Raw genomic sequence first — 72,089 nt, 5'->3', positions numbered from 1 at the left:
TGGCTTGCATGAGAGTGGAAATTGACAAAAGATTTTTCTCTTATTAAATGATTGAGTACCCTTGACATCAAAAAAAATAAATCATCATTCACATCATCACATTATGGCATTCATTATCATTGTATCTAATTTTAAATAAGGATATTCATTTACAATTAGTCACATTCGCATTTGTGTACATCCATGTCATTTCATTTAGTGACATATACATTTAGATCATTAATAAATAGCAACACATCATCATATAGGCACAATCAAATGATATCATACAATGCATCCATCACATCAACATCACATCATATAATCATTCATCCATACATCTCATCATCATAAAGAAAATGCATCATCACATAAACATGATCATATAGCATCATTTGCATAAATTTCATCATTACATCCATCACATATATAAGCATCACATATGCACATTAAGGATGAGTAAACATCACCATGATACATACATTCCCATGCATTATCATCATAATAAAATCACATACATATAGATCACATCATCATAATCATTCAACATAATAGGAATCAAATACATTCATCTATCATCCAACTCACATATGTAAATAGATAAGCATGTAGAGTTGAAATCAAATGCATCCATCCATCATATAGGCAAAAAAATAAAAGCATCACATATGAGCATCATATAGATCAAAACTCACCGCTGCATCTCATATAATCTAAAAAAAAAAAAGTGTCAAATGTACAAAGATATCATGAAAATATGAGAGGTACGTTCAAAAATTGTCAGAACCATATAACATTTGAATAAATGTGTGTATACATAAAAAATGGTACAAATTGTATGACACGAGGAGATAAAATACGCTCCTCCCAGAATCAATCAGTTTGGCCGACCCTCCTACTACGGCCCCACCAAATGTTCCTGCACCTGGGTCTCCACCTAGTGGATCCCTACAGAGTGGTCCAGTAATGCCTTTTCTCTCAATCTGTGACCAACTCCATCTTGATTTGGCCGCAGAGGCCTCCACATAACTCGGCGCACGCTGCTCAGCAGAGACACTAGCATAATACAATTGTCTATAATATTTCATCTCTCGAGTAGAGTGTCGAATCTCTTTGAAGGCATCTATTGTAGTAGTCCCCTCAGTCACTCTCTGTAGTCTCTCATCGTGGACCTCTGCTTGCCTATATATCTCAATGGCTGCATCTCTCTTTGTAGTCAGAGAGGCAATCTGAGTTTGTGCATGTGCCTATACCTATGTCAACTGGGCCTGTACCTATGTCAACTGTCCCTGTAGCTATTATACTAAGGATTGGAGGGCACTAATCTATGTCTACTGCTGGTGCGAGGGCACCCTGATCTATATCTATGGGGGCCCTATCTATTGCTATGTTGCTCCCTCCCTAGGGGTATCTGTCCCACCTGTACCCTGCAAAAGAGGTCTCCCAAAACTCCTCCTCTTGACTACCCGGGTCTCCCAATCATTTAGCTACTATCTTTGATCCCTCTCCTGCCCTGATCTGCTAGCAACACCTCCACCACTTCCACCACCACCACCACCACCACCACCACCACCACCACCACCACCACCTCCACCACCAACATCAATACCACCACCACCATCTCCACCTCCTCCACCTCCACCACCATATCTACCTCCTCCACCTCCACCACCATCTCCACCCTCATCTCTACCTCTCAGTCATCTGGGCACCTATCATGGTGGTCTCTCCTCATCATCATTAAAAGCAGGCACGAGCTCATCTAGACATGATAGCCTTGGGAATCGGTGTGCTAAAAAATACTAAGAATACTCCCTTGTCATACCCCCATCCATGGTCCCATGCAAATAATCCCAATCCTGTGCACAGAGTGAAATATACTCTATACATGTTGTCTCATATGAAATCATCAGTCCCCAATCTGTGACATTCTATTGTCTGTGTGCATATAGAGTAGCCCCATGAGGGAATCCCTGTATCCTACCATATTGTCTCAATACCCGGGTAACAATAAATCTCTCAATCACAAATGGAGTCTCACCAATCAGATATCTAGAAGTAAAAACATAAGGCATCTTGAGAGTGTCCTCTGTCCATGGCTCACAATATAGGTATGGCCTGCAGATCACTGTCTAGATCATCCAAAACTTGTCTCCAATACTCAAGTTTTCCCAGCTTTCACTGGACAATGACACCTGTATACCCATACACATAGGGCCTCCCTATTGGTCAAACCCTATTTTCTAAGGGGCTTGTAACAACTAAATGCTCCCATGCCCAGATCTGTAGTAATGTTAGCCCCGTTGATAAGCTAGGAGCACCAAGGTACACTACCCGATGAAGATCATGGTATAGATGTTCTAGCATACAAGAACACCATGCATATCATGTACCCTGTGTGATCATCATCTCCAACATGCGAACCTAGCCAATAGATAGTCCCTTCGACGTATGGTCGGGACATAGAAAGCCACGAACAAATTCGACCAACACAGAGGGTAATGGATCATAAAAATCAAAGATCTCTTGCCAGGGGATATTATAGCCACGGATCTGGTCATCATCAAATATCCACTTGAGTACATCAGTACTACCTTGCTTAGTGACATCATAGGTCACAATATCTCCAATCACGAGGATGTGCAGAATCCTGTACACATCCTCTGGCGTGACTGTCATCTCGCTAGTGTTACCAAAATTTTCACCTTCAGCTCATTTTGGTAGAGCTGAAATTACTTGCTACATCTAAGGTGGAAGGTACATCCACATTATATGGATAGGTTATCTGGAATCAAGTTTCTCAAATGAATTCAATTTATTATGAAAATTCAGAACATCAACATTTATCTAAAATTGCATAGTACTAATGCATTTTATTCATTTTTAAATAAGAAAGCATACAATATTGTTTAAACATTGTTGTTTCATGCTTTAAAGCATCTATTGTCATAAAAGAGTATTTAAAAGTCCCACACAAGCCATGGGAATAACTGAACCAACATTGACAAGACATAAGAGATAAGATATGCAGTGAAAGATAAGAAATAGAAAGGCATATAATGAAACTTTTGTCCTTCATTGTCATTTTAGTGTCGAGATGATGCTTGATATTCAAACCTGTCATCAACTTTCCTTTTATCTCCATTCCTTCATATCCTAGATTTGAGTGCACCTTCAAAATATTAAGAGATTAGTTAGAGCTTGGGACATAAAGTTCATCATAGGTTATCCACAGTTCAATACCTTAGAACCTATGAACAACCACTCTAATCCAGTCATATGAGTGATAAACAGAGAGAATCAAGATCAAATCATCAAAGTGGAAATACAATCAACAGAAGGGATAACTCCCTATTTTTATCTAACTTTTTTGTCCACTATGTAGATACAAGTTTATAATTCCTATTGATTCATCATGATTCAACATTTAGCATGTGGTGTAAAATGAGGCTCCCACAAGCGTTGAGCCCAACATGCTAATATGTCAATATGACTTCATTGAACAGGGACTCATCATTCATGATAGTGAACTTTTAAGATCACTGTTATAAATTATGTGCCCATGTCCGATGGAATCATACTGACATATTAAAATCCAGACAACACCAATAGGGTCTTAGAATAATTATTGCAGCATCAAGATCAAAAGATATGAATAACAATAAGCTCTCAATGAAAGGAATACACAGTCATCTTTGATAGTTCATACACCTCACGAGCAATGATGTAGAGCCGATGAGACTTTATACAATGAAGCAATGAACAAGTAAATAAAGGTAGTGGCCTCATCACATCATACACTGAGTTGATAGTAATAAATAGGCAATAAAGATTTGGTGAAGGTTCCATATTAAAGGGTGATTATGACAGGGAGAAAGCAACAAATAAAGGGTCCCTTAATACATACTTTTGTCCAAATCAAAAGCAAGCACATTGTTGAAAATATCAACATACACATACATATTGGTATGTATGATATAATGGCAGCCATATTAAGATTTAAGATAGTATCTAATACTTAGAAACACAAAAGAAAGTAGTCCTAGATTATGATAGTAAAAGGTTTTTCCAGCTTTAGGTGATAGCCTAGGTTCATCAAATAGAAATATCTCTGTCAAGGTAGCTACAAAAGCACCGTACATAGTATGATTAAGATAGCATCAAAAAGAAAACTGACAATGTGTAAACAAAGAGTAGTTGAGTTCACCATTACAGAGATTTAAAACAATAACATTGTTACAACATTCAAGTATAACTAAAGAAGCAAAGGTGCAATCCCATTGTCAAACTAGTCAATAAAGAATAGTCTAATACCGGAGACAAGAAAACAAGAAGATAATGAATTCAAACACAATAATATTCATTCTCTGTCATGAAGAGTTTAGTAAAAAATGAGGGCCACGAAGCATATGGAGTGGTCAGGGAGACTAAGGATAGTCAAAGGAAAGTTGATCTCAGAGCCAAAGATAGGATACAAAACTTGGTATCAATGGTGTATGATCACTGTCAAAAGGCACCTAAGATTTGGAACAACAAAATACAATAAAATAATATTTGTTGGAATTGGAGCTTGGTAAAGAATCATGAAGTTTACAGAAGTAATACCATCTTAAGGAGGTTGTATGACCATCATAGATATCAAAGGTCACAAAGGTTGCTAAGAAAAGGGTCAATATTTATGAACAAACATAGTCAATGACAATCAACAATTAGCTTCAGATTGATAGCATTGATTATTGAGTAGAGCACAAAGTGCATTGAAGGTACCCAAACAAGAAACAAGGAAATCAATCCAAGCATGATTAACAAAAGCATTCTCTCGCAGGTTATAAAGAACCTTGATCATCATTGTGGTTGTCATAGCATTAGGAGAGCATTATTGAGAAATATTAAGAACCTTGAGCACTTGAAAGGCTAAAGCAGTCTTTTGGAGCAGTCAAAGTATATGATAGTGTCAGGGTAGTAAGGGGCAAAAACTTGCCAAAATCAGTGAACAACACTTCTAAATGCAACATGTATTCATAATAACAAATGGAGAACACAGTGAATGTAGCCAAAAGAAACTGGGAGCCTCCAATATTCATCATAACCTATGTGCTCAATGAGAACAGTTATCTCCAAAGCTAAAACACACTGATAAATAACCATTCACTGTTAAACAATATCATAGAACATAGAGACATCAAATGAGCTCCACAAAGCACAATTTAGAGTCCTCCAAGATCAGTCCACAATGAAAAGGTGTTGGATAGAGAGCTACATACAGTCCAAAACTCCCAAAGCATTGTTAAGATTTGATCATTAATGAAAATTATGAGTAGATAAGAGACCATCTTTTGATTTTATATAAAAGATGAAGAACAACTACGTGCCAAAAGGACAGTCACAACCAAGATTGGAGACAGAGATCAAGATAAGTCAAATACAATTATATTGCAAGAGAAAAGGAAGTGATATAACTGTCCATAACAGTAAAGAGTTAATGATCATGGTATCAGTCATCACAAGCTATAGGACAAAATAATAAGAAGATTTAGTGAGTAAGATAGAGAAAGGCTTCTCAACCTACAATGTGAACGCACAATAATTAAATGTACTAAAGGAGGAGGAGCTATCTATGTCCTTGTACGGATGTTTGACAACCTCTGTGATGTTTTTGGGATTGACCAAAATATCCACATTGTTTCTAGAAGTGGTAACTAGACTTGAGGCTTCACGAGAAGGACGTCCAAAACCAAGCCCTTGGTGATTCTTATTATTAGTGGGATCAATAGGAGTTATTATGCCTTGTTCTACTAGACCTAGTCCACCACCTTGATAGTTCCATTTCTGAGTAGCTCACTTGTGTTATTTTGGATATTTATGCTTGAATCCTTCGAGACGAGTCTCGTTGTCTATAGGGACATCTTTTTATAGCCATTGATTTATGTCTCCTTCTATAACCTCATGATTAAGCTCTCCTTGAGCTTGGAATGTGGTGGAGCCATACTATTTGATCACTGGTCCTTTCTTCTTCTATTCCTTAGTGGGTTTCCCATGAGAATGTGGATCTAAGGGCAGAGCACCCACTATGAAAGTACCTTGCAGGGAGTATTCACCACAGCCGATGTTGTTGATATTGAGTTGGGAAAAAGGTTGAAGGGACAAATGTCTTTTCTTTAGCAGTGACTAAGATGGTATTAGGATCAACATATGAGTATGATGTGGCACTAGGTGCATAGCCACTATTGATGCCAGGGCAATGATGGGAATATGGGGATGAGGCCTCGAGTTCATGACAGTACTCAAAGGGTTGAGCGTCGCCATGAATGGTGATTTGGCATTCTTGAAATGGAAATTTGAGGCATTGGTGATAGGTGGAAGGAATGGCTTGCATGGCATGAATCCATAGGTGATCGAGAAGTATGTTGAATGGGAGATTAAGATCAATGATGTGGCACAATGTGCTTTGTGTTACCAGGCCCACTTGAAGTGGGAGATTGATCATCCCCATTGAACCTCTTTCAACATTATCATATTCCTTGATGGTGATACATTGGTTGTGCATTTCTGCGACAGTACACCCCACTTGAGTGACAAATCTCAATGTGCATAGATTTAGGGCAGAACCATTATCAATTAGGACTTGTTTCACTCTATGACATTTCATGATGGCTTCAATATTCAAAGGGCGAATATGGTCACGATCTGACACTACTGCATCGAATTGCATGAAACTGAGATGGTATGTGGAGGATAGATGAGCTACCATCACTTGGAACTGTGTGGGATCAATGTTACTAGGGACGCGAGCTTCTTGCAATGTACGTGTGAGAATCTCTTGATGAGTGGGTGAAGCTTTGGGAAAATCCAGAATAGATATTGTACTGCAGTGGTACAAACATAGAAGGGGCAATATTTGATGTGGGTGCGCTTAAGACTGACATACGGGCTCTCCTAGTGGTTATGAAACATTGGGAATCAACCCCTTTCACCCAGATCATGTTAAAATGATCATCGACCTGAGAAATGCATCCTATCATAGGACCATAATCGAAGGGGACATTATTATAGTTGATATCATTGGTAGTGTGAGCTTGATTAGCGGTGGATGTGCTTGCTTCCCCTTGATTCTTGGGAAGAGCATTTTTATACATTCCCAAATTGGCATTGGGCGATTTTCCCATGATAAGGTTGACAACAATTTTGCCCTAGTCAATAAGGTCTTGAACCATGTGTTTCAACTTCATGCACTTGTTCGTTTCATGACCCTTGACACGATGGTAGGTGTAATATTCATTTTCTTTATACCAATCAGGTTTAGGCTTAGATTCATCAAACGACTGTGTTTCATGATATATAACCATGTTGTGTTGTTCCATACACTTGAAGATAACATCTAACGATTCAACCATAGGCGTGAACTGGCGTTGAGGATCGTAGTTACCTTCTTGACATGGGGAGCCTGAGATACCATGATTGTGTTCATCCTATTAGGTTGTGCATTGTTGTTTGCACCTGTGGAGGAGGGATATGCATTGGTGGTGGAGTCGTAACATACGTTTGTGTGGGTGGTGGCTTTGAAGCCACAATCATTTGCATGGTCTTGGAATCAGTGACTCCATCACCAACAACATTCTCATTTCTATTTCAATAATGGGACCTATCATTGTTAGGATTATTCGAATACTCTTTATAAAGTTTTATGACTCCTTCATTGATAAGCACTTGTTCTACCGATGGTCCTTTAGAATTGATATCTTTGAATGTGTTAGCATAGTTCAATCGAATATGATATCCTAGTTTTGGATGAAGATTACTAATGAAAACAAGAACCAATTGGGTGTTTGGTAGTGTGCATGGGAGGCAACCCGCTAGGGCTCTCCATCGTTGAGTATAATCAAGAAGGCTTTCACCACCCTTTTACTTAGCTTGACATAGGTCGAGCATGGAGGTTTCATTTTTTATGTTATAGTGATATTGCACCACAAAGTGTTCAGACAAATCTGCAAAGGTGGTGATGACACCAAATGGTAATTTTGAGAACCACTCTAATGAAGTACCACTAAGGCTTTTAGGCAACAACCACAAAAGATAGTTGTCACACCACGATACTTCTTGGAAAGCCATCAATAATTCCTTGATATGATATCTTGGACCCCCTTTTCCTTTATATTTATCAAATCTGGGTGTTTCAAAGTGTTTAGGAAAAGGCACAACTGTAATAGATTTGTTGAACGGATAAGGACAAAGCTCTTCAAATCTGAAGACCCATTCGGAGCTATTCTCCTATAATGTTTTAAGAGAATCTTTCATTTCCTCCCATTCAATATTGGCTGGGAAAGCATTAGGTTAGGGTGTAGTTGATTGATATCGAGGTATTTGATGTTACATTTGTTGAGATTGATGATAACCTTGTTGGTGTGGCGGGTTCTGATAAGCAATGTTTTGATAACCCAGAATTTACTGCTGACCAAAAGGTTGTTGTTGGTATTGAGGTATCTATGAATAGGTTGTCGTGTTCTGCTATGGGGCACCAAGTGGTTGTTGATATTGTAGATTCTAAAATTATTGAATTTGTGGTGCACTACCTTGTTGATAATTATCCCCTGTATAATTAGGATATTCGTTAGATTGAGTATTTCTTGCCGGGGGATTTTGATTTGCGTTGCTTTGCACATGATGAGCGCTGATGACAACATAGGAATTATGAGGCACCTACAAGTAACTAAATCGCCATTGAGAAACAAGTGGTTGGATAGCTACTTGGGGTTGATATTGGGTCATACCAACAATCTGTAGCATTGATTGAATAGATGGGGGTATGTATGATGATGATGGCATCGTGTAACTCATGCCCCTAGTCAGGATCTGTGTAGCGGATGTGAGAGGGTATCCTTTCATCCCTATAGTGTTACCCATGACTTGCAACATTGATTGAACAAGTGGGGGGTATGTATGATGATGATGGCATCATGTAACTCATGCCCCTAGTCAGGATCTATGTAGCGGATGTGAGAGGGTATCTTGTCATCCCTATAGTGTTACCCATGACTTGCAACATTGATTGAACAAGTGGGGGTATGTATGATGATGGTGGCATCGTGTAATTCATGACCCTAGTCAAGACTTGTGTGGTAACAATGGGGGGATAACCTGGCATTCCAGTGGTCCAACATGGTATTTGTGCAGAAGGCACATTGATGGGTCGAGAGACCGGATTGGAAAAGGGCGTGACTTGCATCACACTTGATGTCATGGGTATTTGTGCCATTAATGGTAGAGAGGTGGTGAGTTGTGTGGATAACACATTAATTGGTGCATTATAAACACTGCTTCTTGTAGAAGCAGGTCCTTGCCACTTAGCATAAAATGGTTGGTAGTGTTGTGCAAGGGAATCCATAGGCACTTGCATATGTGGTATGGATATGTCACTTTGTGACGATGCTAGCGAAGGCAACATGACTTGCTGAGGTGATTCTTGCTAACTAGCGGTTACAAGGACATTAGGTGATGTGATAGTCATGCCACTTGAGACCATGTTAGCGAAGATGAGGTCTTTATGAGCCTCAATGATCTCGTTGACCATTTGGGTGTTATCAGTGTTAGCTAAGAATTGATCGATGGTGTTGATTTGAGTATATGTGTCATTTGGTTGATTTACCATGGTGTCATCTAAAATGGTAGGATTGAACATTTCGTATGTGAAAGGAATATTTCCCACCATAGTGGGATTGATAACAAACTCAGGGTTTTGTTGTGGGTTTGAAAACCCTAATCTCATTTGGGATAATTGTTCCATAGCTTGCCTAGATTTTGATCAAGTAGTTACGGTATGAACCGCACAAAAAAGGACCGAGAGATGTTGCAAACTAAAGCAACAAGAGACTGCACTACCTAGGATGATCTGATCCGGCAGATGAGAGAATAAAGACCTAGGCAAGGATCGAGTATTGTCTGATAAGGAACAATGCGACACTAAGATAGCTCTGGAAGATACACCAAGCACACAACCCAATAAGGTGACACACTGGATATCGAACCTCTGGATCGAGGTGATAAGATTGCAATGTGATACGTGATGAAAAACCCTGGGACACGATATAGTCCAAGGAAAGGTGATGATTGCTGCCAAAGGATACAGACTGACCTGATCAAAATCCATATCGATGAATAAGTAAACCGATTGATGGAGGATGGAAAACATTGAAGAGCGATATGATGAGAGATCAAATCAAAGATGATGAACCTCCAGCCTAATGACACACGTACATAAGATGATGAAATATCGATTGTGGTAAAATGCACCCACTCTGATAACTGGACCAATAGAAATCGCAAAGAGATAACCAAAGAGCTACAAAACTAGTGATGACAAGGAGAAAAAACCTGGATGTTTGAGATATATGAGACAAAAGACAATCTAACAAAAAATTGGTAGCATCTGGACACAAATCATGATACTACAAGCCAAACTAGAATGAAAAAGTGAAGAGTTGATGATGTCGATTGAGAGTAAACCAGTGAACTATGGACAACACTCTACTAGTGCAACAACGTCTAAGACTCAAAATATGCAAGGATAGATATCGACTACTAAAAAATCAAGATATTTCTAACGTAATACGAACAACACTTCGACATCATGATAACTTCTAAGCCCAATATTTCTGAGATAGATTCTAACAACCAAAGAGTCAAGGAAACCCTAACGCTAAACAAACAAAATTTTGGTAGCATAACAACATCTAAGACCAAAAATCAAAGAGACAACTGACAGCTGAAGAGTAAAGGAAACTCTAACACTAAATGGATAGAATTTTGGTAGCATGACAACGCTAAAAAAACCAAGATCACAAAGATAAACAACAATTGAAGAGTCAAGGAAACTTTAACGCTGAATGGATAGAATTCTGACAGCATGACAATGTTAAAAAAAACCAAGATCACAAATAGATAACTAACAGCTGAAAAGTCAAGGAAACTCTAATGCTAAACGAACAAAATTCCAGCAGTGTGATAACGTCTAAAACCAATATCAAAGAGATAACTGACAGCTAAAAAGCCAAGGAGTTTCTAAGGGAACATGGACAACATAACAACAACGTAATGACATCTAAGACTAGGATCATAAAAGAGGGGTGTAAACTGTCGATAGATCAAGAAATGTATAAAGCAATGCAGACAACATAACGACAATACAATGACGTCTAAGACTGGGATCACAAAAGATAGACTCTAACTATTGGGGGAACGTAAGATTGTAAATCAATGAAATAGAAATTCGACAGCATAATGAGACTAACAAATAAATTGCGACAAGATAGAAGCCAAATCTCTATAATAGGTCATAAACCCGCCAAAACAAGAAGCAAACCCACTAGAACAAGATGCAAAATCCACTAAAACAAGATGAGCAAGACTGAAAAATGTTTGGACAACATAATAGCACCAAAACCTCAAACCCTTTGTTTCAGGGTGCAACCCGCTATTTCAAGGTTCAAACCCGCTGGAACAAGGTGCGAACCCACTAGAACAACACAATAGACAGTATAAAAAGCAAGCCCGCTAGAACAAGACTTAAAAACAACAAGACGTGAACCTGCTAGAACAAGATTGAAACCCGCTGGTTTGAGATGCAAACATGTTGGTTGAGAAAATGACAGTGACTGCGCTAAGTATGTCAATTCTAGATCAAAGTTGACATCATTCCTGCTAATATAAGTCTTCAAACCCGCTAAAATAGACCATAGACCTGCTAGACCTGACTTCAAACCTGCTAGACTGATATTTTGACAAAAGACTTGACACCTGTAAAGCGGAAAAATCGAACCCTAGTTGTTCTCCCCCCCCTCAACTCCAAGGAGAGAGAAGGGAGGTCACTAGGGTTGATGGTTTTCACTTAGGAGAGACTTTACATTCAAAAGAGGGGTTGAAACCCACAAGATCCAATCCCACACAATGCAGGATTGGATTCTAAATGAGTTTCAAGGGTTAAGACATCAAGGATACCCTCTTTTGTAAAGAATGTAGATAGAACGATTGAACTAGGATTGCATGTAAAGTAAGAAAGATTCACTTATAAACAGAGATAGGGATATGGGATGAAGCTGCGGACCTGGAATTAGCAGTAAAATGTCGAGACGATGGTGTTCTGAAAATTTGAGCGAAAGTTGACGGGACGATGGCGCCCGGAGTGCACACGGTCCTCCGAAAAATCTACGAAATGAAGGGGGATCTGTTCGTCTCTGCACAAGGATTCCAGATCTTCAATTACAGTCGCGTACCTGCAACCTACACACAGAAAAGAGAGGATGATTGGGGCGTTAGGGATTAGGGGTTTGCCTTTAGGTCAAACCCCGGTTTTGGAATTAACCAAGAAATGAGAATGTTGTAAATGTAAATGTTTGTAATGTAAACAAATATTGATACCTTGTTGTAAGAATGTTTGTATTCTTACATGCGAAGGTGTAATTTATGTAGTATGTTGTATGTTGTATGTGATCTCCTCTTCAATGGTTGAATCCTTGTCTTGAATGCAACACCTAGCCTTGAATGGAGACTTAGAATACTCAATTGCTTGAAGGAATGCTTGAATGCTTGAATGTTTGAATGTTTGAATATTGCTTTCGCGTCTTGCTCTTGCTTATTTCCTTCCTCCCTTTCTAGGAGAGGAAAAGTAGTTTATATACTTGTCAATTAGGGTTGAGAGACTGATTTTCCCAACCTTAGGCCGACCTAGAAACAATATTTTCCAATTTGCAAACTTCAAGACCCGATGCCCAACAAGAGACCGGGCCCAAAATAGGGCCAGGGACCAGGGTGCTGGGCACCCTAGTCCTGAAGGACCAGGGCGTTGGGCGCCATGGTCCCACCTCCCGGGACAGCAGGGTGCAAGGAGGGATCAGGCCAAGGTGCAAAAAGATGCAGTTTTTGGTGTCGTAAATAGGTTTCGAGGTCTCCATTCAGGTTCAACGTTGCATCGCCATCGTGAAGACCCAAATGCAGTCGAAATTGCAAGTGTCACAATTTTAGGACGCTACATTTAGCCCCCACTTTAGCGGGAGTATAAGCATACGCTCATACTTCTGGTAAAGTACAAGGAAACAACATTGAAAATTTTTCACCACGTCAAGGAAGTAAGATACACCAAGCCCCCAGTGGACTAAGGATCTTACGACTTCGATTGACAAAGTAAAAGGGAAGATCACGAGGGAGAACCATGACTGTCAGTAGTAAGGTTCCCTCACTATGAGTCATGCAAGAAAGATATCAAAAATTTTCAAGGCAAAGCTAAGTTTGCCAAGAAATTTTCAAGTATCTTGAAGAGATATGAACGGGGTGTATGCCCCCCTACGTTAAAGCGATCGCACACGCCTCATTGGGGGTGATTGCTTTAAGGTAGTGATACATATAAGAAATGAGAAGGAAAAGGAGCACGTTATCACAAGGATTTAGCCCCCAAGTGTGAGATAAGCCCAAGGATAATAGACACAAAACACAAAGCACGAGGTGACTTCACTTTCCTCGAGGTCAGTATGTTGTATGATAATTCATGTATATCATATGTATGTATGCATAATCGTTCTTCATTCCCCAATCAAGGAAGGTCACCTAGAAGAAGGGAACACATGCGTCTTTTGAGTCGACATGAGAGAGACCAAAAGAGATCTCAATGCTTTGCATCGTCCTCAAGTAGACAACACTAAGGACAACAAATAGAAGAATGAGAATAACACATAGAAGAAGTAACAAAAGATATAAAGAGAGGAGGAGAGAGTCTGCTATGCTAATGTTACCAGTCTAGCACGTCATCTAACCCCCGATCTTGCTGATCAATATTTCGGGAAGGCAGGAAACACGCTAGAGGAGGAACATCCAACACAGCAGATGGAGCTATCACAAGATCCAAACAAGGGCTATGTTCATGTTCCAAGCCATGTTGTTCTTGTCTAGGAGCTAGGATAAGTGCTTTAGAAAATTCGTTAGATAAATGGTTATCAACATCAACATATTCATATTCACTATCAAAAGAAAGAGGAGTAACATTTTCATCATGAATAACATTTTCATCTATATCATCATCAAGATTTATAAAAATAGGATCTTTAACTCGCACAGGATCAAGACCATCATGCATCTTATGTTTAGGAGATTTTGGCTCAATTTTCGGCTGAGGAGAAAATGGAATAATACTAGCTGAAGGTGTTTTTGGGGATTGCAAAGTTTGAGAAGCAACTGCCTGAGCTCTAAGACGACGCTTTCGTCAGTGTTCACGTGCAAAACGATTTCATCTACTCTTAGTAGGAAGTTGAGAAGATTGAGGAGGAGGAATGTTCTCATCCTTATCACTTGGGTGTTTAGGTTGTGGTCTCTTAGGTTGAACAATAAGAGAAGAGGAAGGTCTCTTCTCTCCATAAGAGGAAGGAGGAGGAACTGCTCCATATAAAGGAGGAATATTTGGTTTAGGAAGGAGACCAAGTCCATCATGACGAGGAGGTATAGGTTTACTTTTAGGAAGTTTATTAGTCATAGGCATAGTCACATTCATAGGGATAGGTTGGGAATCTTCTTGAGGAAAGACATTAGTTTTATCTTTCAAAGGAAGAACTTCCTTCTCAAGAATGATAGGAATATCAAGTTTGGGTGTTCTAAGTTCACTTAGAGATAGGATCATATCTTTTTTCCACTTTTGATAAGATTTGAAAAGATGATCACTCCGCAGTGGAAGAGATTGGAATTGATTAGGCCAAAAATAATCAATAGGAATGCTAGAAGTTCTTTCAGCTGGTTTAAAGAGACTATGATTGATAGTAACAACTTCACCATTATGGGGAAATTTCAAACACTTGTGAATAGGAGAAGCAATAGCTTTCATGGAAGATAGCCAAGGATAGCCTAGCTTCACACGAAATTGTTCGGACGATGGAATAATAGCAAAGCTCACATCAAGGGATTTGTTATGAACCTCAATAGGTAATGTAATAGAACCAATTGCAGGAGAAGAAAACGCATCAAACAATTTCACAACCACATTTGTTTCGTCATAGATCACTTGATTTAATTGCAAAGTAACAAGAAATTCTTCAGTAATGACATTAACCATGCAAGAAGGATCAATAAGCACTCCACGGCAAGGTGTATTTTTGACTTTTGCAACTATATATAAAGGACCATCAGGTGCCCTGATAGTTTCACTGGAATCAAATGTGATGGAAGGTTCCTTAGGGATTTTCTGCTGCTCCACAAAGTTAATCACATTCAGAGTCATAGACACAAGACTATCAGGTGAGAAAGAGGAATCATTAGTCTCAACCACATTAGAGGTATGAGAAGGTAATGGATCAATAAAAATCTGAAGATTTTGGTTAGGAGGAGCTACACATGTGTTGCCTTAATCATTCACACTAGAAACAGAGATAGTATTATTATCAATCAAATCTTGAATTTTACCCTTTAAAGCAAAACATTTTTCAGTATCATGCCCAGGATGACGATGAAATTGACAAAAAGATTTGTTATCAAAATAAGGTGAGTTAATCTTTGCAGGATCTATTTACTTTATAGGAGGAAGAGTAAGCACATTTTGTTCCAATAACTTATTCATAATACTATGCAATGATTCATTCAAAGGAGTAAACTTTCTTTCTTTCTTGAAAAACTTAGAAATAGGAGGCACACCTGATGCTGCATTCACATTGTTGTTGATGATGTTTTCATTGAACTTAATTGACTCTCTATTCGATTTAGACTTCCCAAATGGTTGTTGACTACTATCACCCTTATCACTCGGAGCCATAGGATTTGCTTGTTCCATTTGACTCACAGTCAGTTGATAATTGTGAAGAGTTGCGCACAACTGTTGGAAAGAAGTAAACTCAGAAAATAGAAGTTTTTCTCTAATATCTTTTTGTAAATTAGAAATAAAGATTCTTTGAATATCATTGTCAGGTACTGGAAAAGAAATTTGAGCATACAAATGCTTATATCTACCAATGAAATCAGTCACTTTTTCTTTAACACCTTGTTTACAATGCATTAAATCAATCAAAGTAACTTTAGGACTTATATTGTTTTGAAATTGTTGAATGAAAGCATTTGCAAGTTGTTCGAAAGAAGTAATAGAATAAGAAGGCAACGAGCAATACCATTGCAGGGCTTTATCTCTTAATGTTCTAGTAAACAGTTTTGCAAGCAACCTTTGGTCATAAGCAAAATCAGTACATATTGTTTGAAAGGTCTTAACATGTGTTAGAGGATCACCCTTACCATTATAATGCGGAATTTCAACATGTTTAGGGGGGATAGCTCGAACAATGTCAAGAGAAAGTGGGCTCGCAACATCAAATGTGGGCACACTAAACTTAGATTGATTCATAGAGGCAATTTGTTGTTGTAAAGAAGAGACAGTTTGTGCAAGATTGTTAATGGTTGCTTCAGTCGAAGAGTTCATATTTAGACGTGTTAGATTGTGATGGAGGTATTATGTTATTGAAAGAAGGTATTGATTGAGAGTAAGGTGGCGGGACACTATGATAGTTAGTCATAGGAGATGATTGGAAAGGAGGAACACTACAAGGAGGAATGGAAGGGTTGAATGAATTGCCCCCTTGCATCGTGTTTATTTGTGGAGATGAAATAGGAACACTCATTGAAGGAATGAATGAGGAAGTCAGATTGAATGAAGGAAGAGGGTTGATTGAAGAAGAAGGATTGCCCCCATGACTGGTGATCATAGGTGGAATGTCTTGTATTGAAGTAGTCATTATGTTTGATGTAAAAGTAGGTATACTAGCAATAGGAGTCGTCAAAGGAATAGAATGATTAACTTGAGTAGGAGGTTGTGTATAACCCAAAGTTTCAGCACAAATCTTCATAGGCATCACATTCGAATCCACAATGTGTGCAATACCACGCAAAATATCAATTCCATTCTTATCACTTTGAACCATACGTTTTAGACCCTCAATTAATGAAAGAGCTTCATTATCAGGGTATTCTTGAGACATCCATTGTCGAAAATCATCAAATTGGTTATCCAATTTCAAAAGTTGTTCTACAGAAACCTCGTGGAGAGCTTCTTCATCATTAAGAGGATTAGAGGAATTACCCATGTCCTCGTTAAAAAGGCCATTCAAATTATGTTCCATCTCCTCCATAATTAAACCTTGGAAAGACTTAATTCTAAGGCTTCGTCTAACGGGAATAGTGTAAGTAGGGCTTATTGTTGTAAAACTCATGCACTAAAGAGAGAGAGAAGATTTTGAATTTTATAGGTAGCAAATTTCAATAAAATCAGCCCATCTCCTAGATTTAAGCTGTTAAATACGATTAGGACAATCTCCCGAAATTTCAGAAAAAATGTCAGGGACCGTGGCGAACGGAGTGCACACAGTCCTCGCAACTTTTTTCAAAATTTTCAGGGATGAAAGTTATGATGATTTTAAAGCTAATCTGAAAAAATTGAGTGATTTTACGATCTGTAGATAGGCCAAATTAAAGTTGCAATCTCAAAATTGAACCCTACCAAGATTGTAATTTGAATTTTGAAAAAGGAGAGGGAAACTGAAATTTTGAATTTTATGATTTTAGAGGGAATACTGAAAGCAATGCAGGCTTTGAAAATTAACAGTTGACTTGATTTCATGCAAAATTCAAATTTGGAAGTGGAAATCAAGGTTGTTGCAATTAAACACTTAATTTCAAAAGTCACAAACTGCAAGAATTTGAATAAAGCACTGAAATTTCGAATGAATGCTAACACACTTTTCAGATTTAGGACAGTAAGAAACACAATTTTGATAGGAATTTTAATTTCAACAATTTTTGAATGATTATAAGCCTTTATCCAAGCAATCACTAGACCAATTTTGACTTTAATTTTGAAAGTGTTAGAATTGATAAAATCAACCAAAATTCTGGATTTTAGCAGAAAAATACAGTAAGATCTAGCTCCTAAAATTTCAAAAAAAATGTCGGGGACGATGGCGCTCGAGGTGCACACAGTCCTCGCAACTTTTTTCCAAATTTTCAGGGATGAAAGATATTGTGATTTTGTTGCAGAATCCAAAGTTACAGCTGATTTGGAGGTGTTTTGATCAGTGAAATCATCAGTCAAAGGCTGAATCAAGAGGGTTTTAAAAATTAGGGTTTTAACACTTAACCACTTAATTGTCAGAATTAAAGCACAAATATGAATTGACAATTTGCAATAGAAGGGTAGATCTGAAACAAGCATTAACAATTAAACATTTCACAAGCTTAATTACTAAAAAGAAAATTTTAGGGTTTTTATGCAATTAACCTCTAAAATTTGCAAAAGATCAAACATGGAAATGTAATTAAGGGAAGCAAATTTTTCAGATCTAACCATGCATAATCAGAATTAGGATGTTCACGTCGGGTTCACCAAAATGTGAAGCGAAAAAATCGAACCCTAGTTGTTCTCCCCCCCCTCAACTCCAAGGAGAGAGAAGGGAGGTCACTAGGGTTGATGGTTTTCACTTAGGAGAGACTTTACATTCAAAAGAGGGGTTGAAACCCACAAGATCCAATCCCACACAATGCAGGATTGGATTCTAAATGACTTTCAAGGGTTAAGACATCAAGGATACCCTCTTTTGTAAAGAATGTAGATAGAACGATTGAACTATGAATGCATGTAAAGTAAGAAAGATTCACTTATAAACAGAGATAGGGATATGGGATGAAGCTGCGGACCTGGAATTAGCAGTAAAATGTCGAGATGGTACTGTTCTACAAATTTGAGCGAAAGTTGAAGGGACGATGGCGCCTGGAGTGCACATGGTCCTCCGAAAAATCCGTGAAACGAAGGGGGATCTGTTTGTCTCTGCACAAGGATTCCAGATCTTCAATTACAACCGCGTACCTGCAACCTACACACAGAAAAGAGAGGACGATTGGGGGGTTAGGGAATAGGGGTTTGCCTTTAGGTCAAACCCCGGTTTTGGAATTAACCAAGAAATGAGAATGCTGTAAATGTAAATGTTTGTAATGTAAACAAATACTGATACATTGTTGTAAGAATGTTTGTATTCTTACATGCAAAGGTGTAATGTATGTAGTATGTTGTATGTTGTATGTGATCTCCTCTTCAATGGTTGAATCCTTGTCTTGAATGCAACACCTAGCCTTGAATGGAGACTTAGAATACTCAATTGCTTGAAGGAATGCTTGAATGCTTGAATGTTTGAATGTTTGAATATTGCTTTCGCGTCTTGCTCTTGCTTATTTCCTTCCTCCCTTTCTAGGAGAGGAAAAGTAGTTTATATACTTGTCAATTAGGGTTGAGAGACTGATTTTCCCAACCTTAGGCCGACCTAGAAACAATATTTTCCAATTTGCAAACTTCAAGACCTGATGCCCAACAAGAGACCGGGCCCAAAATAGGGCCAGGGACCAAGGCGCTGGGCGCCATGGTCCTGGGGGACCAGGGCACTGGGCGCTATGGTCCTGGGGGACCAGGGCACTGGGCGCCATGGTCCCACCTCCCGGGACAGCAGGGTGCAAGGAGGGATCAGGCCAAGGTGCAACAAGATGCAGTTTTTGGTGTCGTAAACAGGTTTCGGGGTCTCCATTCAGGTTCAACGTTGCGTCGCCATCGTGAAGACCCAAATGCAGTCGAAATTGCAAGTGTCACAATTTTAGGACGCTACAACACCAAACACATCAAGCATGAAGATCTTAGCATAAAACATATAGAATCAGTTAAGTACAACCCTATGGATAGTTAAATGACAGTATGTGTTAAATCTCATTGCCCGGAATACCACATCCAATCAGATAGATAGAAGCCTAACAACACTGTCTCCACCCTCGACACACTTCTCGAGCATGCCAAGCTTCAAATTCCTAAGTAATCACTTCCCAGTGAATTTTCTATCTCGAATTGGGGGGTATATGAGGAGTTTCTTCGGTATGCGCATATCACAACACCTAAGTTAACAGATAGAAGGAATTTTGGATACTAAAGAACAATTGGCTCATAGTGGGGGAACTTTCGGGCTGAATCAGGTAGTCATACATGAGGTGGGTAGCTCATTTAAGAGATATCCCAGTCCGTAGAACACAAATTTTACGCATCTACCACACAAGCACTAGGAGATTTTGACTTGTGTCAAGACCACAAAGGTATTTGCATGATGATACTGAGGGAAACCATTGGTATAACACAACGTTACTAGTTGATTTATAGCTTTCGCTAAAATCACAAATATTTTATAGCGGACCGAAAGAAAGTACCGCTTGGGTCATTCTCCCCTCACCCGACCTTATAGGCTACTCGAGGGGACATACCCTCCTACTTAGAAAGTAAAATCGAGCATCGCAAACACTTTTCTCTTGCACCTATGACCATGAGAGCCAGAGGGAGAGGATAGTGTGTGTTAGCAGTAGGACCACTCTACAAATGCTCAAGCATGCAAGACACAAAAGATATGGGGTTCATTTCCTTTACTTGAATTGAAGTGTGCCTAATTACTCAGAAGATATAGCATGTCCATTTCCTTAGTTGAATTGAAGTGTGCCTAATTTAAACAAAAGACGCCAATGCGAAAATGAAAGCAATAAAGGAAATTTTGTTTTCAGGAAACCTATCTTTAGTGGTCCTATAACCAATTGTTCATGTTTTTAAAGAACGGGGTCTTCTTATAGCTCGAAATGCTACAAAATTGTTAGCAAAATCTCATCCAAAAACACAGAAGCTAGCATATTAGTACTAAAAGAACATTTTGAAAAATTTATGTAAATGATAATGTGAACTCGCGGTTTCACAATGCAAACATGCTATTATATGTAGTGTTCATGCTGGTTCAGGGCGCGTTCCCGCTAGTTTGAGTGTTCCCATTGTTTCAGAGTGCAAACTTGCAAAAAATTAAGTCATCCAACTTAGAAGTTAGCAGATTAGTATGAAAATAACATTCGGGAAAAAATGTGTAAATGATAATGCGAACCCGTTGTTACATAGTGCAAACCCACTATTTCAAGTTAAAACTTAATTTGCAAATTTTGTGAAAATAGCTCAAACGCAAACCCACTGGTTTATGTCGCGTTCCTGCCGGTTCACGCATTCTCGCTATTGTGTAGAATAAATGCCAAAATCATTTACACAAATCCTGAAACTTAAAAAGAGATTTTATACCCTTCGTGTGATTGCAGGAATGCGAACTTGCGAGTTTAGGTGGCGTTCCCATGGTTTTAGCTTGCATTTCTGCTGGTTCACGAAATCTCGGGATTGAGAAAATAGGCTTCTATTGTGTTAGAAATCTAAGTGTAATTTCGCTTTTCCCCCTGCAAGTGCTCAAAATCTGCAATAAAACGCACTAAAACAACAAAAAAAATGTTAGATGACTTGTGAAGTGGGTCCCACCGGGCATTAGAGAAATGTGTGAGGAAAAATGTGTGTGTGAATACACTGGGGTAAAAAGATAAACTAATTAATCAAAATAAGCCATTAAACTCAACACTTCGAGATAAGAACGCTAAAATCAAAATGAAGAACACAAATGACAAGCAATGCAAACCAATATCCTCGCTTTGATTTGATTATTCCAAGATTTGATGTGTGCTCGTGACCTCAACGAATGTTCGATTATGCTCCATGGATTTGATGAAGATGATAATGCAAATGATAATGGATGTATGAGTGTGAGTAGTGATTTCGATAGAGTAACGATGTGTTGAATGAGAGTGGATGAATTGCAAAGGAAATGGAGGGTTTATATAGAAGATGAGAAGAAGGAGAGGAGGAGACACTTGTCCTCAAAGGGGACAAGTGGCTCACCTAGAGGAGGAGTGAAGGACATATGTCTATTTTGGGCAAAGCTACCCAAAATAGGATATTTTCCCCCAAATTAGGGAAGTTGGTTAGGATATGCACATATGGAGGTTAGGAGGGACATGATAGGGTTGGTTGGGAGGTTTGGAGGATGACTAGGTCGGGGGAGGTTAGGATAGATAGGGTTGGTTTGAACCCTAGGGTTAGGACACAGGTTAGATTAGATGGGGGGGGTTAAGATTAGGAGCCATGTGCTCAAATAGGATTTGAGTATAATTAATTATTTCATGGGGCTTTGGGAAAAGAGACATTTAATTAATTATAAGTAATTAATCAAATGTGATGGACAAGGACATTAATTAATTAGAGGAATAAGATTGGGGGATTAATTAATTGAAAGAAAGGGGGGAAAAACTAATTATTTAATTAGAAGGATAGGATTGAAGATTAATTAATTAATTGGAAGAATGGAACAAGGAAATTCATTAATTAGAGGAAAGGGGGTTAAATTTGATTAAATTAATTAGTCAAATTTAGGTGTCTACAAATAGTGGCAAGAAGCCCTAGCAGATCACACAAAAAGAATGGCAGTGCTTTGAAGAAGTTACTATCAAGGACCAATGCATATAGAAGATTATCATGATGACATCAATACAAATGAACTCACGTATTAGAAGGAATCTTCAATCATTTATGACATTATTGCTGCTACAATAATGCCCACAAAAGAATATACAGTACGTAGAATGCAATCATGTAATATAGATAATGATTTATTTTGAGAGGGCCCTCACAACCGCCATGAAGGTCAAATATGAGCAGATACAGGGTTTACAAAGATGCAACCTAGGAAGCAAATCACAAAAAGCATACACAACTACAAAATATTTCATGCAAAGAAAGCAATAATAAAGGATTTTGGCATAAAACCCTAATATGTGCATGAATACAAACAAATATTCTGCAATATTTTCTTTTTGATATAAGATAACAACATGAGGAAAGGAAGAGAATGAATTACATACCACACAATCTCCATGCAAAGAAGTCCTAGTTTAAGCCATCAAAAGCCCAGATCAAGTTTGAGATCGAGCAAACACATGCATGCACGATGACTACAACAACAAATCTTCTCCAACAAGATACAAAATAAGCAATGCAATGCTTTTAGGGTTTTTTTGTTGGGAAAATGGTGTCTCAACCTTGCATTTACATAAGGTTACTATTTATAGTAATTTTTCATTTGGGCACCGAAATGGTGTTAAATTCTCCCCAAAGCTTCTAGTTGGTTAGATAAGCATTCCAGTAAAGTTACGTCGCAAGATCACAACTAGTTTTGAAGATATTAAATTTTCCGTTTTGGAGGGGTCTAATGAAAGGTTTAAATTTGATTTTGAGGACTTTAGAGGCCCCAAAATGCCTTGAAAAGTGGGTGTAAATGTCGTAGTGGTTTATAAGGCAATATAGCACTTCACGAGCTTTCTGACGTTTCAAACGGTTCGTCAATAGGACACACTATTCTCAAGTTATGGCCTTCGGAAGTTTGTACTCCTAAAATAGGAAATATAAAATACATCAAACACATAAATGAGCTTTAAAAAGGTAAGGACACGTCATAGGGCATCTAGAAGGGAGATAAGGTTGGCTACACCTTATTGGGTGGTTTTAGCTCATGGTTTTGTAATACTGTTTAACACTCTCTTATTTTGTATCTCCTATATATGAAGTGCATGACATAGAGGTTGTGTGTAAGAGTCTTATGGCTATTGAGTTACCTCTGAATCTCTGATTAGTGGTACTCCTACGAAGAGCTTTCTCTACAAGTATATTGTAATCTATTTTGATTGTTGAATAATATATTGGGAAGCTTTTGGAGTGTGGATTTTTTCTCCTGAAAGGTTTTTTCCCCACGTAAATCACCATGTTATGGTTTGAATGTTATTATACCTATTTTTGTTTCTTATAATTGTTGTGACAATCTATAAAAGTTTTTGCATTACCCTCCTCTCAAGGTTAGTGTAAGAAGTTGATCCGTTACTTAACTTCCTTACAAGTGGCATCAGAGCTTGATCACCTTTGGTTTTAATTGTGGGTTGTTGGGTTTTTTGAACTAATCCAGATTTGAATGGGAGCTTGTGCAGAAGACACTTTTTGATCTTGTTGCAGGAATTTTTCAGATGGCAAGTTCATCAAGGAAAATCAAGTTCATCAGGGAAAATAGAGGTGGATAAATTTAATGGAATTTTTTTTGAGATGTGGAAGCTGAAGATGGAAGATCTGCTAATAGATTGAGATCTATGTGATGTTGTCGATGCGAATGTCCAAAGGCCCTTATATCCTATTGCAGTAGGTCAGTATGATGTTATGGATCAAAAAGTTAAGGGTCTAATCAGATTGTGCCTGGTAGACTCTGTTTTGATCAATGTCCATGAAGAAAATACTACAAAGAAGCTATGGGCTAAGCTTGGTGAAATGTATCAAGTGAAATCTTTATTAAATCAGATTTTCTTGAGGAAGAAATTGTATTCCTTGAAGATGGAAGAGGATGAATGAATTGCAGACCACTTGGAAGCATTCAATATGTTGGTGGCTCAATTAGTATTTGTCGGTGTTAAGATGAACGAAAAAGAGAAATGCCAGATCTTGCTTTGTTCTTTGCCTGATTCCTAGGATTCTCTTGTTATGGCCATCGGTAGTACTTCTGTTGTTTTGAAGTTTGAAGATGTGGTGGGTGCCCTACTTGGTGAAGAGATGTAGAGGAAGGTATCCCTCAGTTCAAAGGAAGCCCTAACTATTCGTGGAACACCTAAGGAGAAAGGCAAGAAGAATGAGAAGCGCGATAAGTCCAAATCGAGAGAAAGATCAAAATCTCCTGGAAAGTATAAAGTCATTTGCTGGAATTGCGGTAGACCATGTCACATCCATAAGGACTGCAAAGAAGAAAAGAAGAAGAAAAAGAAGAAGATTTCTTTTGATTCTGAGTCTGAGAAGGAAGATGGTGATGTATTTATTGCAACTTTGGCGACTCATGCAAGTAATGATGCATGGTTAATTGACTTAGGTACATCTTTTCATATGACTACCAATAGAGATTGGTTTTTTGAATATGAAGAATTTAATGGAGGTAAGGTGTACTTGGGTGATGATTCACATTTAGACATTGTTGGTCGAGGTAAAGTTAGAATCGAGTTTTCTGATGGTAGAATAAAAAGGATTAATGGTGTACTGCATATCCTTGGTTTAAAATGGAATTTGTTATCTATGAGGAAACTGATAGATGCGGGTGTGCAAGTAGTCTTTTCTGAAGCAAGATGTAAGATAATTAAGGGTGCTATGGTAATTGCTAGAGGTGTCAGGTTCAACACTTTGTATAAGCTAGACGCATACACTGTTGAGTGTAATAGCACTTCTATAAAAAGTAAATCTATGGAATATTTGAGGGTTTCACCTTCAACAGATGGAAATGGCTTTTGGGTACCTAAGGGTTCTCCTTCTTCTGAAGCAAAGTTACCTACATAGAAGAATATGTTATGGCTCTAGAGGCTTGGCCACATTGGATAAAATGGTCTAAGGACCTTGAAAAATAAAAACCTTGTTGAAGGTTTGAATGATTGTAATCTTGACTTTGATTTATGTGAGCATTGTATTTATGGAAAACAAAACCGCATTCAGTTTCACTCAAGTTTTCATAAATTTTGTGGTGTTTTGGATCTTATTTATTTTGATGTGTTTGGTATTGTAGATGTTCCTTCTATTAGAAAATCCACATATTATATTTCATTTATATTGACGATTTTAGTAGGACATGGGTATATTTTATAAAGAGTAAATTTGAAGTTTTTAGTCAATTTAAAGAATTTAAAGCAATGGTTGAGTTGCAGACTAGAAAGAAAATTAAATGTTTGAGGACTGATAATGGCGGTGAATTTTGCTCTAATGATTTTAATAGATTTTGTAAAGACTATGGCATTAATAGATAGAAGCCAACTTCGTATTCTCCACAATAAAATGGAGTTGTAGAAAGAATGAACAAGACACTGATGGATAAGGCCAGGAGTATGCTAAATTGTGTTGGTCTAGAACAAAAGTTTTGGGTTGAAGCTGTTGCCACTGCTTGCTACCTGGTTAATAGGTCTCCTCCATCACTTCTTGTTGATAAAACACCTATGGAAGCATGGTCGGGTCATAAGCCTTCATTGAGACATCTTAGAGTTTTGGGTTGTGAGGAATATGTACATGTGCCAAAGGAGAAGCAAACAAAGTTGGAGAACAAAGCTATGAAATGTATCTTCATCGGATACAGTTATGGTGTGAAAGGATACAAACTTTGGGAACCTATTGCACAAAAGGTAATTAATAGTAGAAGTGATTTTTAGAGAAATTAAGTCTTCTTTTGTTACATTGCAACCATAACAAATCAAATAGGAAGATGTGATTCAATTCCCTTCTATGCCTGAAAGAGTTGAATCGAGACCCCTAGATAGGCAAGAAGTTGAGGAGATCTCATCTAGCTCTAAATCTTCAGAAGAGGAGGAAGAACCTCCAATTTAGCTTGTTCGAAGGTCTACAAGACATAGACAACCAAAGTGCAGTTGAAAGTTTGATGTATGCTATGGTCTATACTAGACTAGACATTGCCCAAGTAGTGGGAGTTCTGTCGAGATATATGTCTAATCCTTGTAGAGTTCATTGGGATGCAGTCAAAAGAGTCTTCAGGTATTTGAAGGGTACCTCCGAGTATTATTTGTGTTATCATGGTAATTCAGTTGGAGACATGATTTCCCTTGATATTCATAGTTATGTGGATTCAGACTGGGTAGGTGATATTGATAGCAGAAGATCCACCAATGCTTATGTGTTTAATTTATATGGTGGTGTAGTTAGTTGGATGAGTAAGTGATAGGTTGTGGTTTCTTATTCTACAATTGAAGCAGAGTATATGGTAGCTACTCATGCTTGTAAAGAGGCCATTTGGCTTAAGAGACTATGTTCGGACATTGAAATAAAACAAGGAGCCATGACAATTTATTGTAATAGTCAGAGTGCGACCTGCCTAGATAAGAACCCGACACTTCATGCCCGGACTAAGTACATTGATGTGCAGTATAATTTTGTCAGAGATATGGTCGAAGATGGTAGGTTGAAGCTGGTTAAGGTAGAAACTTTGATGAATCTTGCAACTACTTTAACTAAGGCTGTGAGCACATAGAAATTCAGATGGTGTTTAGAGTCTATGGGCCTCATGGCCTATATCAATTGATTTATTGTGTTGATACTCCATTTTCTCTTGCAAGGTGTTCGACAAGTGGGAGATTTGTTGGGAAAATGGTGTCTCAACCTTGCATTTACATAAGGTTACTATTTATAGTAAGTTTTCATTTGGGCATGAAATGGTGCCAAATTCTCCTTGAAGCTTCTAGTTGGCTAGATAAGCATTCCGGTAAAGTTACGTCGCAAGATCACATGTACTTTTGAAGATATTAAATTTTTCGTTTTGGAGGGCTCCAATGAAAGGTTTAAATTTGATTTTTAGGACTTTAGAGGCCCCAAAATGCCCTGAAAAGTGGGTGTAAACAATGTAGTGATTTACAAGGCAATAGAGCACTTCGCGAGATTTCTGACACTTCAAACGGTTTGTCAATAGGACACATAGTTCTCAAGTTATGGACTCTAGAAGTTTGTACTCCTGAAATAGGAAATATAAAATACATCAGCCACATAAATGAGTTGTAAAAAGGGAGGGACATGTCGCAGGGCATCTAGAAGGGAGATAAGGTTGGCTACACCTTATTGGGTAGTTTTAGCCCATGGGTGGGAATGTCAGGAGGGTGATAGTAGGACCCAACCCTTGTTATGTATTAATTGAAGGGACCCCTCGATGCAATACAGGAAGGTTATGTAATACCATTTGATAGTTTCTTGTTTTGTATCTCCTATATATGAGGTGCGTGAGATAGAGGTTGTTTGTAAGAGTTTTATGGCTATTGAGTTACCTCTGAATCTCTGATTAGTGGTACTCCTACGAAGAGATTGCTCTACAAGTATATTGTAATATGTTTTGATTGCTGAATAATATATTGGGTGACTTTTGGAGTGTGCGGTTTTTCTCCTGAAAGGTTTTTCCCTATGTAAATCATTGTGTTATGGTTTGAATGTTATTATATCTATTTTTGTAATTGTTGTGATGATTTGTAAAAGTTTTTGCATTACCCTCCTCTCAAGGTTAGTATAGGAGATTGTTCTGCTACTTAACTTCCTTACATTTTTACCCTTTCTTTACATGCCCTTGTTCGAATTGCCAATAGGCTTTTTGATTTATTTTTATAATAAATCATTTTACATTGTTTTCTCCAAAATGTTGACTTTAAGTCAAGGGAGTCTTTCATTTCTTTTATGCAATAAATAATTTAAAATAAAATTATTAAAACAATTGAATTAATTGTTTTTAATAATGTTATTTTAAATTATTTAAATTATTTAGAGGGGCAATCACTTATGCTTGCTTTCATAAGTATTCACAATACCAATTTAGCATTATTAAAACAATTTTATTAAGTGTTTTAATAATTGTTGAATTAAATTATTTAAATTGGGCAAACAAATACATGAAGTGGAGATTAAAAGCTTTATTGATTCTCAAGCTAATGCAAAAAGAGATAAAAGAAGAGTGTTTTGAGGGTGTTGGCAGCATTTTATGGTCAGTTGAAGAACCCACATGGATAGTACATGGGTCAAGATAGGTTTTCCAACAGTCAACCATCAGCTTGAGACAATTCCAACTCTTTTAATATATGTTCTTAGAGCACATTCGACCTAAGGGGTCCATCTCATACAAAATGGAGATAAATTAGGGACTTGTATGGTCAAAGGAGGCAAACCTACATGAGTTTTGGCTCTTTATTGGTTGCACATCAGTTGAGAACAACTTACAAGCAGTCCAACTTCAATTTTGATCAATTTTGCATGCTTTTATGCATGATTTTTGTGCAAGTTTGACTTTGAGGAAACTCATGCAGATTTTGATGATTAAAGTGAAATAAAAGCTAAATATAGAGCTCAACTATATTTATCTCTCTCTCTCTCTTCTCAAGGCTTTTCTATAAATTCTTTCTTCTCTTCTTTCTTTTCTCAGCTCTTTTCTTTTCTCAGCATGATTGTAGATTAATTTTTGTCTCTTTCACGCTCAAGGATAACATTGTAGCTCAATTTTTTGAGTTTGTAACAATAACAATTCTTTATTTTTCAATAAAATAGCAGTTATTTTCCTTCTCAATACTTTGTATTTCTTATCATAGATGAATGATCTGATGATTTATTGTGGTTTATGCTTAATCCTTTATGTATGTCTCATTCAAATATGATTGGTGTAGGAAGATACATGATAGGTGCAGGTCTTAGGTTGTGTAGCTAATTTAAATAGCTTGTAGTTGTGAAAACACATTGTTTTCCTCCAAGCAAGATTTGAATTCAGTCCTTTCTAGGAAATACTTATGCATTTGAATGTTTAGTTGAGTTGTGAGAGGTTCAAGTCTATTTTCTTGAAGGGTTTAGTGAGTTAAGCAGATTGCAGGTCTTAGATAAAATATTTGGCGCATCAGCTCTTAGGATAGTTTTTTTCAATTCAAGTAGCCTTTCTATCATTTTCCCATCAAAATAAGTTAGTTTGTAGGAGGTTTTCATCAGGGAACCAACCCTCTCTGGAGATTCACCTTCAATTTGAGCAACCCACAAGCTCGAAGGTGTTTCCATGTTTCACAAAATTGTTGGGTTTCATACTTAGCTTCACGGTGCAATCCTTTGTGACAACAACCAATAGGTAAATGAAAGGTGTTATGATCACTGTGCCACCTCTCAACCAAAAAGGTCAATAAACCCTAGTTAATCGTATACCGGGGCATATCAAGCAACAATGACAATCTGCATCTGGCAATATAATCTAGATACGTCTACACTAGAAGGGGTATTAGCGCCCATGTCTATGGGTATCGGTCCTGAAACTGCAATACACCTAAATCCTCCTGCAAATCATACATATCACAAAAACCGGTTTTTGATTGATCAAGCTATCTATCAATCTAATCAGCTCGTTGGAGATTTCAAATCAATCCTAATAAGTGCATATCATTGATTCTCATTTATCACGAGGTCAATTATCAAATCAATCTCTCAACCTAGTCGAATCATGTGAGATTTCAATCAATCTCATCGAGTGATTATCATTGAATCTCACTCATCATGAGGTCAAACATCACCTATCCTATCAAGCAATAACATCATGCTAATCAAAACTGATAAAAAACAAATCAACAAGGAGGCATTGAAATCAAATTTTTACTCCTCTCATCTATATGTGCTAAAATGTCTCATCGAAACGCCAAAACACTGCATCTAAATGCTAAAAGTGTCAATGCGGTACTCTGCGCCAAAATTTGGTATCAAAATGCTAAAAATAACTATGTGCTAAACTATTGATCTTATGTGCTAAACTATTCTATGCAGTAGAACATCTACTTAATGCGTTGAAAGACCTCTCTAATGTGCTACTTTATCTTACGTGCTAAAACCCAAACCCTAAGTGCTAAAATACCTACCCAATACACTAATTTATCGAAAGCGCTAAACTACCTACTCTATGTGATAAAAACTTCCCTAATGCGCTAATCGAAAACCCTAAACCTAAAGCGCTAAAATTTCTACCTGTTGTGCTAAAACATGACTCCTATGCACCAGAACGTGAAAATTCTGCACAAAAATTCATAAAAAACGTACCAAAAATTAAAAAAATTATACAACAGGAGGATCTCGGGGTATGTACCAAAGGGCCATATGCTGGGGGTCGCTGGAACCATCGTACTTGTTTGAATCGATGCTCGTGGTATGGGATCACCATTTTTGCCTCAGAGTTCAAATCTCCAACTCACTATGTGCAAATCAAATGAAGTGGTAAATGATTTTCACTTTTCACTTTTTAATAGGGGTAAAAGGGGGGTATTTAAGTGGCATTGCATTTTCCACTTATCATAATTTTATGTATACACCATCACTCTCTCATTTTTTTATCGAGAAATGAATCAGGTAAACATTAAAAAATTCTTCAAAAATCCAAAAAATCACAAAAACTTGCAAAATCGTCAAAAAATCCTAAAAATTCTAGAATCTATCTGATTCATCTCCTGAGGGGGCATACTTGCATCATTATTCGACAATCAGCGTCTGGGGAAAACTGGAAATTTTGTCAGCATCATCAAGTGAATTTTTCTTTGAATTAATGTGTCTCCACACATCACTTCAAAGGGGCAAGATGTACATCTATTTCTGTCCACTTGATTAAATAGATTTTATATTTATTTAATTATCATCCATCTAGCCATTAATTAAATTCACATTTAATTAATCCATTCCCCCTTCTCGGCTATTAATTTAATTAATACTTAATTAATTCGTCCCGACCCCCTTCTTCTATTAGTTAAATGAATTATTCAATTTATTTAATTCACCTAGCCATATTAATTAAATAAATCATATCTGTTTGATTAAATTCCCCTTTCACATTTAATTAAATCCCTCTCACATTTTAATAAATCAATATTTATTTAAAAATCCATCCAATGCAAGTTGCACAATTGATTGAAATAAATGAATTTTATTTTAATTAAAATCCTAAAATCCATTTCACTTGCATTCTCGTACAAAACCCACTTGCACACTAACCCTTCTTCTAAATTTCTTCTAATCCCTTCTAAATTATTCCAATCCTCTTCTAAGTGTTTGCACATTCCTAAACTAAGGATTAGGAAGGAGCCACTTCTCAAAAACAATTAAGGTTCTTACATAACATTAAAAGCCTTTTTTCTAGATTCCAACAAGCTAACCCACCTTTTGACTTTGGGTTAGAGATTTATTCCCTAACTCAACCATCCAAAGTAACCTTCAAGTCTCTTCAACCATTTAATGCTTTGACTAAGGTAACCATTTAACCCTTTCACATTCCTTTATCCCTTGGATAAAAGATACATCCACTAACCTAACCCTAACCAAACCCCCTCGGGTAACCATCATGTCTCTTTAGGCATTTAATGCCTCTTCCCTTTCCTCCCAAGCCCTCTCATGATGCCACTTGTCACCATTGCATTTGTGGAAGTTGCAAACATGGATTGAGGATCAAGACCTCTTCATGCAATCCTAGCCATTGCTAAATCAATTCAATCTTAGCCATCTAATTGCCCATTTCCTATATAAATAGGATTCATTCTCTCATTATCAAGATATACATGGGGAAAATCCTTTTGGGTTAAAAACTCCACAAGACATCATTTTATTGTAATTACAAAATATAGTATATCATAAATAGATTAAACCCAAGGATACTTCTCCATATTCCCACATGACCAACAATACCTTGCGTGCATAGTGATATAACTCACTATTAATCTCTTAATTCACATACTCTCAAATGAGAGAGAACCTCCTTAAAAATAGGAGGAAATGTGACAACATTAGTCACACCTTTTCGATAGCCCCCATTCACAAATAATTAATAATTTAATAGTCATTAGATTATAATTATTTCAAAAGGGTTATGCTTAATAAAACATATAATATGAAAGGTTTTATAACCTTGTATTATAACAATATGTAAAATGTTATAAGGGTGTTTCCCCTAATAACATTATGTTCTAACAACTACCGAGTTCATCTCCATTCCGAAGTTTGACACCCTTATTGTTTGAACATCTCCAAAAATTTAAAGTCTAGTGAAACATGGTTCACTTGACATCTCTCATATGGACTCCAAATAGATTTCACCTCAAGCATCCTATAGACCCATCCAAGTGAGTAAGCTACAACTAATTTTAACTTGCATCCACATTTCAAGTCCATGGCCTATTAAGCCTACCATTTGGCATTCTTCATTTGTCCCACATATCACTCATGGGCCTTTTTTATGTTCTCATTCTAGAGTCTCTATACTTCATTCTCATAATCCAAACTTCAGTTAATCTAGGCTTATTCATAACTATTTCAAATACACGACATTTTTCAGGCTTAGTTGTGTGATTAAACTCTAACACAATATGAACTTAGGTCCATACAAGTGTCATTTTTACATCTAAATTATGCATACATGAATTTTGGCACCATATATACCTTTATTCTCACTACATGCATGCCCCACACCACCATGTCAAATTATATAATGCTTTCCATAAGTCAATTTAAGAATTATCTGCTCCTACCCATGGATTTTAAACTCTCAATGAGCTATATTTAACCCTAAATATTATATTTGAATGTGAATCACAATCTCATATTTGAGTGTGAATATATCTAAGCTTTAAGAGACTTTCAAACCCATTTATGTAGCTCAATTATCATTCACCACTAAGCTCAAGTTTGGCACAAATTGGTCTTGATCTTACAACCATGTCTGTACCTTCCTTGCCATCATACATACTTCACTTATTTCCATATATATCTAATGTATCTTCTAATGGCACCATGTTAGACCTCCAAGGCTTCCATGCAGATTACCACAATCAAATTTATTGACTTGTTTATAATACAATAAACATTATGACATAGCCAAGTCTTTTGATCATAATCGTATGATTTAAATTACGATAGCTTAGAAAAAGTATAACGCAATAGAAATAAGAAAATCAATGTCCATCCCTTCTATTTGATTGCACCTACAAACTTGTCACAAGTATTGACGATGATAATCTCACCTATGAAAGCACTATTTTGATCCATGTTTAAGTGTAATTCATTTTAGATCCAATTACAAGACATTCACGAACTATTTAAGCATATATTGCATTATAATTTAGAAGAGATTAATTTGAAATTGAAACAAATCTTCAAATTATTTCTACTTTTTGTTGATTTTGCAAGGTGCATGTGGAGCAATGACATGAATTATTATAATCTCGTGAGGCAAATGCACAATTAGGTAGTCATATATTTAGTGAAGGTGGGCTATCATAATCTTGAATATTTATAAATTTTGAAGGGGAGTTATAACATCTATTAGAGTTCAATTCAAGTAATCTTCTGTGTAAAATCAAATTCAATTTCAAGTTGCTAAAGATCAAATCAATCAAAATTTTAGAATGTTTGATGAACAAATATTCAAAATATGTTTTAATATAGCCCTAATGAAGGAGTTTAGGAAAGGTAATCTAATAACATAAGGGAGATGCTTGTATGAGTTTGAATGAGAATTTTTTGGGTATAGAAATAATGAGCTATAACATTTGGGTTTTTCTTGAACAAGGAAATTATTGGGAAACCAATTTATGGTATATGGTTTTTTCCTTATATGTTTTCATGGTTTCTTGATGTTGATGTGGTATTTAAAAATAATCATTTAGAAATTAGAAATTAAAACACCCCAATTTCAAAATTAAATTTATAAGCTAATAAAAAATTAAAAACTCTAATTTGAAAATAAAATTTACAAACCCTAATTTAGAAATAAAAACTGTTTTAAACTATAATTTAGCAAGTTTTTTAAAAACTAAATTAAATTTCTTCATTTTTGCAATTTAAACAAAACCACATGCAAAATGAAAAAAAGGAAAGATTTTACTAATCTAAAGGGAAGCAAATCTAGAATTTTGATCGAAACTAGCTAGGTGTAAGCGTGGTCCCTTTTTTTACAAGTCATAATTGGGTAAATTTGAACTTGTAGTCATTTAAAAAGAATAAATACATTTACGAAATGAGATCCCATTATTTACTAATTAGTCCATTTGGTAAAAAATGGGATCCCATTTAATAAATAATAATATCTCATTTCATAGATTTAGGCTCGAGATCTTGTTCCCAATTAACGCTTGGGATCCTAGTTCATAACAAAATCCTATTTCACAAATAACGGGATCCCACTTTTATTGGCATATTTTTCACATTTTTGGCTAAGTCCAAAAATTACATAGGAAGTGGACTCAACTTCGTGGTTTTACCCTTTGAGGGGTTGAGATGGAGACAATATGAGATGTTTTATAGGTACACAAATGTTACTAAATTTGATGAAAAACAAAGGATATTTTATGCATTGTGATCTCTTCAAAGAATAAAATAATCACCCTTTCTTTTGGTGGAGTTTTTTTACTCAAAAGGGTTTTTTCCACATGAATCCATATGTTATGTGTATGAATTTTGAGAGGTGTAAGTTTTTTGTAGTTTTAATAATTTCTCTATTAATTTCTACAATCTTATATTTTAGATTTGTAAGTTATATTAGATTTTCATATCGTAGTGGTTGCCTTCATTTCTAACATTTGGTATCATAGCCTGACCAACTTTGTTTATTGGGTGGAGGTGTGATTGAATTCTATGTTGCAATGAGAGTTCTATTTTGCTAAATTATGTTTGTAGGAGTCATGATTGCATTTGCATCTTAATTGGACATTGAAAAGTTTAATGGATCTAACTACTAGTTGTGAAAGTTGAAAATAGACGATCTTCTTGAATAAATATATAAATATTGGTTACAAAAGAAGAGAAGAAATATATTTGATTTTAGTTTGAAATTGAATGATTTATAAATGCAATTAATGTTTGATAAGCATGGTTGTAGATTGGTGAGAGGAAGGTTGTTGGTAGCAAGGCGAGCTCAAATGAGAACTATGTTTAAGCTTGATGCTACTATTGTTTGGAAGTGCACCCATGTGGTTAAAAAAACAAAAAATACATGTATGTTGTGGCATCAAGCCACATAAATATAAATGTTTTTAAAACTAATATAAATAAAAAGTAGCTAGATGGGTTATCTTATTTCAATGAGCACTTTGATTTTTGTAAGCATGGTGTGTTTGGAAAATAAAATAGAGCATCTTTTCCTTTAGGATGTAGTAAAGAAAAAGAGAATCTATGAAATATTCATAAGATGTGTTTGGTTCTATGGATAATGATTCTATTGCAAAATCTCATTATTTTGTTACCTTCATTAATGATGTATCTAGATTTACATGGATTTATTTTGAAGAACATATTTTAAGTTTTCGCCAAGTTTAAGGAATTTGAAGTCTTAATAGAGAACCATTTGAAATTGAAAATAAAATTATTAAGATGAGTTAATGAAGGGGAATATTTCTCTAAGGAATTTGATGAGTTTTGTAACCATCCAAGTATCATAAGACAAAACACAATTCCTTATACATTACAACTGAATGGTGTTGAAGAAAGGATGAACCAAACTACTATTGAAAGTGCGAGAAATATGTTGAATGATGCATAGTTGAATAAATGCTTTTGAATAAAAGCTTTATGTACTACTATCTAATTTTTGATATGTCAATTTTTTAATAAATAAGTTATAATTCACTTTAAAAAAAATATTATCATAATCTATTTTTATATCATAAATATAAAAAATTAAAAATTGAAAAAAATTTATTTAGAATTTAATAGCTGCCTTCGAGTGACAATTAACTCCGATGATAGAAAAAAAACAACCAAAATTTTTATATATTTGTTCCCGTCTTATGTCTGTCCATGATTTTTAGATCAAGTGCAGTATCTGGGGAGCATTCTAAACGGCTTGACGGGACCAGCTGCATACGAAAATCACAAATATGGGAAACGAAATGTTAAATCTGTGGGCATTATCGGCGGAAGTTCAAATCCCGATCTTGGAATGGTAACAAAATCGTGAGCAGATAGTCCCGTCGTCAAACAAATTATTCAAAATATTCACTTGTTCTTCGTTATTGGCAATGACAACAACTTTAAGCAGATGCTTTCAATCGATATCGAAAATCCGTCACATCAATAAAGTCGCTTATTGTTATAGACAAATTTCATTTATTCCTGATTCACATTGTCAGAAAAATAAAAGTGTCAATGACCTGCCTGGGGATGCCAAAAAATGGGGGAGCTTGGGCTTCGGCAGAGGTGCAAAATTTGCTACAGGCTACTCAGCTTTGGTCCCAAAAAGCTTGGAGTCCATTATCGATTTGGAGAGAGCTAAGAATATTCCGCCGGAGGAACTGTCTGCTGTCTGGAACGAGGTATGCCTATTGGCCTTTTTCTCTTCAATCCTAAGCCCTATAAACCCTAAAAATTTAATTTCAGGTAAATTTGTATATGCATTTCGTTGGCAAGTTTCCTGGTTTATTTAGTGGCCAAACAGCCTATTTTAGAGGCCAATATCCCCCGGAAGTCAACTATTTTCATTGTCCAGATGAGGATTAGTTTGATAGTGGGCAGAGGTATAAAATAAACAGAGCTTTCACAACTGCTCACAAAATATAATTTTTATTGACTTGCATAAATCAGTTACATTTGCTAGTTTCTGGAGTTTTCTTCACTGACTAATGTTTTTCTGGACTCATCTATTTCATCCACACTTCTAGTTAGTGTATTAAATGCTGGTAGGGTAGAAATTACCAGATTCTTCATACAATCCCCCTTAATTTCTACTAATAATTACATCAACATTTACAATATCTAAATTGTCTCTTAAATATTCAAATTGCTCTTTTGATAAAGCCTTTGTGAATATAATGTTCTACATTGATTTCCCTAAAGTGATATCTAGTATCAATATGTTTGCTCCTTTTATAAAAGACACGATTCTTCGATAATGCAATAGCAGACTTATTGTCACAATAGATTGTTGTTGGTGTCTTTTGATTATGCATTAAATCCTTCAAAACCCTTCGCATCCACACTGCTTGACATGCTGTTGATGTTTTTGCTACATATTCTGCTTCTGCCGATGAAATTGTCACTATAGGTTGTTTCTTTGATGCCCATGGCACAATTTCTGTTCCAAAGTGAAATGCATATCCAGATGTGCTTTTTCGATCATCTATATTCCCTGCAAAGTCACTATCTGTATATCCAATCAACTTAAAATCATCCATTGTGGAATACAATATTCCATAATCTATAGTCCCTACAATGTACCTCAATATTCTTTTTTCAGCTTGCCAATGTGAATTCTTAGGCGAATCTAGATATCAGACTAACTCTGTACATAATATCTAGCCTAGTTGTAGTGAGATACATCAAACTTCCAACAAGTTCTCTAAATATAGTTGTATCAAAATTAAATCCTTTCTGTTCTCTGCTGAGTTTTGTTCCTGTTGCTATAGGTGTAGATGCTGGACTACAATTTACCATCCTAAATCTCTTCAATACATCCTTTGCATATTTATTTTGACAAATGGAAATTTCTTTTTTCACTTTGTATTACTTCAATTCTAAAAGGCAAAAACATATCTCATTAATCCTAAATTTGTTGTCTCAAAGTCTTTTTTAATTGCTGTTTTAAACATGTCTATAGTTAAATCTCCAGTAAAGATCAAATCATCAACATATAAACAAACAATTAGAATCTGATCTTGCTTGTTGACCTTTGTGTATGGTGTAGTGTTGATGTGTTTTTCATGCACATGCAAACACATAATAAAATACCCAAGGGTACCTTATCCTCTCTTGAATAAAGTTTCCCGACTGCTGAAGATTTCGTCGAAGGATCAGTCTAGGCAACTCCAAGGTTCTTGTATGTAGGATCTCTACTCGTGGATAAGCTCTTCGTGGTATGATGTGATTTGCTGGAATCACAAGAGGACTTACACTCGATGACCTGAACGTCTGATTTGCTGGAATCAAAAGTCCTATTTACTAATTGGAAGACAAACAAATGGTAAAAGATGCAAGGTTCAGGAAGTCTACTCTACTACCTAGAATGCGAGAAGATGGATGAATGACTAGGTGGAGTCCTACTGGGCTGGGTCTCACCATTAGGCTTGAACAATTTGACACCAGCTTAGTGCGATCTTCTAAGGGGTGCTTCCAATACATTCAAATCGTACACCATCAAACATTGATCACCATTCAAGATAATGCATGAACAATAGACGTGTAACGACTTAAGATTAAACTCATTTTATTCCAGTTGACCACGCAAGGCGCACTTACCATCAGCAAGAGGCTAGTGGTTTGGATTAGACGGATTCCACACAGGTGCATTCAACAAGTTTCTTCATTCAATCTAATCATCTACCATCTAGAATTGAAGATTCAACAAGAAACCATGCATATTGCAAGAAACAACACACTTCACCATAACTTCAATGAAAATGGATTTTATTTACAATCAATGGCAACAATTTCTTGCCTTGTCCTCCTAATCTACTCTAATTTCTATTCTACTTGCTATTAATCATTAGCTATTCTAACCTCTATGAACTAACTATTCACCTTCTAACTATTAGCTAACTATTAGCTTTTACAAATGAGGAGCCAGGGCTTATATAGCACTCTCAATACAATTCAATGGCTCAGATCAATTTGAGATCAATGGCCGAGATTTTACAATGAAAACCCTAATTAGGGTTTGTTACAACAAACTCAATTTTGGCCAATGAAATAATTGCATTATTTGGACACATGTCTTCTCTAGAATATTCGACCAATGGATAACCGGGGTAGGTACATTGAAGTTAGTGTCATCTTTGATGAGTCAGGTACATTGAATCTGGATCCGCTGAGATGGACCAATCTGACTGGAGGAGTGATGACTGGGATGTCACCTTGTTTGACACTTGCACCTTGGTAGATATTCAATTTGATGATGCTGAGAAGCTAACTTTAATTAACTCTTCTGAAACTGTTTGCTTCTTCAACGAACCCTTGCTTTAACCTCCTTTGTCTTTGATGTGCAGGATGGATGGTGTACCTTTCCTTAAAATGCTGGACTGGAAGAGGTCGTCCTTGATGATGCTGGACTGGAGAAGGTTGTCCCTATTCTGGCCTGGTCTTCTTTCATCTGCAAGACAAACCATAAGATGATTAAGGACACATAATATATTTATTCTACCATAGCATTTTATACCTTAAATCATCAACAAGAAGACATCAAAATAAAGTTTGCTCAAAATCCTTCCTAGGGACAGGCCCTATAAGAATTTCGCTCTGGACCCTCTGGAAGGGTCAGGAGCGAAATTTGCATTCTTGGCCAATTTAGACCTCTTTTCAACATTACCTCACAACCAGCACTTTGCCTGGCCCAAACAAGGTGAAGAATAGGCTTCCCTAAGGATTTCGCCTTGGACCCTTTGGAAGGGTCAGGCGATTTTCTTGATTAGGCCTCAATTACCCCATTTTTTCACTCTAAAATCCTCCGAAAGGTGAGCATATGCTTGTTTTAGTCCAACAAAGTCTAGGGATCCATCCTTTTAGCTTCTCACATGGGCAAATTAGGTGATAATGAGAATTTCGCTTTGGACCCTTTGGAAGGGTCAGGGGCGAAATTCCTTCTTTAGGCTTTATTTTACACTTCCTTCACTTCAATTCACCCTACAAGGCAAGAATATCTCACTTTAGCCTCAACCATGCCATAAGTATCAACATTTTAGCTTCACTCAAGGGAAAAATGGTTGATTTGGAGAATTTCGCCCTGGACCCTTTGGAAGGGTCAGGAGTGAATTTCTCTCTTTGCTTGTTTTCCTTCACTTCAACTCATCTTGCAAGGCTTAAACAACCTCTCTCCAAGCTTTTCATGCCTTAGGAATGAAAATCTTGTCTTGACACAGAGGAAATAGTGACTTTGATGAATTTCGCTCTGGATCCTTTGGAAGGGTCAGGAGCGAAATTCACTTTTTGCTTGCCTATTCACACTAAATTTTACTTTCTTCACTTCACTTCATCTGGAATCCCCCATATTGAATCCACTTCTCAACTTGGCAACATTGGTTTGATCTTCACAAGGCCCAAAAAGGAGAATTCGCTCAAAAAACTAGCCAGGGACAGGACCTATCCAGAATTTTGCTCTGGACCCTTTGGAAGGGTCAAGAGCGAAATTCCAATTTTAGCTCAAAATTTGCATCTTTGGTGGATAAACATCTTTCCAAGGCATTCCAAATAGCTTCTCTCACCCAAGTCTAGGCTTGACTTAGCACTAAATTTGGAGAAAAGGATGGTTTTAGTGTTTTTCGCTCTGGACCCTTTGGAAGGGTCAAGAGCGAATTTCTTGTTTTGAGCTCATTTCTTCATATTTGATGACTCTTGACAATTCAAGGACGTGCCTAAGGACACCTCTAATCTTGACCCACACTAGACTTGGCATAAATTTGAGGGCAAAGATAGGTTTTGCACAATTTTGCCCTGGACCCTTTGGAAGGGTCAGGAGCGAATTTCATGATTTGCTTGTTTATCCTCATTCAATTCCATTCTTTTCACTTTGTTTACTTGGACTCTTATCCTTGGATCCCTCTCCCATGCTTGCAACATTTTGCTTGACCTCAAAGTGACTAGAAAAGATAATTTCGCTAGAAATCATGGCCAGGGACAGGACCTATAATGAATTTCGCCCTGGACCCTTTGGAAGGGTTAGGAGCGAAATTCTTCCTCTAGCCCAAAATCATCATTTTTTGAGACAAAAATCCATTCAAGGGCAATCTCAAGGGCTTCTATCATCTTTGTCTAGGCCTGACTTGGCACAAATGTGAAAGGAATAGGTGGATTTTAGGATTTTCACTCTGGACCCTTTGGAAGGGTCAGGAGCGAAAATCTTGTTTTAGGCTTATTCCTCCATCTTTCAACCTCAACCAACTTCAAAAGGGCAAGAACACCAATCCACACACTCATGCAAACTATAAAAAACCCAAGTTTGATCTGACTTTGCAAGGAAAATAAGTGATTTTAGGAAATTTCGCTCTGGACCCTCTGGAAGGGTTAGGAGCGAAATTCACTATTTGGCTCAATTCCTTCACTTTCAATGATTTCCTAGCACTTGAAGTCATTCCTAAGGACCTCTTTCATCTCAATTCACTTTAGTTTGCAATTGCATTGGCACAATATTGGGAAAAAGGTGATTTTGAGAAAATTCGCTCTGGACCCTTTGGAATGGTCAAGAGCGAATTTCTCATTCTTGACTTGATCTTTCATCTCTTCAATCTCATTCCTCCTTACAAGATAAATTTCATCATTTCTCATCCAAGGAACAAAGTTGTAAGCCTAAGCAAGGTAAAAAAAAATAGGCTTGTAAGGAATTTCGCTCTGGACCCTTTGGAAGGGTCAGGAGCGAAATTCACCTTCTTGGCTAAAATCCTTCATTTTTCAATGCTTTCAAACATTTCCAAAGGCCAAACATGTCCATTCTCCCTTTCAAGATGCCTTGCAAATCAAAATTTGGTCAAACAAGGAAGGGAATGAGGTCTAGTGAGATTTTCGCTCTGGACCCTTTGGAAGGGTCAGGAGCGAAAATCATGATTTGGGCTTGACCGTTCACTTTTCAAACTTCAATCTTGTTTGGGAGGCAAACATAGATCATTTTCCACTTGAGGAACCAGGTTTTAAGCCCATTCAAGGTAGCAAATGAGGTTTATAGTGAATTTCGCTCTGGACCCTTTGGAAGGGTCAGGAGCGAAATTCATCTCCCAGGCAAAATCTTGATCTTCCAAAGCATCCCACTCTCTCTCAGGGCAAGAACATACTAATTCCTTCTCCATCATGCCAAAGCTTAGCCAAAATAAGGAAGAAAATAAGAGCTACAAAGATTTTCGCTTTGGACCCTTTGGAAGGGTCAGGAGCGAAAATCATGTTTTGGGTTTGATCCTTGACTTTTCCAACTCTCATCCTCCTTGGGAGGCAAACATAGATCCCTCTCCTTTCATTTCCACCTTGGTCCTGACTCTGGCTAAAGGAAAAATGAGTATTTTCAAGAATTTTGCTCTGGACCCTTTGGAAGGGTCAGGAGCGAAATTCACCCTTTAGGCTAGAATCCTTCATTCTTTTCACCTTTACTCATCTCCTAAGGCTAGAACATGTCAAAACACCTCAAACATGCCTTAAAAACTAGGAATTTGGTCTTGACAAGTGATAAAATTGAGGTGTATAAGGATTTTCGCTCTGGACCCTTTGGAAGGGTCAGGAGCGAAATTCCTAATCTTGGCCAAGATCCTTCACATTTCTACATTCCATCACCTCAAAAGGTAAAGACATGTTATTTCCTTTCCAAATATGCCCATGGAACAAGATTGGTAGCCAAAACAAGGGAGCAAATGAGGTTTATGAAGAATTTCGCTCTGGACCCTCTGGAAGGGTCAAGAGCAAAATTCACAATCTGGACAAGATCCTCACTTTACAACATTTTCAATCATTCCCTAAAGCAAGGACATATCAACCTACCCCCACAACGCCCAAAGAAAAAGACCCTCAGTGCAAACAAGGAAGAAAAAAAAAAAAAGGGGACATATCAAGCTTTTTGTATATTTGTATTGCAAGGGCCTGTCTATGTATTTTCCAATAATTTTGTGTGAATAATTGCAGTATCAACTAACAGAGATTTATCGCATCTGTTCATATTTACAGTATCACATTGGAAGAGGTCATATAAGCACGGTTCTGACAAGCAAGCAATACTATTTATTAGCACAACGTACAAGTTCCTGGTAAATATTTTGCCTTCTAACTATATGCAGAATGGTTTTCATGCTATATGCTTGATGTTTGAATTTATCATTCTGTTTTCTGCAGCGTATATTTTGTCATTCCTTTGTGGAAGGGAGCTGGGTATACATCAATGTTTGTTCAAGGTTTGCCACATCATTATCTTTGGGATGAAAATATTTGAATTTCTCAGCAAATTTGTGTTGATGTGTAATGATCTATGCCAATACAATTTTTCTGCTATTTTCTGAAGTAAAATGGATAATAATTATGTTCTTATCTATTTTTCTTTTTATGCTTTTTAGGTAAGCAACATTATTTCCTTTCTGGGTATAAATATGCCCTTAATTCACATAATATCTCTACGCTGATAGAGTAGCTTGTGCTTTCAGAAATGTCAAGGGATTACTTTGTATTGTCTTCTGAATATAAATGCAAATTTTAAAATCTCTAAATCAAGTGTTTTGGATAAAAAGAGAAAATTAAATGCTGGGATGTAAGGCGCAAATGAATAACTATGTTCTGTTGACTTTTGTGATCAGATTAACAATAATGAGTAAGAAATAATAATGCAGTCACAAGAATCAAAGCACACAAATAGAAAGGGCACACAACACAAGTTTACCTTGGGAAAACCTCCCTCTTGGAGGTGAAAAACCCAGCAACAAGATCCAAGTTTATATTAGACAATATCAGCATACAACTTTGCTTACTGCACTTGAAGCAACATATAAATCAGAATAGCAGAATGAAGATTCCAAACTAGGGCACAAGGAATAGCTTGATAGACTTATCTGCACTATCGAGATTTTCTGTTTGCTGTCATGCAGATCATTCACAAAGCATAGGAGTGAATTTGCTGACTGTGGATATGATTCGCTGCCACTGAGACAATTTGCTGTTCCTAGGAATGAATCGCTGACACAAGAAGATAGTTTGCTGCCCTTTGAAGGCTGATTCACATAAGGCTAGTAATGAATAATATATATGTCTATTGTGTAGAATGAATCTTGTTTATATACAAGATTCATGTTTAAGTCTTCTAAGTCGGCTTTAACCAATTCTTTATTTTACATATTCTACTTTGCACTTTGGCAGCCAATTTGGGGCCTACATAACTTGCAATTTGTGCCATGTTACCTTTTTGACCCAGCCCTATTGCTTGTCCACACGTTACATTTGGGAATAGGACCCAGCCCTATAGACATCAATTGCTTAAACTACACGTTACATGTGAATAGGACCCAGCTGAGTCTCCACGTTACATCTAGAAGAATGGGCTAGCTGAGTCTCCACATTACATCAAGAAGAAGGGCCCAGCCCTATAAGGATTTGAATCCTTATTTATTTTCTTCACTAAGTTACAATAAACTAACACTCCCTCTTAACTAGGGAGGAAAATAAATACATAACCATATTCACATGGACAATCCCATGGCATGAATAATTACAATGTTTAAGATTAGGGCCTAGCCCTAATAGTACAATCAATATACAATTCGTGATTTGATCACGCAATTATATTACAATGAACCTTTACATGATCTTCTCTTGCAATGCTTGCAGAGAATGAAACCAACGCTTCATAACTTTACACTGCATGTAACACCATGATCTTTCATCATGCACATCCACAGGGGATGACAGAGACCTTTCCATATGCACACCTGCAATAATTAATACTCAAAGATTTGTATAACCATACAACATAAATCATGCACAACCACAGAGGATACATAAGCTTCTTCACTGAGAAGAACAACCTGTCATCTTGCACACCGCAGAGGGTGAACTCACCTTGCACTCCGCAGAGGGTGAGAAATAACCGCCACCTTGCACTCCGCAGAGGGTGGAAAGAACTGCCACCTTGCACTCCGCAGAGGGTGAGAGAGAACTGCCACCTTGCACTCCGCAGAGGGTGGATGATGCACCCAGTGTATCATAGAATATAACCAGAACACTTGTTAGTTTCAACATAGAATATAATAAAGGAAAACATTTGCAATAATCAAGTAACACATTATTCAATTCCATCATTAGAGCAGTAGATCACAATGATTAGAAACCAGCAATAAGATTCTACTGAAATAAAGAGTATTTTGAAATGTCACGGGACTCCCTCTAAAACCCTATCTAGAAGATAAATCCACAACAAATTTTTGACTTAAAGTTGGAACCAAGCTTAAATCTAAATCAGAATTTAACTTAAGGATGGATCAACAAACCAATAGATCAAAAGAGGAAATCTTCACGATTGTGAGGATTTGATACTTCATTTATGTTTGCATCTTCTTGCTCATCCTGAATTTGACAGTCCCTTGCAAAGTGACCATGCTTGTTGCATCGGAAGCATCGGATGTGGGATAAGTCTCTTGGTCTTTTCTTTGAAGGAGGGGTAGTGTTGATGTGTTTTTTGTACACGACCAAACACGGAATAAAATACCTAAAGGTACCTTATCCTCTCTTGAATAAAGCTCCCGAATGCTGAAGATATCGCAGAAAGATCAATCGGAGAAGCTTCAAGGTTCCTGTTATGTAGGATCTCTACTCATGGTTAAGCTCTTTGTGGTATGATGTGATTTTGCTGGAATCACAAGGGGACTTACACTCGATGACCTGAATGTCTGATTTGCTGGAATCACAAGATTTCATTGGCCTAGATTTTAAAAAAAAAGGAAAAAGGATGAGGGCGAGGGAAGGATCTAATTCTGATACTAAGAATGTAGGAGCAATGAATGACCTTTGATGAAATTCTAAGTCTTGTTTTGACATCCCAGGACCATCTCCACAAGGTTAGTGCGATCTTCGGAGGAAAGTTTTATGATGTTCAGATCATCGCTACAGGCATAGACACCATCAGGCTGATGCATATCAATGAAGAAGCGACAATTGAAGTTAAGCTTAAGCTAAATGATTCCAGTTGACTACACAAGGCAAGTCTGCAATCAACAAACTGCTAGTAGTATGGATATACAAATTTCACCATCAATCAAACACATTTCTTCCACTCATCTAATAACATGGATTCAAATCTGAGAAGTATAGAGACCATGCAAATTGTTGAGTCGACCCATAGATTTCACCATTTCTTCAATGAAGTTTACAAGTCTTTTACAACAACATCTTGGCAACAATCTTTGCCTTCTCTTTCTATTCTACTCTAACTGCTATTCTATTTGCTATTAATCATTAGCTATTCTAACCTCTATGAACTAACTATTAACCTTCTAGCTATTAATGACTAACTATTAGCCTTTATAAGTGAGGAGCCAGGGCTTATATAGTGCCCACAATACAATTCAATGGCTTAGATCAATTTGAGATCAATGGCCAAGATTTTACAATGAAACCCTAATTAGGGTTTGTTACAACAAACTCAATTTTGGCCAATGAAATAATTGCATTATTTGGACACATGTCTTCTTTGGAATATTCGACCAATGGAGAATCGGGGTAGGTACATCGAAGTTTGTGCCATCTCCCATGAGTTAGGTACATTGAATCTGGACACGCTGAGGTGGACCAACCCAATTGGAGGAGTGATGACTGGGATACCACCTTGTCCAACACTTGGTTGATGTTTAATTTGGTGATGTTTAGAAGCTAACTTTAATTAACTCTTCTGAAACTATTGGCTTCTTCAATGGACCCTTGCTTTGACCTCGTTTGTCTTTGATGCGCAGGATGGATGGTGTACCTTTCCTTCAAACGCTGGACTGGAAGAGGTCGTCCTTGATGATGCTGGGCTGGAGAAGGCCGTCCTTGATGATGCTGGGCTGGAGAAGGTCGTCCTTGTTGATGCCGAACTGGAGAAGGTCGCCTTTTAACTGCAAGACAAACAAAAAGATGATTAAGGACACATGATAAATTCATTTCAACATAGCATTTTCAACTTAAATCACCAATGAAAAGATATCAACATGAAACTTGCCCAAGATTTTTTCCAGGAACAGACCCTATAAGAATTTTGCCCTGGACCCTTTGGAAGGGTCAGGAGCGAAATTCCAACTTTAGCTCAAAATTCACATTTTTGAAGGTCAAACATCTTTCCAAGGCATTCCAAATAGCTTTTCTCACCCTAGTCCAGGCTTGACTTAGCACAAAATTTGGAGAAAAGGATAGATTTAGTGTTTTTCGCTTTGGACCCTTTGGAAGGGTCAGGAGCGAATTTCTTTGTTTGTAGCTCATTTTTCATCATTCCAACTTCAATCCACCTCACAAGGCTAGGAAATAGTTCCCTTCTTTCACCCAATCCAAGTTTGATTTGATTTTGTAAAGCAAAATAGGAGTTTTTTAGGATTTTCGCCCTGGACCCTTTGGAAGGGTCAGGAGCGATTTTCATCCTTTGGCCTAGAATCATCACTTTTGGAGACAAACATCAACTCAAAGGCAATCTCAAGGGCATCTTTTACCTTGGTCTAGGCATAGCTCAGCATAAATTTGAAAGGAATAAGTGGATTTTAGGATTTTCGCTTTGGACCCTATGGAAGGGTCAAGAGCGAAAATCTTGTTTTAGGGCTATTTTGCCATCCTTTCAACTTCAAATTTCCTCCAAGGCATAGAACATCTTGTCTCACTCCTCTCCAGGGTACAAAAACCAAAATCTTGTCTTGATTTGGAAAGAAAATGGGGAATCTTAGAAATTTCGCTCTGGACCCTTTGGAAGGGTCAGGAGCAAAATTTTCATTAGGCTTCAAAATTTGCATTCTTGGCAACCAAAATCCACTCTAAGGCAATCCAAATGCCTTCTCACACCCTTGTCCAAGCTTGGCTTTGCTCAAACTTTGAAAAAAAGATGGTTTTAAAGATTTTCGCTCTAGACCCTTTGGAAGGGTCAGGAGCGAAAATCACTTCTAGGTTCAATTCCTTCATCTTTCATGGTTTCTAGCAACTTAAAGTCACTCTCAGGGGCAACTTCTCCTTGAATTTACCTTAGCCCACACTTGATCTAGCAAAAAATTGATAGCAAAGAGAGGTTTTGAGAAAATTCGCTCTGGACCCTTTGGAAGGGTTAGGAGCGAAAATCTCATTCTTGACCCAAAATCATCATTTTTTCAACTTGAAACTTCTTTGCAAGGTAGAATCTCATCCTTCATTGCCCTAGGAACAAGGTTTCATGTCCAAGAAAGGTTAAAAAGTAGGCTTATAAGGAATTTCGCTCTGGACCCTTTGGAAGGGTCAGGAGTGAAATTTCCTTTCCTGGCTAAAATCCTTCATTTTCACAACTTCCAAACACTCTCAAAGGCAAGATCATGCCCATTTCCCCTTTCAACATGCTTTGGACATCACAATTTGGTCAAATAGGGAAGGAAATGAGGTCTAGGAGGATTTTCGCTATGGACCCTTTGGAAGGGTCAGGAGTGAAATTCATGATTTGGGCTTGATTCTTCCTTTTTCCAACTCAAAATCACCTCAAGAGTTAACTAAACATCATCCTTCACCCAAGGGATAAGGTCTTAAGCCAAAACTAGGTCAAAAGAATAGGCTTGCAAGGAATTTCGCTTTGGACCCTTTGGAAGGGTCAGGAGCGAAATTCACCTTCTTGGCTAGAATCCTTCATTTTTTCAAAGCTTTCAAACATTTCCAATGTCCAAACATGTCTACTCTTCCCTTCAAAATGCCTTGCAAATCAAAATTTGGTCAAATAAGGCCAGAAATGAGTCTTAGGTTGATTTTTGCTCTGGACCCTTTGGAAGGGTCAGGAGCGAAAATCTTGATTTAGGCTTTAATTGCTCATTTTTCAAACTTCAATCTTCTCCTGGAGGCAAATATAGATTGTTTTCCACTTGAGGAACCAGGTTTTTAAGCCCATTCAAGGTAGCAAATGAGGATTATAGTGAATTTCGCTCTGGACCCTTTGGAAGGTTCAGGAGCGAAATTCCTAATCTTGGCCAAAATCCTTCACATTTCTATGTTCCATCACCTCAAAAGGTAGAGACATGTTATTTCCTTCCCAAATTCGCCCATGGAACAAGGTTGGTATCCAAAACAAGGGAGCAAATGAGGCTTATGAAGAATTTTGCTCTGGACCCTTTGGAAGGGTCAGGAGCGAAATTCCTGTTTTTGGACAAGATCCTCACTTTTCAAAACACTTCTCAAGGCAAGAACACATCAAGACTCACACACAATGCCAAATAAACCAACGCCCATCCAAAACAAGGAAGGAAAATGAGGGTTATAAGGATTTTCGCTCTGGACCATTTGGAAGGGTCAGGAGCGAAATTCCTCTTTCAGGCTAGAATCCATCATCCCAAAGTCTAAAATCTCCTCTCCAAGGCAAAGTTGCATCAAACCTTCTCAATTATGCCTCAAAAGTCTACAAACTTGGTCAAGCTAAGGAGAAAAATAGAGGAAATATGAATTTCGCTTTGGACCCTTTGGAAGGGTCAGGAGCGAAATTCACCTTAGGCCATGATCTTGACTTCATTTTTTTGCATTTCTTCATTCAAACAAGTGCTTTTGCCTTCATTCAAGCCTGGGAATGCGTTAGTTCTAGGTTTTGGTCAAAGTAGAATGTCTTATGGAGAATTTCGCTCTGGACCCTTTGGAAGGGTCAGGAGCGAAATTTGACATTTTGGACTCTCCATCAGGATCATTTTATGGAATATAACATTTAAGTATAAGTGACATTTCCTTAGTTTAAGTTATATTCCATATATACTTTCAAGATGTTTGAGAGTGGTTTCGGACCTCCAGGAGTTATATTGCAAAATCTAGTTTTTGGAGGATTCTTCAGTTTTCCAGACTTAGTCAAATTTCAGGATCAGGACATTCCAGACTTAGCCAAATTTCAGGATCAAGACATTCCAGACTTAGCCAAATTTCAGGGCATTTGAAGATCAGGATGACATTTCAGACTTCATCACTCACCAACTCGACCTAGCTCAGACCTTCAAGGATGATACTCACTCACCAAGCAAGACACAATTAGCAACAAGAGCAAAACCAAGCCCTAAGGAAGACTCTCAAAGAAACCCTAATTCTGGGGCCCCAAAGACTCACCTCGCTCAAGCAAAGCCTACCATCCTATTGATCCCCTGGCGACACTCAAAATGCAAAGGCTAACAGACAAACCCTAAACACCTAGAAAGCAAACCCCAGAAAGCTAAAAAAAAAAAGAAGTAGGGGTCCTCATTTGCAATGGGGCGATGTGTGAATATGTCACAATAGGTAGGAAAGCTGAAATCTCTATTTCTCTTGAAATCATTTTTCTTCCAATGGCTGCCTTCCTTCTTAGCCAAGAGGACATGTTGCTCATCATAAGGGTACTTAATTTTTCCTTTCGCAGTCAACCGAGACTCTTCTTGAATGCAATCTCCCATTAATTGATCAAACTTAGGAAGCTCAACTCTGGCACAATTTCCTTGAACAAATGGTTCCCAAGAGGGAGGAAGACCATTTAGGGCAGTCATAGATAGGTCACTGTCTTCAATGCTCTTCCCAACATTGGCAAGCTGATCTCTCAGCTCAGAGATTCTCATGAAGTAAGCAGCAACAGGTTCTTCTTTCTCTAATTTGATGTAGGAGAGTTGATTCCTTAAGGCAAGGATATAGCTGGTATTGTTGACTTCGTACATCTTTTCCAATGTAGAGAACATCTCCCTGGCGGACTTCTTCATGGAGATGGATGGCATCAAATGATTTTTGACGGAGTCTATTATTATCCTTTGCGCTTGAAGTCCTTCTTCCAATCTTCTTTCTCACTTGCACCCTTAGGTTCCTTAGCATTCTTGCTAACATGTTCAACAAGATCATTCAATGCCATCATTATCCTGACCTTCCAAGAAGAGAAATTTGTGTGACCTTCCAACCTATCTTCAGACCTGATATAAGAAGCCATGGGGACTAAACTTTTGAACAGCAGGTTAGAAGGAAGCACAAATCTGATTATAGTCTCTATACAGACCTAGGGCTCTGATACCATGTTGATTTTCGTGATTAGATTAACAATAATGAGCAGGAAATAATAATGCAGTCAAAAGAATCAAAGCACACAAATAGAAAGGGCACACAACACAAGTTTACCCTGGGAAAACCTCCCTCTTGGAGGTGAAAAACCCAGCAACAAGATCCAAGTTTATATTAGACAATATCAGCATACAACTTTGCTTACTGCACTTGAAGCAACATATAAATCAGAACAGCAGAGTCCGAGCTCTCGCCTTCTACCACATGAAACCAATAATGCGATATGATGTTTCATCTCTCAATCTTAATGCTATCTTTCATCTCTGCATCAAGAGTACCCCCACGACATTTTTCAGGATGAGAAGGGGAATTGGATATGTCAAAAACCTATCGCCCTTCTCTACCTCCCACCCACCCCGCCTATAGAATGGTAGGGGCAATCTCAAATAGTTATAGAATCGGCCGTATAATGCTGAGGGGAATAACCCACCCCCCATCCATGCTTTGAAAACTTTTTGGCAACAATACATAATAGATCCATAGTTCATTATCGGGTTCATTCCAAAGCCCCAATATAGCATTGGAACTGCGAACTGATGAAAGCCGTTCGAAAGCCGCCATCATATTGCGTTGATCCATATATAGTTCCATAATCAGTAGATCTCGCAATGGAGTGCAATTGTTTTTCAAGAGCATGTGTTTCGTCATTCTTTGTAGTTCTAGGCTTTGCTACAATATTTGCACCGATAGTAGCCTCCTCGTGATGTTCTAACATTGGACAGTGTTCTAGTTCCTCCCACCTACCAAGCATGAAGTGGTAACCATAGTTGCTTGTCCTAGGTTCCTACATGGGTGACTGGGAGTGGGAAGTACTCTTGATACTTGAGGCAGACGTATATACATCCGTACTGGTTCCCTTGGAGGGCATTCGTCTCGTTGAGAGTGTTTGGACCTTGGGAGGGTTGTTGCAAGAGATTTCTGCATAACTGCTTCTGATACCATCTGATCGGAATCTAGGTTGAGAGTTTCTAATTCTCGAAATGGTTATGTGATATGCTTTCATCTGCCTTTTTGTACTAAAAAGCAACGCATTGGCTGCCATGTCTATATCTCTATAGTCAATTCGCACGCCCCTGCTTTATTTGGTTCAGGTAGAACCCGAGGTCTGAAGGTTCTACCTTTTGGGTGCCTTGCCCAAGACCTTCACCCAAGGTATAACCTTCGCTATGCTAAAAGGTAGACTGATAGAGGCCTACTTTTCGATTCTATATTATTTTGAGAACAAAGCCACCATAGTCTTCGTCTTCAGGGTTCATGTCGTAATGACGGATCACTTATGCGTTCGGCTCGGATGAGCATTAAACGAACTACTCTGTATGAAAAGGAAGAAGGAAGACGAAATAAGGAGCTTTCTGGAAGGCACTGATCCTTTAGGTGTTTTTGTACCAATCCCAACTCCCTTCCACTTTAAGAGTAATACCATACATTGATAAGCACGCGTACTTCACCTTGGCTCTGACCAATGTAATGTGAAAGAATTCCGACCCATGCCATGTTCATGATAGATGATCAGGCCGGCTGTTGGTTGCGATTGAAAGAGGTTTTATTGCATGGAATAATAGGGCAAATTCTACTTAAACTACTAAAATGGTGATCATATTGAGATCCAAGCTACCGGTCGGTTAAAGCTGGTGGATTAATGTTCTAATCTCTAGCTAGGTCTTAACTCAATGCTATGACTAATGCTATAACCATTAATGCTATGACATGAGAGCTAGGTCCTGGTAAAAGTGTGAAAAGTGGATTAAGAGAATTTTCCGTCGAAAGGTTAAAACTCCGATAGAGGAGAATGCTTCTATTCATTCCCAATCCCGGTCAAAATCCCAATATCTCAGATATCTTTTTTGATCGCTCCTATCTACTAAGCACCAAACTGCAGAAGTTGAGGGGGAGGGGGTTCGGCTAGAGAGAAAGGTTCGTTCTCCTTGGAAACCTGGCTCCCGTTGCCGAGCAAGATAGGAAAAAACTACTCTTTTCAGTTAGAGCTTCAACCTTTTCATTATTCATAATTCTAGCCGGAAGCTATAAACAACGGGCCAATGACGTTCCACTTTGTTTCTCAAACTCCTCGACTCTCGTGTACCCCTGTAATTTTGATTTAGACTAAGCTCGTACCTTTCAACAACTGCTATGCATTGATAGTAGAAAGGCCTTTTTCTTGTTCGGAAGGAAGTCCAGCCCCATAGAATTGTAGGGCCAGCAGGCAGCACCAACTCCATTTGCCAGCAGCAAAGGAAGGCAACTACATTTCATTGTCTTGGACCGGCTCAAAAATTCCTTGGATGGGCCCTACGTAGGTTGGGGTGGGTGGGAGGAGACGGGCGAAAGTGTTACCATCTGGTCCACCCTGCTTGGGAGTTGAATTACTATAAGGTAGGAAAAAGGGAGGGTCATTCCAGCCAAACAAAATAGAAGTCCCCTAACCCTCACCCCCGATCGAGGAGTAATGCTTAGCTGGACCTAACTACTTTAGCTAGCCCGGGGAAGTTGATCGATGCCCCACCCGCTCTTGATGGTAACGCCTAACTAAAGGCAGGGCGGCTCAACGTTTCTACCGACTACAATTCCTTGGGGGTGAACTACCTATCCTACTATGGCCTAGCCTAACTTCGGGCCCTACTATTTGAATGGGCAACCGGTCGATCAATCCACCGATCTGGAATTCCCACTACCCTTACACTGATCTGGAATTCCCACTACCTATAGCCTAGCTTCATTCAGTCAACTATCTTCTTGGAGATCGAGATTGAGCCCATAGAATAGTAGGGGAACTTGGGGGTGAGGATAGGACCGGACAAGCAACAGGGGGTGTTCAATGAAGGCCTCCTGATAAAAGCAGGGTGATAAAAGTAGGGAGGAAGGCTATATACGTAACATGGCTGGCCACCGAGGGATAGTTCTAATAGTGAGTTAGGCCCAACCGATAGCCAGTTAGTTCTTTGAATCAACGCCCATTTTTTGTTCTCTTGACTGGCCTATTGTTCTCTGGTCCGTCCTGCCTTCCTTCCGACAATAACTCTTTGTTCTCTGGTCTGGGTTCCCTCCCTCGTTTTTGGCTCGGTTTTCCAATCTAAAGAAGGCAAGAAAGTTTGGCCCTCCCTCCCGGACCAGCCCAACGGAATTTAGCTTTGGTACCAGGGATCAAAAGTCTCGTGGACATGACTGCCCCCCCTTATTCTAGCTTATTCTAGCGTAGTCTAGCCTCTCCTACTCTAGCAGGTTAATTAATCCCGAATTAATTGACCCTAAGGCCGAACTCTATAGCCTCCCACAAATAGAATCTACCTCCTACTATATTGGGGGGTTGGGGGGGCCGGTGGGGCATTCGCCTTTTCACTGATTAATTGACGAGGTAGATTCTTGTTACTCACGACTCTCCATGCTTTGGGACCAGATAAAAAATGATACGAAGGTGCTCTTCTTCGTAGACATGGGTGTAAAACCTACCGGGGGTGTGTTTAGCTTTGGGGAGCTCTTCTGCGGAATGGAGCATTTTTCCCTCCGCATATGATTGTCAAACCGACCCATCGTAATTTCCAACTATACTAGCAGTCGGGGAGCTATCGGAATTCACAAAAAGTGCTCCGCATATGGGGTCAAAAGTGACCAATGACTTTTTCCCCAGCGCCGGAAGCACAGGTCGCAGGAGCTCAGGCAACGGAGTACAACTAGCTCTCTATTCCACCCAGGCCCCCTACCTAAAATTCTATGGCCAGTCTCAGATCCCCTACTATTCTACGGGCCATATTGTGCCATAACCAATTTGAGAACCAGCAACAGATATGTCGCAAGGGCGGCAGCATAAGATCTAACAGCTTAAGAAGTAGTTGTTTTATACCCATATGTAGTTCCATATCCAGATCGAGATTGAGTTAACCTCGCAGAGGCATGCATAAGTAGTGGTTGGAGAAATAGTGAAAGAGCCTTAGCCTACTGGTGGGGAGGTTCCATATCCCATTGAAGCTTCAGTTTTCCCTGAACGCAGGAGAAGCATTGACAGCAACAGAGCAAAAGGTCACTATCTAGAAATAAAGGCAGAAGCGGTTGCTTAGCCAGTGTTAGCATAACCACTAGGGGATAGAATTGATCGAGTTAAACAGTAGCTAGAGCAGCAAACACTACGTAGCAGTATTTTAGCTAATTCCAATCCCAGTTCCAGGACAAGTAGACCATAATGAATGCCTTTCTACTGTAGTTCCGCTGCGAGTGTTATGTCCGGCCCGCACACAAACAAAGTAGCTCATATCCACTTGCCCATAGACAATAGAATTGTTGTTTGTTACGCACCGTCCCGTGCAAAGCAAGCAGCTTATCTCCACCCCAACACAACCCCAATGCCATAGAATTGTAGGGGCTCCCACCCGCCCCCGCCTATAGAATGGTAGGGGGCCTCACCTTCCTAGGGGTGAGTGCTTTTGTCCTTGGGCTGGGATGGTCACTTTATAGATAGATATATTATGGTAAGGTAAGCTAAGGCAAGCAACTACCGTCCAATGGATCTAACAGTTTAAGTTCTATATTTAGATCAAGAGCTAGCATAGAGACCGAGTTGACCCAGTCGCCTATAGATAAGTAGGGGGCAGTTCGAAAGTAAGTTTATCCTGATCCAGTTGCCCTACAATTCTATGGGGCCCCCGACCTATACTATTTTGATTCTCCTTTTTCAACTATAGTTAGGGTAGGGCGCGCCCAGAGCAAGCGGACCTTGCCTTAGAACCCATTGGAGTGGATGGACCAGTTTCCCCTTTCCCCTTTCAAAACTATACTAGCAACCGGGGGTAGGGCCCCCCCCCCTCAGATTTAGTAGGGGCAAATCCAGATAAAACACCATCAAAGGCATAGGCAGGAACATAAGCATTTGAACCAGAGCTTCTAGCACCAGATCGTGCTGTAGATCGAGCAGTAGTTACATCAATTGAAGATCCAAAGCGAGAAGTCCCACCAGCGGCAGGGAAGCAAGCACCGGGGGCAGTTCTAGATTGAGAACTTGTTCTAGCGGCCCAGTTCGAGTGCCAGATTCTCTAGTTCGACGTTGATCCACCAACAACATAAGAGCAAGCACCGCTAGCAAAAGAGGCAGAGGCCCCTACTATTATAAAGGGATTTAGTGGGAGGATCCAACGTTTCTATCCGGCTTTCTTTCCTACTTTGTCCACCGGCTATAACTCCCTAGGGCTCTCCTTGATCAGATGTTACTGGCACGGGGAGCAAGGAACACCAGCCTCTCCATCCCACACCAGGGGTGAAGGAAGGGTGGGCCCCAGGATGGAGTATGATTCCCTCCCACAACTATATATTCCATCCTTCCTGCCCTAGAATTCTATGGGCAAACCAGACAACTAGCTAAGACAATAAAACAGGAGGGAGGGAGGTCCAAACAAAATAGAAGCTTTCCAAACAACCCGCCTATAGTAAGTAACATGCATGCCAACGCCGCCCTTAGAACCATCTCCCACTGCACCATGTTACGTATTGAACGAAGTGAAATGCAGCTTCAGGGGCAATAACTTGTTTTAACTATCTATAATTCATGACTCTGAAAGTGGCATTCAAAGGGATATAGTCATTTCACTTCGTTCAATATTATTGTTCATGGCGCCATCTATATCTATTGAGTAATTCGTCAGTTTAAGGAGAGATCCAATGTGCTGTTACGTCTCAATGTTTCTCGGTACCAATTCTATGTGCAATGTTTTCCCTGTACCAATGTGTAATGTACTGCTTCTTGGCTTAGATGTTCAATGTGCTCTCCTCAATATAAAGGACTGGAGTATCTGGTAATGCTGGTACTGATAGCGACAAAGGGTTACAAATCGCGTTGTCATGTCGGCTTTATGGCCGGTTTTTTAGCTGATCTGAATCACTAGGGAATTAGCAGGATATGAAAGGGAATTAGCATGAGATCTAAGAGGTAAGAGGTGGGAGCGGAAGTAAAGGCATGACCCGTAGAGGAAAGAGCATAAGAGGCGGTAGATACTTCAGCAACGATTCCGGTTCCATAGCTAGTAGCTTACCTTGAACCAATTTCCCCAGGACTAGCCTCTCTTCACCTAGTTCCTGAGCCAGGGCCAGTTGACCCAAAATAATGAGAATTACGAATCCTTGTGTACGCATACTGATCATGCCATTCCATCTAGCTATCATAGTTGACAGACCCACGCTCAGTTCCTGTGAATGTGTAAGCATCCTGTCTAGCAGACCGAGAGCCATTACCCCGCCCGAATCCAGATCTTTACCCAGTGAAAGCTTCAGCAGCGAATCGAGATGCAAGGCTGTCATAAGCAGACACAAAGCGAGCAAAGAAGGCAGCAGCATAGGTGGCAGCAACAAAGTAAGCACCAGTAGTTGAAGTTTCATTTCCAGATTGAGAGACAGATCCAAAACCACCTATAGTGACTTCATACGCACCAGTTTCTTCACCACTAGAAGCGGAGGCACTACCAGTTGAGAGTTCAAAATGAGCAGCTTCAGTAGCAAAGGTATAGGCGGGGAACGATAGGCACATTATATATGATGCTGCGCAACCCTGACTACCTCTATTTCGGGGCCCCTAAAATAGAACGGTCATACTTCCCCCTTTGCACTCTCACAATTACCAGGTACGAGGCCAGGTTATTGAATGTCAATTTAGAAGTCGCCACTGTAGCGCTCCCAATCACCGTTCAAGATCAAGATCTACTTTTGTTTGCTACGGTTACTAACAAATCTAGAAATATACCCTCTTTTCCTGCATTAGGGACCTTCTGGCAGTCTTTAGATTTTGCATTTCCTCTCTGAATCGAGGCACGGAGTGATATTTTATCTACACCGATGCTGCGGGCTATTGAACTGCATACGAATCTTCAATTGGTGGCTAAGCATATGTATCTGCACCGGGCTCTGAATCTGCTGCTAGCTATGGTACTGTAAGGTATGCTGCTACTGCGATAAGATGCTTTTGGTGCTGCTCCTGTCCCAACCTATGCCTTTGCCTATAGTGGTTCTTATTAAACGGGTGCTTCAACGACTGAATCTGGACCAGGAACTTCTCCTGGATGTATAACTGCTCCTGATTATTTCTATTGATCAGGGACTGGAACTACTGCGTCTTGAACTGCTCGTCCCACTTCTGGACCTACTACTGGTGCTTATACTGCTGTACTCACCCGCCCTTGCTTATTATGCTACTGTCTCTGTTGCTACTAGGTCTACTGCTTAACCAACAGAATTAACAGCTTAACCTACTGCTTTAGGCTTTGCTACTGCTTCTGGATTAACCACTCAATTTGCTGCTGCCCTTGCTCCTTCTGCTACTGTAGCTACAGCCAATGAATATTCCAAACTAGGGCACAAGGAATAGCTTGATAGACTTATCTGCACTATCGAGATTTGCTGTTTGCTGTCATGCAGATCATTCACAGAGCATAGGAGTGAATTTGCAGACTGTGGATATGATTCGCTGCCACTGAGACAATTCGCTGTTCCTAGGAATGAATCGCTGACACAAGAAGATAGTTCGCTGCCCTTTGAAGGCTGATTCACATAAGGCTAGCAATAAATAATATATATGTCTATTGTGTAGAATGAATCTTGTTTATATACAAGATTCATGTTTAAGTCTTCTAAGTCGGCTTTAACCAATTCTTTATTTTACATATTCTACTTTGCACTTTGGCGCCCAATTTGGGGCCTACATAACTTGCAATTTGTGCCACGTTACCTTTTTGACCCAGCCCTATTGCTTGTCCACACGTTACATTTGGGAATAGGACCCAGCCCTATAGACATCAATTGCTTAAACTACACGTTACATGTGAATAGGACCCAGCTGAGTCTCCACGTTACATCTAGAAGAAGGGGCCAGCTGAGTCTCCACGTTACGTCAAGAAGAAGGGCCCAGCCCTATAAGGATTTGAATCCTTATTTATTTTCTTCACTAAGTTACAATAAACTAACATGTTCTGTTTGTTGTCTGAAATCATTGTTTTTTAAAAGGGCAGCATAATTGCTTTCTACATCAACTTGGAAGCCTTAGCTGTATGTGTATGTTTTTCAGCGACTAGAATATTATATCCTAATAATGAAAGTAATTTTTTTAAATGAACAGCAAAAATGCCTCATATGATTTTCACTGGTCTTGAGGATTATAAGGCAAGAGGACCTCAAGCTTCTCCATATATCACTGTAACATATTACAAAGAATTTGCTGAAAGCAAAGGTTTGGTACTTGTTCGTGGAGATGTTGTTTTTACCAGCAAACTTAGTGATGAAGAGGTATAAGTGGTTGTTAATCATTCTTTATTAGAGTTTGTGGCACGTTACATATTTTTTCTGTTGAGCTTTGTTTATTTCTTTGCTGCAGGCAGGCAAGCTTCTTGAAAATTTGCACTCATTTTATTTAAACGATTCAAGATACAAGCTGGTTGAGCAGTTTAATAGAGAACCTAGTGAATTTGAATTTAAGGATGTCCTTAGAATGCTTGAAATGCCATCAGGCTAATTCTTATTCTGTTTGCACTCTGGTTTTTTCAGAGTTGAGATTTACACATTTTAAGCATTATAGCTTCTTCGTGTGAGATGCTCACTGTGTTTTTCACCATTAAAAAATCTCATGATGATTATTTTTACATACTTATTTATTGGCCACACTAACTTTTTATCCAAGTATTACTTTCCAGGCAGTTAATTTTGCATGCTATGTAGGAATAAATTTTGTAACAAAAGTAATTAATACATACTTATTTTGGTTGAAATGGTACTTAGAGTAGGTAGGTTTGCCATGTAACAATAATATGTGGCTGCTCTGTCAATTGCTATTAAGAGAAAGATCAGGCAGGGCTCTGGAATTTCATCTATGTAGAAAAGAAGCAGAAATGCATTCTTGGAGTTTTTGTATATAATATATTTTCCTCAAGTTTTAGGTGTCATTAAGGCTTTCAGAATATAGCATACAGTATGCAACAATCAGACTTCTTTTTTCCAAGTAAACCTGGGTTAGGCACCCAGGGGCCACAAAAAAAAAACATTAAACCACAGATTCTGGTTACAAGAAGTTCACCAGATCCCATCCATTAAAAGGCAGATTAATCTGCAACAAGTCCATTAAATTGTAGCTAAAAATAATTAAAAATAATCTCTAGTCACAGCGGACTACAAAAAACTATTTTAACTGTCCTGGCAGGCATGTAAATTCTATTAGGCAAATTACAACGGCCTAGAACCATTACTATCCAAATAATCCCCAGCACAGAGCAAAAAACCATTGTGGAAATACGTCTGCGAGTTAAGTTGGTGAGGAGATGGCAAATTACACAGGCCAATCCCTACCCAGATATACATACATATACATCATGATTCATGCTGATGGCTTGGACCTGCCTGGCAAATCCTCATCGCAACAAGTAATATCACTACCTTGACACCATCAGGGAATTCAACATCTAGCACATTGTCTAGTATCTTCAAACAGCGAAATATTGTACCTTGATTTTGCATACTAGTCTGAAGGTGCTCCGATAGGCGGTCAAGATGCACCTCTGTTTGTTCCTTTGCACGCTTGGAGTGCCTCCCAATTGACTGACCAGATTCCATTATTATCTTCACCATGGCCTCACGAATAGCTATGTAGCTGGTACTGTCCATTTCTTTCACCGACCCCCACATATGCAACATCCTAATGCACAGCTCCAGGTTTTCCAGTTCTTCAGAGATGTAATCAACAAACCTCTCCGATACCCTGGCTGCATCCAATCTACTTGCACTAACGCAACCTGACACATCATTTTCAACCTTATTGTTTACCTTCTTTCCTGCTACCTAATCCCAAACCCGAAGGTCATCTTCAACACCTGTCCACACCTAGGAAAGCTATCTGCCTTTAAAGTCCAGCACTATACCAAAAATGCGATGGATTATCTGTCCAGTTATGAATCCTCCCACTAAATATGCCTTTAAGAATGTTAGGGTGTCGAGGTACATGCATGAGCAGCTGTCACCCAAGGTATGTATGATAATATTTGTTACCCCTTGCTGCCTTTTCATTAGTTCATAAAAATTGACTCGTGGAAGTAGCATCTTTCAGTAGAACCAAGTTTCAGTAGCCTGCTCAGTGAAATTATAACGCAGCATCCTGTCATCTCACACCAGTGATCTTCCTCTATAATAAATTGTAATCTTACTGCCTCGTTTGATGTTGTGCCCATTATCAGGCGTTTGCACAATCAGGTTCAATTTAAATACACTTTTTACCATTTTGGTTTAACATGGTGAAAACATCATGCAAGGATATGGGTATTTAGCAGCAAGCTTGTTCAATATTTGAAGATATTGTGCACAATTTTTAAAAAAAATACTAAAAGTTAAATATTTACATAAACAGCAGTCAGACAGACTTATAATCTAGGTGCACACTACCATGCAGGTAGTCCAGAAAAGCTTTGGCAAACGTCTTCCTTCAAAAATCTTCATTCTAAAACTAAAATTTAAGATTGAATTGTTAATCCTACAGATCCAGCTAAATTAACATAGTTTTATATTTTTTTGTATGGCGTTTGCCAAAATCATCATAAAATTAACACATTGGATATGCTCTTTGCTTGTTCTTGAATGATCAATTTAACACCACGAAAAATAAGTTGCATGATGGAAATGGAAATAAATTGGGAACTGTGAAGAAAAATATTATTTTTTATCTTTATATTTTCTTTTGCAGTAAAGTCTGCAAGGGACTTGATATTCACCCCTTTAATTTTCAGTATCCCTTGCATTTATTCTAATATTAACGTGCAAACAGCGTAGACTTTTCTCCAAGATAATTCAATCCTAGTCCAGAGATTGAGACTAATTTAATCTTTCAAATTGGTTTATTCATCGCAAGCAATTAAAGATCGGCAAGTGACACCCAAATTTCCTCGTCAGCTTGATCACAGCCTAAAGTTTTTATTGTGAATCGCACGTAAATTTTCCAATTCTTCATACACATGTGGATCCCCTTTGATAGCAAGGAGCTTTTATATAGATGAGGTAATCGTATATGCATTTCAGTACCTTTCACAGGAGGCCTCAAATTCGTTAAGTTTTAACATAAATGTGAAAAAAGAGCAGATTGGTTGGATTTATAAATTTGAACTATGGGTTTTAAGAATGCTAGGACTTGATTGAAAAGGATCTATATTGAAGTTGGGTAAGAACCTCCTCTCTAGCTGGATCAGTAGAGTAAAATTATATCACCTTATATATATATATATGTAGATATATAGATAGTGGTATATTTGAGATTGTTTGGAGACACGCATTGGGCTTCTAGGGCATTTAGAACATGAGTTTTTTGGGCATTATTTATTTGAGCCACAATTCTAGATTGAGATTTGGACTTAGTCAAAGTAGTTGCTTTCCTTTATTACTGTTTTGATTAGATAAGTACAGGAATGGCCCAGACCCAATAGAAGACAACCATCAAGGCAAATGGAGCGAAACTCACAAGAGGTGAGATTGGGGAAGAAAAGAAAGAGAAAGCTTTTGATTGGGGTTGGGAACCGGCAGGAGACAATGGTCTCAATCCTACACAATTGAATTCTCTTTCATCACACTTGAAAGAGTAAGGGGAAAAGAAGGGTCTTTCCACCTACGAACAATAGTCCAAGCAATGCAATCATTTGTGACCCCATTGTAATGGGGGAGAAGATGTGACCCCCCCATTGGAGGATCAACAACAATTGAGGGAGGGGATAAAGTTGGATGGGAGATGGTTGTTCATTGTAGGAGGCAAAAACTGTGTAGAATCAGTCAAAATTGACACAAATGGACATGAATTAGGAGCCACCATAGGAACATCCTGGCATGACACAATAGGAGTCACACTGGGAACTTCCTAGCACGAAACAACCAGAGGAAGGCTCTCATCAAGATCTTGTGAAGAGCAATCCTAATTAGAAAAAGGAACCTTAATACTCAAGTGATCCTCCTTGGAATTCTTCCACCAAGTAGTAGTACTTTTTTGATGTTAAAGGGAGCAGTTGAAGCCAAGTGGCCAATAGTAGAGCAACAATGATAAAGAAAAGGGAGCCTCTCGTAATCCAAAGGCTACGCCCAAAGCTTTCCCTTATTATCATTATCTTTAACAATTTTAAATAAAGAATTGGAAACATTTCAATATATGTACAATTGTTTTGTCAAATTTTGTTGAGCTTTGCAAAGTTGTATTGCTAGTCTTGGGCTTTGTTAAGTAAACTTGACTAGATTGACTTTGACAATTTTGGTCACTTTGTTGAGTTTTATGATATTTTGTATTTGTTCAAATGAGTTCTTTATGTCTTTTTGGAATGTGTAGATTGAATGAGTCCAATGCACATGATTAAGCTTTTGGATTGGTTTGTGCAAAGTAGAGCTTTAAGATAATTTTTTTGAAAGAAATAGTATATAAAGTAAAACTTATACTCTAGATTTTATGATTCAACTAGGTACATATATGTCAATCATTTGATACAAGTTACACTCAAACTAATAACCAAGTGTTGTTTTAGTGTGATGCAGTGCATTAAGAATCAAACTCAATAATAACCTTAGTTACACACATAATTCCTAGAAAATAACAAAGGATCCCTAGTTATATACTATCATGTAAGCACTATAATAATGATTTAAATGTATTATACAAGAATGGCTTCCCTTGGAAAATAACAAAGGATCATCGGTTACATGCTAGTCCATAAGCAATGTAATAACGATATAAATATCACACAAGAATGACATTCTTCAGCCACACTCAATCTATAAGTAATCCTTATGAAAGAAGGTGAATTCATATGTTTTAAACCACAACTAGTACACAAACCCTTCATGTTGCCATGGATCTCATGCAAAGCTCATGTCCCATTCATTGATGATTGTCTTATTATCTCTACCTAGTTTTTGCTTCTCTAGATTTGTTAGCATGTTGATCAACTTACTTTGCCTCTAGGTGCTAGATCTCTCCTACTTGAATGCTAGGTTGGGATACTTGGGTTAATGAAGTTTTTGTGACTGAAATTTTTCCTTGAATTAGCTTGGTTGTTTGTTCCTAAACAACTTAGGCCGTGAAAATTCTATAAACAACTTGGGTGTTGGAGTCTTGATAATTGTAAAATTTACATTACCATACTACAAGTTGTTATGATGAAGAATGTTTAGAGTTCCAAATCATATTTAAGAATAGTTACATTGATAATAAAGAGAATATATATCAGCTAGCTATTTTTACATTGTGTAAAATTTGTGATATTTTATTAAGATTTAGTTGCATAATATTTTAGAGTCACTCATTGACTCATATTTCATGACTAGTGGTTCACAAGTGTTGGAGTATATTTAACTATTACTCGTTTTTTTACAACTAGTTATGCTTTTTGGCATTTTTTGTTTAAGTTCATTTAGGAGTGCTCGCTTCTAGTTTAGCTAGAGTTGAGCTTTATTTAGGTCTTCATGCTTGCACTTTAGTTCTCATAAATTTAGCTTTGTACTTTTTTTATAAGCAACTTATTGTACAATTGTAATTCATTTAGTATTCTTTGCTTTTGAGTAATATAGCATTCTTTTGTGCAACTCTCATTTGTGGAAGGTGTTCTTGTTTGTCATTTGATCTTTTAGGTGTATGTGTTGCAAAATTTAACATGGTATCGGAGCTCAATCTTTAATTCAACATGGTATCAAAGCGTCAAATTTGTCAAGTTTTTGTCCACATGCTTGAGGGATCCAACCAAGGGCGAATTTTCAGTATTTTCATTGTTTAGTTAACTCGTATTTTTTTGCACTTGAGATGAATTTTTTTGTTAGAGGTTACTCTAATTGATGTGGTTTACATATGCTGAGATTATCGGGGTATGATATTTTCATTTGAGGAAGTATCATGGGTTTTTCTATCCATCCTTATGTTATCAGCCTAGTAAAGGGTAATTATGAGTCTTGGTGAAAGGGAATCTTGACACATTTTAGATGGCTTGATATTTTCCGCTATCTATATGGACTCGTCCCTCAACTAGATTTAGAGAGGGGTAAGTATGCTTGGAGGATCATTAATAACCATGTTGTACGAGTGATTGGTTCTAGTGTTGATCTTGATATTATGTGTGCTTTGATGGATATTGAATGTCCCCATGCACTTTCGACTCGCCTTTGGGAGATCTGCGAAGACCCTCATATCTCTCCATTTCCAAAGGATCTTGTAGTAGATTGTGTCATTCCCCTTGCACATGCAAATTGCATACCCTATGATTATGTACTTTTGAGATGCTTGATTATATCACAAGTCTTTCATGTTTTGATGGATCCAAGTCTTGTATCTTACATGTCACTCCTCATATTGAGACACCATCTCAGTTTTCATCATCTTCTATTGTTCATGATCAGATTGATATTGGTTCATGCATAGCCCCGATTGATTCAGTTCAACAGGTTGATTGTTCCCTTCTAGTGTCAACTTTGTGGGATGACTTCTTGCTAGATATTGCAGGGCTATTTGTTGAGTCACACATTGCAAATATCGGGGACATATTTGAGAATTTTCACTTCCTCTTTGATGGCAGTTTGAGCATCCCTGTCATCCTATCTTCAGTGTAAAGATTTTTCATCAGGTATCTTCACAATTGTTTGGATTTGCTTTAATTGATTTGACACATCATAATTCAGACATGTGGACAATTGAGCAGTCTTCTATAACACACTTCTTGAGATTATTCTTTCCATCTCCTTTCATGGAGTTGCTTTAGTCTTGACTAGTAGATTTGTTTTTTGCTATGGGGAGACATGTGGTTTGCTGCCCTTGGATCATCTTTAGCATTCGTCCTTGAGCCTTCATCTTTGACACTGAAGCTTATGTCTTATGGGGGGGATAAATCATCTTTTCTTTCCTGTCCTTTGGGGGGGTTTTTGATTCTACTTTTGTGAAGGAAGTTGCCCTTGGGGGGTCTATCTGATGCCTTCCTTCCTTTTTTAGTAGTTCATGTTTCTTTTCATGTATTGCATCTCTCGCTTTTGGAAAGGGGTTTTTTCCCATGTGTTTTTTTCTTTTTTTCTTTGTTTACAGAGATTTCATGACTTTGCACATGGGTTCCTTATCAAGCCTTTTGTTGCCAAGACCTATTTATGCATTCATGTATTTAGAGTTTTTCTACTCACCCTAAGTTTCACTTAAAGTGGGGTGAGCATATTTAGCTATTAGTTGTTTTTTCAAAATTAGTTATGCTTTTTTTTTTGGCTTAAGTTCACTTATGAGTGCTTGCTTCTAGTTTAGCTAGAGTTGAAATTTATTTAGAACTGAGCTTTATTTAGCTCCTCGTGCTTTCACTTTAGTTCTCCTTAATTTAGCTTTGTGCTTTCTTTATAGGCACCTCAAATTCAATTGTAATTTATTTTGTATTCTTTGCTTTTGAGTAATATCACATTCTTTTGTGCAACTTTCGTTTGTGGAAAATGTTCTTGTTTGCTGTTTGATCTTGGAGATGCTTGTGTTGCAAAATTCAACATGGCATTAGAGCTCAATCTATAATTCAACAATAGGAACCCATTTCTCATGAGCATGAATTCTCCACTCAACACTCATTGCATCGATGCGATGCTTGGAGAGGTAAAACACTTGAATTTTTGGGAGGTCATCCATCATAGTACTACTTTGACTCAAATGTGGTTAATCACGGAGTTTTCTCCAAGATCAAGCCCACTTAGCTTGCTACCCATTTGCAAAACTAGCAAGTTTTGTACCTTATGAAACATTCATGCTGAAATGAACACTTATTGAAGGTTTTACAAGTAGGATAGGGTGAACTCACAATAATAGTTCCCACTTTTTTGCCAACTTTGACACTAAGATGAACATTTTAAAAATAATCTTCACTTTTCGACATCTATAACTTTTATGTGAGAGTTGAGAAATACAACACCACAGGAGCCCAAATCATCTCTGCAAGCTGAATAAACTTGTTACAAGGAGAAGCAAGGAAGCAACAGAGAAAAACCAAATACATAGAAAAATGCTCAAAAAGATGAGAGCTCAATATTCACAAAAAATGTGTAATAGAATAATGATACAAAGAAAAGAATCCAACCTCTAATAAGTCAAGAAACCCTAAAAGGGAAACCTTAGGCTTGTACATAATAATTAATAAAAGAATTAATTATTATGCACCTAATGTTAACTTAAGTGTAAAAGAGATAAAGGGGAACTTAATTAATTAAACAAATATCGTTTAATTAATCAAGTAAAGACCCGATTACTCTAACACCCCCCCCTTAAGCTAGACTTAGGGAGAAGCTAAAACTTAGAACAACTACTGAAAGCAGGAAAGATGGGTCCCGACAACAAGGCCTGATCAGGTACCCAAATACAATGAAATCTCTATGAAACGGAGAAAAAGGAGAAAGCCCAACGGGAAAAAACTCTTCTCCAAAAAGAGATAAAAGAACATGCTGAAAGAAATAAGAATGAAGGAAGGCCTCATAAAGACCCCCCAAGGACAACTTCCTTCACCCCAAGCATAGAGCGCAACTGAAGACAACGCGGCGATGCAAAAGGTTTCGTGAAGATGTCTGCAACCTGCTCGGCAGTGGGAATGTATTCTAGAATGAGAGAACCATCCTGAATCAATTGGCAGATGAAATGCATGTGAAGCTCAATGTGCTTCGTCCGCTGATGCTCTATCGGGTTGCAACAAAGGTGAATATCACTTTGGTTATCACACCAAAGAATAGTGAGACTATCAGGAGGAAAACCAAACTCAGTCATCAACTGTCGAAGCCATAAGATCTCCTGATTGGCGAGCACAACAGCTTGGTACTCAGCCTTTGTAGATGATAATGCATGAGCAGTCTGCTTCTTGCAAGACCATGTGATAGGACCAGAGCCAAGACAAAAAACAAAGCCAAAAGTAGACTTCTGATCATTGACATCACCAGCCCAATCTGAGTCAGTGTAGCCAACAATGTGAGGTTCTCCTGATGCGTAGTGAATGCCATGAGAAATAGAGCCCTTAATGTACCGCAAAATACATTTGGCAGCTTGCCAATGACTCTCATGAGGATCATGGGAGAATCGAGAGACAAGGCCAACCGCAAAGGAAAGATCAGGATGAGTGTGTGTCAGGTACAACAAACTGCCAACCAACTGCCTATAAAGTGTAGAATCTATTGAAGGATTGGAGCAAGTGGTAATCAAAACAACCCCTGACTGAAAAGGAGTGGGATCAAGCTTGCAATCAAGCATGCCAAAGCGTTGAAGCATGTCGAGAGCATACTTCTGCTGGTAAATGAAGATCCCATCAGAAGACTGAATCACCTGAAGACCAAGAAAATAGTGCAGAAGACCGAGATCTGTCATCTCAAACTGGTCCATGAAAGCTCGCCGAACATGCTGAACATAGAGGATGAGCTACTTGTGATGATGAGATCATCAACATATAGCACAAGAATCAGGATCTCACCTTCAAGAAGCTGAATGTACACTGTGTGATCATAATGACAACGTATGAAACTAATGGAGATCAAGAAGGAGTCCATCTTCTCATACCAAGCCTGAGGGGCCTGTTTGAGACCATACAACGAACGCCGAAGCCTACAAACCAAATAACTGTCCTGCACAAATCGCCGAGGCTGCTCCATATAGATTTCCTCCTGAAGGTCTCCATGCAAGAAAGCACTCTTCACATCCATCTAAAAAATGGGCCATCCCTTAGAAGCTGCAAGAGATAGTACAAAGCGAATAGAGTTCATCTTGGCGACAGGGGCAAATATCTCGGAGTAATCAATATCCTCAACCTTCGAGAAACCCTTCGCAACAAGACGTGCTTTGTACTTATCAATTGAACCATCATCAACATACTTAGTGCAATACAACCAACGACACTGGACCATCTTTCTGCCCTTAGGAAGAGGACAAAGATCCCAAATATTATTCCTCATCAAAGAAGAATACTCCTCCTCAATAGCACAATCCCACTCAGGGTGTCCTGTAGCCTCTGAAAACTTCTGAGGATCATCTGAAATGACATGACTCAAAAGACTAGAACCCACAGTATGAGAACGTGTGCGATGAGTATCTGAAGGATCACCGACCATAGATCCTGCCGCCTCAACAGTAAAGCGAGCCCACTTGTGCATCTGAGGTGGAGCAAGTGGAGGTGGGGATGGTGGATCATCAACAACATCATCAAAATCATCCTCAAAATAATCTCGAAGAGATGCAGTGGGAGGAGTAGGAAGAGGGGTAGACACTAGAGATAGGCTGTCCACTGTGAGAAGATGCTCATCAAACTGAACATGCTGTCGAAACATGATCCCTCTGGAATTAGAATCAAACAACCTGTACGCCTTAACATCCTCACAGCAGCCAACAAAAATGAGGGGTCGGCTCTTCCGCTCCATTGCTTTCCTCCGAGTATCAGGAATAAATGCCCATGCCTCATTGCCAATGCAAAAAAGAAATATCAAGCTTGTCATGAGACGAAGCTTCCTCGGGAGTCATATGTCGAATCGCCTGGTGAGGCACCCAATTCTGAATGTAGTTGGCACAATTGACTGCCTTAGCCCAAAAAGACGAATCCATGGACCTGGATTGAATCATACAATTCGCCATCTCCCGTAAAGTTTTGTTTTTTCGCTCAGCGACACCATTCTGCTGAGGGGTGTAGGGAACAGTAAACTAATGCTGCAAACCATGCTCAGTGCAAAAATCTCTGAAAGCTTGATTCACATACTCCCCCCCCCAAAAAAAAAAATTATCTGTACGTATCCGCTGAATAGAACAACCAGACTGCTTCTCGACAAATGTCTTGAAGATTCAAAATGAATCAAAGACATCAGACTTGTACTTAAGAAAGTACACCCATGTGCGTCTGGAGAAGTCATCAATAAAAGTGAGTACATACTTGGCCCCAGAAAAAGGAGTAGGGAATGACATGAGGTCACTGTGAATAAACTCCAAAGGTACCAAAGCACGAGGGGCTCTTCCCTTCGGAAAGGGATCCCTGTAATGCTTGCTAAACACACAACCATGACAAACACCATCAGTGCAGGAAATCTGTGGGAGCCCAAGAACAAGTGCCTGTGTACTCATTTGTTGAAGATATTTGTAATTGACATGGTTCAAGTGCTCATGCCAAAGTTTACTCACTGAATCTGCATGTTCTATAAGAGATGAACTTGCACCTGCAGAGGGCTCAAATCCATCAAATATGTAAAGATGAGATGCAGTATCAACACTCCTAGTAGCCACAAACAAATCAGAGTCATGGAGGTCCCGAATAACCACATCATGTGGTGAGAACTCAACTGTCTTACTAGAGCCAAAATGACAAATCTGATAAATGGACAGGAGGTTCGTCGAGATGTCAGGGACAACCAGAACATCCTGCAGAGTACCCCCATCCAAAGAGACAAAACCTTAACCCAAGACTGAAAGTTGAATTGAGTCACCCACTGCAATTTGTGAAGTACCACAAGAGGCAAGAGAAGTAACCAACTGCTGAGTGTGATTCATATGGTGAGAAGCGTCAGAATCTAAAATCCAAGTGGACCCATAGGTCGAAGCTTGAGCAGCGAGAGCATGACCTTTCCCTATGGAAGGAGAAAATGCCCGAGGTGAGGAGATGTGATGCTGCTGCATGGCTTCCTCTAAAGCCTCTAAGCGTTTCCAACACTTGGAAACAGGATGTCTTTCCTTGCCACAAAAACTGCAAGTATCTCCTGATTTCTTCTTAGTCTTGGAGGAAGATTTACCAGACTATGAAGATTTCCCATGTTTCAGAGGAAATGGTGGTTTAGAATCAGACTTAGGAGGTGGCTTGGAGAATGCTTACTGCCTGCAAAATTCTTTTTTGGCTTCGGTTTTTGCTTTTGCTTCTCCTTAGAGGACTGAGCAACCAATGCTTTGTTCTTGGACCCTGAGAGCATGTTCAGCTGAGAAAGGTGAGACTGCTCACAAGACAAACACTCACAAAACACATCAAAGGTAGACATGGTGAAATGAGCACTCAAGCCATCCATGGTGGAGTAGAAAGCAGAGGCCAAAAACTGAAAGGGACCCCGAAGCTTTGAAAGGATCAAGTGAATGCACTCTGTGTGTGTCTTGGTCTTTCCACACCCCCGGAGAACATATCTGGTAGTCTTGAATTTGTTCAAAAAATCCTCAATAGTGGGAAAGGAATCAGGTGACAAAGAAACTAACTCCACCTCAATCTATAATGCCTGGATCTCATTAACTCTCTTGAAGAGATTCTCAAACTTCAACCACATAGCACGAGGAGTGATCAACTCATCAAGGTGAAACAGAAGACTGTCGGAAACATGTAAAGAGAGCAAACCCATGGCCTCATCCATCTTGTTTCTGTGCTGAAGAAGCTCATAAGGACGTTGCAACAGAGGGTGAACCTCATCCAAACAAGACCACAACCCTCAAGCCCTGAGAAGCCGCGTGATGCGAGGCTTCCAGGTGCAATAGTTGTGTGATGTCAACAACTCAACTGAAGAATCTGCCATGAAACTCTGCACCTGTACCTGCTTGTGTTTTATTATTATTATGTGATCTTTCAGAATAGACAGAAGATGCAGAAGGGTTTGTTTGTTTTGAGAGTTTTGGTGTTCTAGATTTTTGATATAAATTACAGAAAGCGAGAAAAAAACACCCCCCCACAAGAGATAAACCCAAACCTTAGTACATACTGATGAGAAGGAAGTAGTGCATAAGCAAAAAAAATTCAAACTGAAATCTCATGTACCTGATGAAAAATATGAGAAACAAGATGACATATCTGAATAGAGCATACTGAGAGCTTTCCAACGCCTATTCGTTTTCGGAAAACAGAGTCCGTTTGCCCATTCTACGGCCCCAGAAGTGCAGAAAAGAGACCCCACTTTGATTGGAAAAAAGTACAATCAAACAACAAAATTGGAAAAAAATTCTAATACCACGAGGTCTGGCTCGGAACCAGCTTTCCGACTCTTATTCGTTTTTGAAAAA

At 38.4% G+C, this 72,089-nt stretch overlaps 1 protein-coding gene across 2 annotated transcripts; it reads left to right on the top strand.

Annotated features, from left to right (window-relative positions):
* The first annotated feature begins 36,202 nt into the window (after nucleotides 1-36,202).
* On the top strand, nucleotides 36,203-59,744 carry LOC131041820 (uncharacterized). 2 transcript variants are annotated; one of them, XM_057975039.1, is made up of 5 exons: nucleotides 36,203-36,771; nucleotides 43,085-43,164; nucleotides 43,250-43,308; nucleotides 59,217-59,383; nucleotides 59,476-59,744. In XM_057975039.1, the coding sequence occupies exons 1-5, from the start codon at nucleotides 36,478-36,480 to the stop codon at nucleotides 59,509-59,511; spliced, it is 636 nt and encodes a 211-aa protein (XP_057831022.1). In that variant the 5' UTR covers nucleotides 36,203-36,477; the 3' UTR covers nucleotides 59,512-59,744. The 2 variants fall into 2 exon arrangements, with proteins under 2 accessions (XP_057831022.1, XP_057831021.1); XM_057975038.1 differs by having other exon boundaries at nucleotides 59,472-59,744.
* The last annotated feature ends 12,345 nt before the right edge of the window (nucleotides 59,745-72,089 follow it).

Source organism: Cryptomeria japonica, chromosome 7 (genome assembly GCF_030272615.1).
Source record: "Cryptomeria japonica chromosome 7, Sugi_1.0, whole genome shotgun sequence".
NCBI classification, from domain to species: Eukaryota; Viridiplantae; Streptophyta; class Pinopsida; order Cupressales; family Cupressaceae; genus Cryptomeria; species Cryptomeria japonica.
Note: the sequence above shows the minus strand (reverse complement) of the source record. Positions and strands in the feature narration are given on the sequence as shown.

Coding starts and splice junctions, on each gene's coding strand:
- LOC131041820 (XM_057975038.1), top strand. CDS start 36,478: ATGACAACAACTTTAAGCAGATGCTTTCAATCGATATCGAAAATCCGT. Junction 36,772..43,084: donor TGTCTGCTGTCTGGAACGAG/GTATGCCTATTG, acceptor TCATATTTACAG/TATCACATTGGAAGAGGTCA. Junction 43,165..43,249: donor GCACAACGTACAAGTTCCTG/GTAAATATTTTG, acceptor TGTTTTCTGCAG/CGTATATTTTGTCATTCCTT.